At 38.1% G+C, this 72,089-nt stretch overlaps 3 protein-coding genes across 3 annotated transcripts; 2 read left to right on the top strand and 1 right to left on the bottom strand.

Annotated features, from left to right (window-relative positions):
- Positions 1 to 35,723: 35,723 nt before the first annotated feature.
- Positions 35,724 to 37,071, top strand: LOC107782042 (gibberellin 2-beta-dioxygenase 1-like). Its single transcript, NM_001325330.1, is given in 3 exon segments — positions 35,724 to 36,281; positions 36,366 to 36,714; positions 36,806 to 37,071. Coding segments are annotated over 3 exon segments (999 nt in total). The 5' UTR covers positions 35,724 to 35,880; the 3' UTR covers positions 37,055 to 37,071.
- A 9,598-nt stretch (positions 37,072 to 46,669) lies between these two features.
- Positions 46,670 to 51,982, top strand: LOC142165332 (uncharacterized). The gene is made up of 12 exons (XM_075223908.1): positions 46,670 to 46,786; positions 46,874 to 46,936; positions 47,335 to 48,135; positions 48,207 to 48,395; positions 48,554 to 48,820; positions 48,866 to 48,931; positions 49,025 to 49,115; positions 49,652 to 49,852; positions 49,937 to 50,078; positions 50,159 to 50,231; positions 51,138 to 51,667; positions 51,754 to 51,982. The coding sequence occupies exons 1-12, from the start codon at positions 46,670 to 46,672 to the stop codon at positions 51,980 to 51,982; spliced, it is 2,769 nt and encodes a 922-aa protein (XP_075080009.1).
- A 797-nt stretch (positions 51,983 to 52,779) lies between these two features.
- Positions 52,780 to 54,068, bottom strand: LOC142165330 (uncharacterized). Its single transcript, XM_075223907.1, has 2 exons — positions 53,727 to 54,068; positions 52,780 to 53,220 (listed from the first exon to the last, which is right to left on the bottom strand). The coding sequence occupies exons 1-2, from the start codon at positions 54,066 to 54,068 to the stop codon at positions 52,780 to 52,782; spliced, it is 783 nt and encodes a 260-aa protein (XP_075080008.1).
- Positions 54,069 to 72,089: the final 18,021 nt, after the last annotated feature.

Genomic DNA, 72,089 nt, shown 5'->3' with positions numbered 1-72,089 from the left:
GAACTCGGGGGATATGATATCGAGTATCAACCCCGAACGGCTATCAAGTCCCAAATACTGGGGGATTTCGTGGCCGACCTTTGGCCCTCCCTCGCGCCCGAGGTAAAGGAAGAGCTTTTACTAAAAACAGGCACATCTTCTGGGGTGTGGACCCTGTTAATTGACGGTGCCTCGAACGTAAGAGGATCCGGGCTCGACATAGTTCTTAAGCCACCTATGGGTGGCATAATCAGGCAATCTATAAAAACTGCAAGATTGACGAACAATGAAGCCGAATATGAGGCTATGATCACAGGTCTGGAATTGGCCAAAGGCCTAGAAGCTGAAGTCATTGAAGCAAGATGTGATTTCCTCCTGGTAGTAAATCAGGTAAATGGGAGCTTCAAGGTTTGAGACAACAGGATGCAAAGATACTCAGACAAAATTCAAGTCACATTACACCATTTCAAAGAATGGACTCTGATCCACACACCTCGAGAGAAGAATAGTGAGGTCGGTGCCCTCGTAAACCTGGGATCATCTATCGAAGAAGATGACCTACTCCCCGGGGTTGGGGTTTAGCTATCCAAATCAGTGATCGAGGAAGGTCATGCCGAGATCAACTCCACTAGCCTGACATGGGATTGGAGAAATAAATACATTGATTATTTGGAAAGTGGGAAACTACCCACAGATCCAAAAGAGTCGAGGGCCCTACGAACCAAAGCAGCCCGATTCTCGCTCGACGAAAATAGAACTCTGTACAGAAGAACCTTTGATGGGCCCCTATGAGTATGTCAGGGGCCGGGGGACACAGATTATGTGCTCCGAGAAATCTACGAAGGCACCTGCAAAAATCACTCCAGTGCTGATTCCTTAGTCCGAAAGGTGATCAGAGCATGCTACTATTGGGACAGCATGGAAAAGGACACCCAAGAATTCGTTCGTAAGTGCGACAAATGCCAGAGATATGCCCCGATGATTCACCAAACCGGTGAACAGCTGCATTCGGTCTTGTCATCGTGGCTGTTCATGAAGTGGGGGATGAACATCGTTGGACCCCTACCAACAGCACCAGGTAAAGCTAGATTTATTTTATTTATGACTAACTATTTCTCCAAATTGGTGGAAGTGTAGGCCTTCAAAAGATAAGAGAAAAATAAGTCATTAACTTCATTTGAGACCACATCATGTGCCGATTCGAGATTCCTTCCGAGATAACATGTGATAACGGGAAGTAGTTCATCGGAAGGAAAGTAACACAGTTCTTCGAGGATCACAAAATAAAAAGAATCCTATCAACACCCTACCATGGATGTGCAAACGGTTAGGCCGAATCTACAACCAAGACTATCATTTAAAACTTAAAAAAGAAGTTGGAAAGTGCTAAGGGAAAATGGAGAGAAATATTACCAGAAATGTTATGGGCATATCGAACAACTCTGAAATCAAGCACAGGAGAAACGCCTTTCTCTCTGGTATATGATGCTGAGGATTTGATACCGGTAGAGGTCGGGGAGCTAAGCTCCAGATTCCGACACACCACCGAGAGCTCAAAAAACGAGGTCATGACTGCAGCCCTCGAACTATTGGATGAAAAACAAGAAGCTTCGCTGGTCCGAATGGCCGCCCAAAAACAAAGGATCGAAACGTACTATAATAGGAGAACATATCTCTGATATTTCGGAGTCAGGGACTTAGTACTGAGGAAGGTCACCCTAAATACTCGAAACCTTAATGAAGGAAAGCTAGGGAAAAACTGGGAAGGACTGTACCACATCCTGGGAGTGATCAGCAAAGGGTCCTACAAGCTCGGTACCATGGAAGGTTAACAAATTCCAAGCAATTGGAACATATCAATACTCAAACGTTACTACTTCTAAGGTGCCCGATGGAAGATGCCAAAACACCCCCCGACACGAAGACCTTGGGTCTTAAAGCATGTGTTGCACTCTTTTCCTTCGATCGGATTTTATCCCAAGAAGGGTTTTACCGGCAAGGTTTTTAATGAGGCAACACCAATATGCTACAAAAGGATAACTTAACAAGTATTCAAGGCTTCTCTTCAATCAACCTCGAACACTGGGTTGCATCCCCCCAGAAGATCACCTTCTCGAAGAAGTCAAGATGAGCCAAAAAATGGTCTCGATAAGAAAATGATGTATCGGGTCAAATAGTCGAATAAACCGTGTCTGCATAGCATAATTGAACCCTTAACGATGAAAACATGTATACTTGTACCAAGTAATCAAAGAATATTTCCCCTCCATCAAAACACTTTGTGCTTCAAAGAAGTATGCTACTTTTACAAGAAATGGCTCCAGAGCCAGAAATTTCCCAAAGGCTCGGGGACTGATGCCAAAAATTTGAGGCCACATGACCTCCAGGTCAAAAATTTCGAACTTGTAAGCCATCAATGAGGCAATACCAAGTTTACAAGGAATGGCTCCAGAGCCAAGAAACTTTCGATGGTTCGGGGACTGTCGCCGACTGTCACCCCCATCGATTTGTCAAAAACTCGAAGCTATAAGACCCAACGCGGGCAACCACGAGCTCATAAGACCTTCATAAGGCAATACAAGCAAGGCGTGAATTATACTTGTACCAAGTAACCAAATCTGTAAAACCTCAAGTAAGGCATGTTAAAATTTATAAGACCTTCCAAAAAGGCATCATCCCGATCTTAAACTTAAGGCTATATACTCGAACTTGTAAGACCCCTAAAAAGGCATACCCTCGATATAAACGCCAAAACTACTTCACTCGGGGACTGAAAGGCTACGGCCAAATGCAATGACTCCGGTCACAAGGCTCCGGCAAAGCTCATGTGACTCGGGGACGTCCGACCATCGCTATAAAATCACTGGACTTCAATTACTTCGAAAGTTTTTTGAAAAGAACTAGTTAATCAGGCTACCCTCGGCATAAGCAAAATAGCTTCGATCATATCAGCTCCAAACAATAGGCTTCGAAACAATTCAGCCATCCAGCGAAACCTCCCGAGGTGCTCATTTATCGCTACAAAATGGCTCACAATCGAGGCTCTTATCGAGTCGTAGAAGAGTCATGCGAACACAAAAACTTCAAAAAAGTCTTTAAAAGGGGAAATAAAAGCATATATTATGAGGTCGTGCCGACCCAATGCGTAAGAGCCACTATTGCCAGCCTATATTAAGAGGTTGTGCCAACCCAATGCGTAAGGGTCACTGTTGCCAGCCTATATTAAGAGGTCGTGCCTGGCACACCTCCTTTTACTACCCCCGGAAGGGTGTAATGGAGTTTTTTTTTTCAATTTAAGTGACAATGGAAATGGGATTATTTATTTAAAATCAGAGTCGCCAGTTGGGATAGTTTATGGTATCCCAAGTCACCGGGTTAAAATACCGAATAGAGGAAAGATTGACTCTGTTTTATAGTCCGCGAACACAGAAATCCGAGTAAGGAATTTTATTAACCTGGGAGAATGTGTTAGGCATTCCAGAATTCTGTGGTTTTAGCACGGTCGCTCAACTATTATAATTGGCCTAATTATCTGATTTTAATCACACATTTTTAACCTATGTGCATTTTAAACTTTAAAACCGCTTTTATTTATTTAAGGAATTGTTTCAAGGTTATTTAAAACATATTGCAAGCCACGCTACATGAAATGCACCCGTAATTCACGACACGTTCTATTTAACCTTGTTGGAAATTAGAACTGGGCCACATGGAATGTACCCCCGGATTTTAATAGCTAAGATAATTATATATTCAACGCGCCTAAAGCAAACTACGAAGTTCATTTTAATGTCTAAATTACGTTTGAGAGGGCCAATTACTTATGGCACACCTCAAATCTACGCCTTGATCTAATCTTACGAGGGCCATAAATTATATGTTTGTTGATATGGCAAACCTCGATCTAATTACAAAGGTCATTTTAACTAGGCTTAAATGGTTTGATATTAAAGGAACTATTAATTGTGAGCACAATTGGGCCATGGGTTGTTTCAAATAAATGGGCCAAGTGTGAATTCCTTGAGTTGTAAAAACCATATTGCCAAATTACTAAAAAAATGACAAAGAGCAGGCCTGTTGTATACATAATCCGCAACAGCCCTTTTAAATGGGGATATGGGCTCGACAGCAGGCCCAAAAGACGGTAAGTCATACAACTCCCCATTTCCAAGTGACCTCAAGGTCCAGGCCCAAAATAAATCCAAATCTCATGAAAAACGAAGACTGAGGAGTGTGGCAACATTTAAAACTTGAGGAGACCACTTGAGCCCAATTGATTAGCATCAGTACACAGCAATGATGTGAGAAAATAAAACTTTAAATTCTACAAAACCATACTACACGTCTAAGAGAAGTATTGTTTTAAATTAGATTGAGCTAATGACATGAGAACAAAGCCGTAAAGCATTCGAACTAAATTCAGTCCCAAGTTGACTTATAAATAAATGTATGAAATTTAAGCCTCAATCAAAACCTCTTTAATACAAACAGTAGCAAAAATCCCACGAGATTAACATGTGACTATCCTGAATCTAAAAATCACATCAACTTTCAGTAGAATTAGACGAAAACCAGAAGCAATTCACCTTATACCACATCAACAACATGAAAAGGCTAATAGAATACACATAAGATTATACTATTACAAAATATGAATGAAATGCAAGAACATGGAAGTAAGATTCAATAAAACAACTTGTATTTATCATGTATCCACATTCGAATTGCATGTTTACACTTCATATGCTATCCATAGCTCAAGAAATACCAGGAAGTCAAGAGGAAAACAAAGAGAGTGAGGGATTTAGCAACAACAATAGATCAGCAACTTCAACACCAATTTTCAGCCCATTTTTAGATCATTTTAAACCCAGATGAGCAAAAATTCTTTGAAGCTTCCAAATTCTACCTAACAATCAAGATTAAAAAGGAAATCCAAAACTAGTTTTCACCAAAAGATGCAGAAAATTTTCTAAGTATTTTCAGAGTCCAAGGCTCAGTCGTTTCTAATTTTTTTAGTGTTCTAATCTCTGCTTCTAAATGAAAGAAAGCAACCTTATATAGAAAGCCCTTAGGGCATCGTAAATGATTTTACCATTTTATCAATTACCCCTTCCCTAATTTTTTTAACTCGGTTCAGAACCCCAAATATTAACATGTTTGTTAAGTAAGCCCCCTTTCCCGCTTTCCTGAAAATTTCCCAAGCGGTTGAGGAAGATTCCTCCCAACCAATTCCCTAACCTACCCTTTACAAGGTTGGTAATTACTTTTAGAGAAACTCAGTTTATGGATCGAAATAACCCAAAACTAACCACATGGCCTGACAAACCAAAATTGACCCCTCCCCTCTTTGGGCTTATGACCTACGAATCCCAATATCTAAACATCAATAGCCCACAAGAAAACACAAAAGAAAACCAACGGAGTTTTAACTCCTGATATCATAATTTCAAAGAAACAAAAATGAAAAGGGGAATTGAAAAAAATCAAACATGAAACCAAACTGACAGTCTCAACAATGTTAACTGCATATTAAACTAACTATTAAAAACCAATCATGACTTAATTTTGTCATGCAAGCAAAATGATTTAATCACAGAAGAAAAGAAAAAAAAAAGAACCAGAAAGAGACGAGGATGGGAATAAAACAAAAGACGAAAGAAAGAAAAATGGACAGAAATACCTAGAATAGGCAGACGGATAGTGGGCTTGAACGGACCTCCGACACTTTCGATTTTGAGCCGAAAATGGCATTAATATTGTGTTCTCGTTGAGAACAGATGAACAACACCAATTTCAACCCTAATCGTTCATGGAAGCTCGAAAATTTGGAAGATTTTTCTTTTCTTCTTTTAGATCCATCACTGATTAGATTTGGTAAGGATTTGGGGAGATATATCGGTGGATTGGGAATCGGGGGTGAGTGGTGGTTGTATGGTCGAATAAAGGGATTTGAAGGTCAGTCGCCGGTGGAAATGGCAGATGTTTGGATGTCTGAGAGATAGGGGAAACCGAACATGGGTCTTAGGTTGTTTGGATGGTGTTTGGACCATTATAAACGAAAAAAGGGAGACTTTCATGGCCGTTGAATGATATGAAACGAGGGGCTAAGATTTGTTTGAACTAAATGAACTCAAAACGACGTCGTTTGAGTTGTCTTGACACCTAAAGGGTTTGGACCGGGTATGGCTCAAGTTTGGGCCTGGAATTCGACGGATTTCGGGGGAAATTCGTTTGGGCTGTGACAAATTGGCCCAAAATCAACAGCCTTTTGATTCTCTTTCCTTTCTTTTCAATTTCAATTTTTCCTTTTCCTTTTCAAATTAATTAACAAACCAAATTAACTCTTAAATTAAAACAATTTACCAAATTAAGCTAATTACTCGTCATAGTATTTAAAAAAATTAATTAACTCCTAAATTAAAAGAAGAACTACGAATTTAAAATTAAAAGGTTAAAAATGCAAAGTGAGTCATTTTTTGTGATTTTCATTTTTATAAAACAACTAATTTACTAATTAACCTAAAATATAAAAATAAACCCCAAATGCAAATACAGAGTAATTTTATATTTTCACGATTTAAATAAAAATTAAACATGCACAGAAATATGCAAATAATTACGAAAATTCTAAAAAAATTCCTAAAATGGCAAATAATTAACAGAAAACCTATTTTCTTGGGATTTTATAGGAGTATTTTATATAGGGCAAAAATTATGTGCTTACAACTGCCCTTCTTTACTCGGAAACACGAAGAGTATTCGTGCAAAGATAAAGTGAGCGGATACGAGCGATTTTTGCGCACTTGAATACTCTGTGGGAAGCATTTTTGAAAGATTTGACTGCACCCTGCTTTCGAGGTTGGCTACATATCCTTGGCTATAAAGGAATCAGGTCAGTGTAGTTCAGGAAGTTTTGGTAGTTGGGACTACCAGGAAGCTATGATTTCATTGTTGTTGTGTTGCTACTGCTTGTTGAACTCCTTATTACACCAAAACAAATAAAAGGAGATAGCTTAAACTATGATATATGAATTACAAGAATCCTATATATATCTTCAAACTTGAACTTGCAGTTTCTGTTGCCCTGCTGACTTGTCCTCTCTGAGTGAAATTCCTTTGTTGCTGACTTGAATCGTATTCTGAGGTGCTTTCCCTTTTTCTCCAGGTGGGCGCCTGATTGCTGAACTTGAACCGTCCTCCCTTGAACATTGTTGTTTTCCCTTTGTTTTCCAGGTGGGTGCCTGATTATCAACATTTGAATTATCTTCCTTACCTCCAAAACTTGACTTGTTTTCCAGGTAGGCGCCTGATTGCCGACACTTGCATTGCTTTTCCCTTTGTTCTTCAGGTGGGATCCTAATTACCAACACTTACACGGTTCTTCCTCGAAACTTGAACTGCTTCCCTTTGTTCTCCTGGTGGGCTCTTGATTACCGACACTTGAATTGCTCTTCCCTTTGTTCTCCAGGTGGGCTCCTGATTACCGACATTTGAATTGTTTTTCCCTTTGTTCTCCAGGTGGGCTCCTGATTACCAACATTTGAATTGCTTTTCCCTTTGTTCTCCAGGTGGGCTCCTAATTACCGGCAATTGAATTGCTTTTCCCTTTGTTCTCCAGGTGGGCTCCTGATTACAAACACTTGAATTGCTTCTCCCTTTGTTCTCCAGGTGGGATCCTGATTACCAACACTTGACTTGCTTTCCCTTTGTTCTTCAGGAGGGTGCCTGATTACCAACATTTGCACTATTTTTTCCTCGAAACTTGAACTGTTTCTCCCTTTGTTCTCCAGGTGGGCTCCTGATTACCAACACTTGAATTGCTTCTCCCTTTGTTCTCCAGGTGGGCTCCTGATTACCAACACTTGAATTGTTTTTCCCTTTGTTCTCCAGGTGGGCTCCTGATTTCCAAAACTTGCATCGTATTCCCTTGCTCTCCAGGTGGGCACCTGATTACCTAAACTCTAACCGTATTCTCTTGCTCTCCATGTGGGTGCCTAATTGCTAGAACCTGAACTGCTTTCTATTCTTGAAACTCATGTTGTTCTCCCTTGCTCTCCAGGTGGGCGCCTGATTATAACAGAATTGGCAAAATAAAGAAAATTCCCTACCCTAGTTTGGTAGCTGGGCATATATATGAGTGTTAATTGAGTCATGTTACCAAATATCTCTAAGAATTCGAAAGCTAGATCCCATTATCCAGGAGGGTCCTGAAAACAAAAATCAAACACCATCTTAAGAATGATAACTTTAATGATAAATTATATTTTCTAAAGGTAAGACTTATGCTAAATCTCATCATCTAATGGAGGTCTTAAGACTAAGTCCCATTATTCAGGAGAGTCCTGAAAATTTCAAATTGAATCTCATCCTAAGCATAAAAACTTCAAAGCCAACTTATATTTCCTCAAGGTAGAGACTATGCTAGATCTTGTTACTCATGAATGTTTTGAATTTTAACTAAGTCCCATTGTCCAGGAGGGTCCTGAGAATTTACGGTCAAACCTGTCTAGTACTTGCTTTCCTTACGGAGGGTTTCTCCGAAACAAACGAAATTTTCTGCCCCTATTTCAATCAAAGAAAAATCTTGTCAGTTTAAAAATGTAGTGGTTAATTTGCGGCATTCTTGCCGAAGGTGGCCCTCTTGCTGGCGTGCTTTGCTTTAACTGGCTGCTTTGAACTGGCCCAGAACTGTTTGCCTTTCCGTCTGAATTCTAAACCACAGGACTTGGAATGACTTGAATGCTCTACACCCAACCAGCTGTTTCATCTTTCTGTCCTTCCATCTTGAAACCTCTATATATTCCCCGAAATGTACACACCACTCGACTGCTTGAACTTTCAATAACTCCATACCTTCATTTCCATCATGCTATTTCTGGCATGCTTTGGATGCACTTTGCTTTGTGCAATTTGGAAGTTGGTAGTAAGCTTTGAAACCCTTTCTTACTCGCTTAAACAAGGCTAATATTGGAAAAACCTGAGAGAAATAAACCCCAAAAAGAAATGAAATGCAATGACTTTGAGAGTTAGGAATAAAAGAAAATCCAAATCTGGATGACTGTTTGAGGTAGAAGAGGGAAAGAGACTTATCTGAATGGAGCAGCTGGTACCAATGATCATGACATGCATTTCGGAATAATCGGTCCAACCTATTCAACCAATCACCTTTCAGTTGTCATACCTTATGCCCCAGGATCTCCATAACCCAATTTCTTCGCCAAATCACTGACCTTGTTCGGTTCGCAGTGCCTTGAAGGGTTTTCACCCATAATCCTCTCTCATTTGGCCGTCTCTCGACTCACTATCGTCTTACGGTATCCGTGAGGGTTTTCACCAATAAGACTCTCTCATTTTAATTTCTCTCATCTTTCCATGCCCCTACGGTGCCCGTGAGGATTTTCACCAATAAGACTCTCATTTTTTATTTTCTTGCTCAGAACGGAGTGTTGCCCCTGATATGAATCACATTTACTTAATCGACTTGGCATCTCTTGAAGACTGATCGGAAGGTCTTTCTTTGGACCGTAATGTGGGCTTTTGGATAGGGTTAGAAAGAAAGGATATCAAAAGGCTCAAAACAACTTGAATGGGTTTACTTGGGGACTTCTGGATTTATATTTTGATGGGACCGAACCGTGAGGCTGCCTACGTATCCTTGAAAGGAATCATGTCGAACGTAGTTCATGACATAGGAATTACTTTGTTTTTTTGTACTTTTCTCTCTCTCTTTTTTTTTCCTTTTTCTTCTTCTTTTTTTTCTTTTCTTTTCTTTACTCTTTTTCCACTTTTCTTTCTTTTCATTCTTTTTCCATTCTTTCCTTTTCTTTTCTCTTCTCTTTCCTTCTTTACTTCTTTACTTACCTTTTGCGTTCGTGATTATGAATTTCACTACTGATTCTAAAAGAGGGGTATGAAAGAAAATAAATATGGCTCAAAGGGGTAACAAAAGGATAAAGTCTTTAGATACCAGAACAAAATACATTCGTCATTCCAATCTTCAAAACATGCCAAGTACAAACAAACACAATTTAAACCAAAGAAATCATACATAATATCTTTTGACAGCATCAGAATTGATAGCCATGTCTACACATTTGCCTTCTATATCTGTTAAATACAAATCACCGTTGGACAACACTCTCGTTACGATGAATGGCCCTTGCTAATTTGGGGCGAACTTGCCTTTCGCCTCGGCCTGATGTGGAAGGATGTGTTTCAATATTTGCTGACCCACTTCAAATTTCCGTGGACGCACCTTCTTGTTATATGCTCTTGCCATTCTCTTTTGATACAATTGGCCATGACACACTACTACCAATCTTTTTTCATCAATCAAACTCAATTGCTCCAGACGGGTTTTGACCTACTTATCATCATTAATTTCGGCTTCAGCAACAATCTGAAGGGATGGGATTTCAACTTCCCCGGGTATCACTGCTTCTGTGCCATATACCAACCGATAAGGATTTGCACCTACTGAAGTGCAAACAGTAGTGTGATAACACAATAATGTAAAGGGTAACTTTTCCTGCCATTTCCTAGAACCCTGTACCATTTTCCGAAGTATCTTCTTTATGTTCGTGTTGGCTGCCTCGACTGCTCTGTTAGACTTAGGGTGGTATGGGGTGGAATTGTGATGCGTAATCTTAAAATGTTGACACACTTCTTTCATCAGATGACTGTTAAGATTAGCGCCATTATCTGTGATGATCGCCTTTGGGATTCCGAACCGACAAATGATATTTGAATGAACAAAATCGACCACTACCTTCTTGGTCACAGATTTGAAAGTTTTAGCTTCAACCCACTTAGTGAAATAGTCAATGGCCACTAGAATGAACATGTGCCCATTGGATGCCGCTGGCTCAATTGGTCCGATGACGTCCATACCCTAAGAAACAAAGGGACATGGTGCGGGCATTGTGTGCAATTCAGATGGCGGAGAATGAATCAAATCTCCGAGTACTTGACATTGATGACACTTGCGCACAAAACTGATATAATCTCGCTCCATGGTGATCCAATAATAACATGCTCGAAGAATTTTCTTTTCCAGAACATACCCACTTATATGCGGTCCGCAAACTCCGGAATGCACTTCGGTCATGATAGTCGTGGCCTGTCTATCATCTATGCATCTTAATAATCCAAGATTTGGAGTCCTTTTGTACAAAACTCCTCCACTAAAGAAAAATCCACTTGCCAAACGACGAATTGTTCTCTTTTGATCACATGTGGCTCGTGCTGGATATACCCTCATTCTGATATACTCTCTGATGTCATGCAACCATGGTTCACCATCAAGTTCTTCTTCAATCACATTACAGTAAGCATGCTGATCATGAACTTGAATATGCAGAGGATCAACATAAGCTTTGTCTGGATGGTGCAACATTGACACCAAGGTAGCCAAGGCATCGGCAACCTCAATATGGATCCTTGGAATGTGCTTGAATTCTATTGATCAAAACCATTGACATAGATCATGCAGACATTGTCGATACGGTATAAGCTTTAAATCTCGCGTCTCCCATTATCCTTGAATCTGGTGCACCAGAAGGTCCGAGTCTCCCAAGACTAAGACTTCCTGGATTCCCATATCTACAGCTAGCCTTAAACCCAAAATGGACGCTTCGTACTCGGCCATGTGGTTGGTGCAATAGAAACGAAGTTGAGTAGTGACAGGGTAGTGATGCCCTGTTTCAGAAATGAGTATAGCTCATATCCCAATGCATTTCATGTTAGTAGACCCCATCAAAGAAAAGTTTCTACCCGAGCTTTTCATCCTTCTCGACCTCGTCAATGTGCATTACCTCTTCATCAGGAAAATAAGTCTTCAAAGGTTCATATTCTACGTCCACCGGGTTCTCGGCCAAGTGATCAGCCAAAACTTGGGCTTTCATCGCCGTCCGAGTCACATTTACAATGTCAAACTTTGTGAGCAAGATTTTCCACTTTGCGAGCCTTCCTGTAGGCATGGGCTTCTGAAAGATATACTTTTAGAGGATCCTGGCGAGAAATGAAGTAAGTAGTATAGGACGACAAATAATACTTCAACTTCTGTGCTACCCAAGTCAGGGCGCAACATGTCCTTTCCAGGGGAGCATACTTAACCTCATAAGAGGTGAACTTCTTGCTGAGATAGTAGATAGCTTGATCTTTCCGGCTAGTAATGTCATGTTGATCCAACACACAGCCAAATGAGTTATCCAAAACCGTCAAATATAGAATCAAAGGTCTCCCTAGTTCTGGTGGGACTAACACAGGTGGGTTTGACAAGTACCCCTTTATCTTATCAAATACTTCTTGACACTCGTCTGTCCACTTGACCGCAACATCCTTCCTCAGCAGTTTGAAGATAGGCTCACAAGTTATCGTAAGTTGAGCAATGAACCTACTGATGTAGTTCAGCCTCCTAGCAGACTCATCATCTCAGTCTTGTTCTTTGGTGGTGGTAACTCTTGGATAGCTTTGATCTTTGATGGATCCAATTCAATGCCCGCCGGCTGACTATGAACCCCAACAGTTTCCCCGATGGTACATCAAATGAACACTTCGTAGGATTGAGCTTAAGATTGTACCTGCGGAGCCTCTGAAAAAACATTCTCAAATCTTTGAAGTGGTCAGACTGCTTCATGGACTTTATGATCATATCATCCACGTAAACCTCAATCTCCTTGTGTATCATGTCATTGAATATGGTTGTAATTGCCCTCATATAAGTTGCCCCAGCATTTTTCAAACCAAAAGGCATGACCCGGTAGCAATATGTTCCCCATGGCGTGATGAATGCCAACTTTTCCGCATCTTCCTCATCCATTAAAATCTGATGATACCCCGCATAGCAGTCCACCAAAGACCCAATCTCGTGCTTGGCACAATTATCAATCAAAATGTGGATATTTGGCAATGGGAAGTTGTCCTTTGGACTTGCCTTGTTGAGATCGCGGTAATCAACACACACTCTGGTCTTACTATCCTTCTTTGGTATAGGCACAACATTAGCTAGCCACGTGGGATACTGCGTGACCCGAATGACCTTTGCATCAAGTTGCTTTGTGGCCTCTTCTTTAATCTTCACACCCATGTCAGTTTTGAATTTTCTCAACTGTTGCTTAACGGGAGGGAATGCTGGATCAATTGGCAATTTATGGACCACCAAATCGGTACTCAAGCCTAGCATGTCATCATACGACCATGCAAAAATATCCTTATGTCGTGCCCCCCTTTTTCTAGCGAAAATCGGGTTTGTGACATTTGGGAGACAACTCGTTCCCTTTTGAAAATTGGGTTTGAATTAAAGAGTCGCCATCTAATGATTTAAGTGCATTAGGACACTAAGAAAGGTTCAATTTGAACAACCAGAGATTGGGTAAGGGCTTGAAATTATCCTAAGGGGAAGGTGTTAGGCACCCCTCAAGATCCACTAGTGTGGTTCCCGGCAAAGCTATTGTTTTGACTTAAGTGCAAATAACACATAGGCAAATAAAGGCTTCAAATAAGAGGGGATTTTCACGTAATGGTTACAAATAAACAAAAGTAAGAAAAAGGAACTAAAAAGAGTTGATTTTCTTTTTTAAAAAATGGTTTAAAAAGATTTAAAAGAAACAAAAAAAACAAAGGGAAGGGGGTCCTAGGTTTATTAATAATATCGATCACCCCACACAACATCCGGTAATCACTCCTCAGTGAGGGTCTACACGTGATGTTATCGCGTGGTTATCATATCCATATCTACCCTTTCCCGCCTCATTGAGGTATTAAAGCGCGGAATGGTCTCACTTACTTATTGCATGCTATTACCCGCCCTAATCCTATCAGCCCTGGAGGTACTTGGGACTACTATTCCTAAAAGGGAGGAGAAGTCGGGTTTATTTATGGTTTCAAAGGTAAAAATACAAAGGCGACAAGCAAAAATATATATATAGCAAGTATGGGGAAGCACATAAACAAATAAGGATCAAACAGACCTCCTTAAATCAAAGAAAAGCATATAGTTTAGCATGTCTTACACGTACTGATTAGGGTCTGATTTAAAGGTTGGGGCAGACTGATTTATTGCACATTTTAGATAAGAAGCATGAATCAGACCTGCTTACTGGTTGCAGTTAATAAAATCTGATTCAGTTTATAAATTATCTTATGGCTTGCCTAAGTATTAGAGGAAAACCTATAAGCATGATATCTACTGATTTCAGAAAAGATGAAGTATACTGAATTTAGAAAAGGTTGTCAGTTATTCAGAAAAGACGAGTTTTGACAAAAGATCATAAATTCTGCAGACATTAGACATTGTTGTTACTGGTTTTAGACTTATAAACGAGTGAAACGTTTCAGACTTGGTTGATAGTTCCTATAGGCATGCTTTCTATACATTACTGATTTTTTAAAAAAAACTTTTGGACATAATAAGAATGCAGAAACCCTATAGGCATGACATCTAATTGTAGTTGATTTTCAGAACCTATAGACATGTTCTCTACATGCATATGCAGAAGTCACGATATCTACATGAAAGTGCAGGGTCCCTATAGTCATGGTATCTAAATAAGAATGTTGAAGTTCCTATAGACATGGTAACTAAATGAGAATGCAGAAAATCTTATAGACATGGCGACTAAATGAGAATGCAGAAATCTTATAGGAATGGTAGCTATATGAAAAATGCAGAAATCTTATAGGCATGGGAGCTATATGAAAAAATGCAGAAATCTTATAGGCATGGTAGTTATATGAAAAAATGCAGAAATCTTATAGGCATGGTAGTTATATGAAAAATGTAGGAATCTTATAAGCAAGTTATCTACCTTTTTTTACATGCATGGTTACCCTTCACTTTTCACTAACCATCCCCAAAAGTTATTACAAGTTATTACAGTACAAATAAAATAAAGACAATTACATCAAAAATTGAACATTACAACTAAGGAGAGCCTGATTCAGACTTCTTGTCTGAAGTATAAAGTAAACTAACTCCAAAGATCATGCTTCAAAGCCTTTCTCCCACTTGGGTATGTCATAGTTCCCTAAGAGTTTCATAAGAACTTCGGGCAGTGCTTACACCCAAATATATCGCCATATTAAGCCAAAGTGCAGTGTGGAAGGGCCAGCCCTCAGGTGTCCAAGTTCAGAGGGAACTCAAGGTCTCAAGGCAAGGCTCACAAGAGGGGCAGAACTTAGGAACTAAGAGAGAGTGTAAGTGCAGAATTCTGAAAGGGGGAAAGGAAAAGGGAAACAGCATACATAGGGATATAGGGAATGGGGAGTTGCAAGAGGTAAAAAGCAGGATAGTGGGCATAACCCAACAATGGAAGATGCTGGCACACCCATAAGCCTACTGGAACACATTGTTTAGAGGTTATAATCCCCTAAGGGATCAAGTTCAATCCATAGACAATAACTTGTATATTGCCATGTTTTAAACTGTAACTCAAAGCACATAAAGGGAAATAGGGAATAGGGATTCATAGCAGAAACAAGCAAAAGGGAATCAACATGCTAGTTTAAGTATTTAACTCTGCAGAAGTAGTAAAGTAGACATAGATGCAGAAAGTTGTAAGTAAACACATTGTGGGGATGCTGAAATTTGAAATTAGGATATACCAGTTTCAAAGAAACAAGTAGAGAAAAATGTAGTAATCTGGTAAAAACCTCAGTGCAGACAAGAAGAGAGAGTTCTATTATGTGAGTAAAAGTTCAGAAGTGATTATGAATTGTGAAGTCTGAAGTGTGAAGTTGTGAAGAAAGGTCGTGCCTTTTATAGTGTGGAAACTAAGTAGAAATAAGGTATGAAAATAATTGAAAAGCTGATTGTCAATCAATTACACAAAACTCCCCTAAATTAAGGAATTCAGATTCAAACGGGTGAAACCAATTAAGGAAAGAGATTAACCAAACACTTTGTGCAAAGTAGGCAATTAGGGGTGAATCCTTAAAAGTTTTATTTAAAAACAGAATTTTGAAATACATGGTTTGTATAAATAAGGTAAGGAAATCAATTGACAGCCAGTAAATCAACAGTCAGGGATTTTGTATGAATGAACCGAGTCAAAAAGATAGGAAAGGTTTTTAACTTAAGGGAAATCAGCAAACAATGGAAATGGACTCAATCAGACCATATTCAGAGGGAAGTATGAACTAGTCACAAATTTAAAAGCCACTTTAAAGGGAAGTCTATCATATGTAAGGAGCATACGAACATGTTAAGCATGAAAGAAAAGATTGTCATGTCACTGTAATATTAGTAGAAAAATCCAGAGTAGAAGGGTTTAGTAAAAAGGTCAGAATCATATGAAAACAAGGAATTGGTCTGAAAGAGTTGGGGGTTTTGAAATAAGACCCCTAGTTCAGGCAAATAGTAGAATCAAACTTGGCGGAACCCCCAATTTCTAGGGTTTCCACCTTGAATCAAGTACAGAGATGAGAAGGCAAGTAGTCGAAACAGGCTCAGAGGTTTCAGAACTGAAACCTCTTGCATGCTTCTTTCATCAACAGAAACTCATGAGAAAACATGATAGCAAACTAACATACAAACACAATAGAAGGATTCAAAGAACATAATGGAAAATACTGATAAGAATAGTAGAAGAAGCATGCTTAAGAGGTTTTCTAGAAGAAACTTAAACAGGGCTCAGTAGAAGGAAAAAATAGTAAAAACACTTAAGAATATAGTAGAAAAATATAGTAGGCAGAACATAATAGAATATGGTAGAAGAAAATACTAGAACATAGTAGAAGAGCATACGAGAACATAGTATAGAAAACACAGTAGAAAAACATACAAGAACGGGGTATAGAAAACACAGTAGAAGAACATACATGGTAGAAGGAAAACATAGAACACAGTAGAGGCAAATACATACAAAAGAAAAGGAAAAGAAAGTCAGAGAAACACTTAAGCATTTTCAAAAAACCCTAAATCGTAAAAGAAAGACTTTGAAAAGTAATTTTTGAAAGAAAAGTTAGGGAGATCGTTTGAAAACTCAAAGAGAGCACAGATACACAACGGATCTAAAGATATCGGAGAAAACCTCGAAGTGTTAGAGTTTCAGAAGAACCCTAAAAATGAGAAAGGCTTTGAAAAGGTCATCGATTTGAGTCGAAGAGGTCACAACCAGGCTCAAAACACCATGGTACGCCGGAGCAAGGCCGGTGATGACTTTGGAACCTTGAATCGGCAGAGGTCTGGGTGCAAACCTTCGAGGTCAGACCTTGAATATTCAGATATCAGGTGTGTGGGAGTCATAGGAGGCCGGTGTAGGACTCCGATAGCCTTGGAAGCCATGGATTCCGGTGGCTTTCAAGGCGGAGGTGGTGGTAAGAGGCGGTTAGGGTTTGGGAATGTTCGAGAGAGTTTGAGAGAGTTTGAGAGTTCAGAGGCAGCTGGTTAAGTGAACTGATTTAGGGTTAAGGGGTGTTGGTAGATTAAAAGGGGAAAGGAAGGTTTGTAGCCGTTGATCATTTTGATCAACGGCCTGGATTTAATGGGGGGCCGGACGGGTTAAACCTAATTGGATCAGGGGCAGGTAGTTTAGGAATTGGGCCGGTCCATTTGAAATTGAAATTGGGGTTAATTGGGGGGTTGATTTGGGCTAAAATTTTAATAGGTAGGGCTAGTATTTAAATAGCAACTTTTTCCCTTTTTATTTTATAAAAAAATAGTAAAATGATTTCTGGAAACAAATTAAAGGCACTAAATTGATTAATAATATGTAAATATTAAATTAAAAATACTGGAATCAAATTTTTAATTATAAACACAATTAAATCTTAAAATAGGCTAAAATTGCAATTATATGCAATTTAACTTTAGAATGCTAAATAAATTTGTAAAAAATGTGCAAAAATTACCTTAGCTATATTTTGGTATAAATATGAGAATTAAATAAAGGAGTTACCAAAAATAATAATTTGGGAAATAATTATTGGTTTTTTCTGATAAAATAAGGCGATAAATTGATTTAAAAAATCTTTTAAAAATTGGAAAAATAATAAAATACTTGGACATGCTTAATATGCATACGTATGCTATTTTGAAAGTATTTTGAAAAATATATAGGAAAAAATTGGGTATCAACACCTTATACTCAAATAATGCTTTAATTGTTTCTTCCCTGATTTGCAGCTCAAGATGGACACTTATCTTAGTTTCTCTGACATTATCTGGGTCCTCTAGATTGATTGCTTCCGTTTCATTCAGATTAGGCTTGGTTTTTTCTTCAAAATGACTTAGTTCCTTACTAATCTCTTCAAAGGCCTCATCCTCATCATATTCTGATTCATCATCACACTCTATTTGTTGGATTACTATTTCCGAATTAGGTTGACTTTTAAGACTGGGCTGAAGATTCCTTATGCATGTCATGTCATTGAAACCAGCATAAAAAGAACTGTACAGAGAGGAAAAGAAAAACAAAAATAAAACTATCAGGAATGATGAAAAAGGAAAATTGCATTTCATTGAAAATAAAGGATAACAGGGTTTGTACATCAACAAGCAGAAAATAAAAGTCTGGCTCACAACCCTGGAATGACCCATATATAAAGGAAAACAAAACAAACTACCAAGACTTCTTCCGGGTAGGGAGAGGAGCAGCCTTCCAATCGTTAAGCTTTACATTCGGCCTGACGAACTGCACGTCCGCTTTGCTAGAACCTTCTCCAACTTCCACCATGTTCACATCATCAAACAACCTCTGGAACCTTTCAATTAACTCCTCATCAATGTCAACCACAAAACTTGGAATTGTTGTTACTGGGTATTTCCTGGAACCGGGCTTGACAAAAGACCTAGAGAAACGTGGAACGGGCTTTGGAAGTGCCCATGCCTTCTGTTTCAACCTTTTAGTTGTTCTCACATATGCCGCTGTAGGTTTGAATCCAAGACCGAACATACCCAAATTCTTAGGGAGGGACACTGGTTGTATGATACCCTGCAGAGATGCACCCATACCTTTACCTGGCACAAAGCTATTTTTCAGCATTTCAAAGGCCACCATGACTGATGCGGAGGTTATCTTTGGGGTTGAAACACATTTCCCTTCTGGTACCTTCTCTACCGGAACTGTTTCAAAAACTTGATAGACCCAAGGCCCTTTGTCATCTTCAACCTCAATGAACGGGACAGAGGCATCACTGTGAGCAAACAAATTATCTTCACCATGCACGATGATCTCTTGTCTATCCCATTCGAACTTTACCATCTGATATAGAGTGGACGTGCTTTGGCGGCATGAATCCAAGTTCGACCTAACAAAAAATTGTAAGAGACGGCTACGTCGAGCACCTGGAACTCCATGGTGAATTCCACCGGTCCTATTGTCAACTCAAGCACTATATCACCAACTGAATCTTTCCCTCCACCGTCAAATCCCTGAACGCAGATGATGTTCTTGTGAATCCTCTCATCATCCACTTTCAACTTGTTTAGAGTAGAGAGTGGGCAGATGTTTGCACTGGACCCATTGTCAACTAATACCCTGGTAACCACAAAATCGTCACATTTTACCGTAAGATAGACAGCTCTGTTGTGTTCAGTACCTTCCATAGGCAACTCATCATTAGAGAAGGTGACCCTATTCACCTCAAATATTTTTTTGGCGATCTTTTCCAGATGGTTCACTAAAATTTTGTCGGGAACGTGAGCCTCATTCAGAATTTTCATTAGGGCCTGACGATGCTCATCTGAGTGGATTAACAATGACAACAATGAAATCTGAGCAGACGTCTTTCTCAACTGATCCATGATGGAATAATTTTGTACCTTCATTTTTCTCAGAAAATCTTCCGCCTCTTCTTCAGTCATTACTTTCTTCACTAGAACTGGGTTATCTCTGAATGTTTTAGCTTTCCTTAACTCTTCCGAGGCAAAGCATCTCCCCGAATGAGTTAATCCTTGGGCCTCATTGACTTCTTCTTTCACTTCCTTTCCCTTATAGGTCACTATCACCCGTTCATAGTTCCATGGGATGGCCTTGGTGCTGATTACTGGCAACTGAGTTATAGGCTTGATAATGACAGGATCTGCACGGGCACCCTCTATAATTATAATAGGCTTGTTTGCCACTCCTGGCACAACCACTTTCGACTTTTCTTGCTTCGCCGCGGTATCACTTGGGGGTCCTTCCTTGACTACCACAGATGGTTTACCGTTTGCCTTGCTCAACTTGTTCACTGATCCTTCAACTGTTGGTTTTTTAACTAGCTTGACCTTACTGGACCGAATCATTATGACGGTCTGTGAAGGCTTCTTAGGCTCCCTTTCCTTATGTACTATCTCAATCATGTTTGTTTCCTGATGGGTTGGTAATGGGTTTTGGTTGATGTTAGGTGCCTCTAGAGTTTGGACTTCAATCCGGTTCGTGTCAATGAGCTCCTAAATGGCATTTTTCAGGTGCCAGCACTTCTCTGTATCATGCCCCGGAGTACCAAAACAATATTCATAGCTCACGGAGTAATCAAGATTCTTTGGGGGGTTTGGCAATTTCGACTCAATTGGCCTCAGCATATCAAATTGCCTCAAACTATGGAATAAACTGGTATAGGACTCTCCCAATAGGGTGAATAGTTTCTTCCGCTGCAACCTCTCGTTTTTGAATGCTGGATTGGGTCGAAAACCTAGGCCGGTAGGGTTTTGATAGGCTTGTGGGGGTAGTAACCATTTTGTGGAGCTAGGTAGGTGTTTTGTGGGGCTGGGGAACGCCATTGTGCATAGGCAGGAGGTTGAGTATATGTCTTGTCATGGTGGACAGAAATATGAGGGTCTGGTGATGGGAAGTAGTGTTGGGATGGATTGTATGGGGTTTGGGTGTAGGTTCGGTGATGGGGTCGAGGCTGGGTATATTGGTGTGATGGGCCCTTGGGTCCAAATCATAATCCTGAATCAATTGTTGCCACATCTTCTTTCTTCTTCTTTCCAATCACTCCCCTAGTACCGTTTTGAATGGCTTGGGTAGTTGCCTTGATAGCTGAGTAACTCATGATTTTACTTGATTTAAGCCCTTCTTCCACCATGCCACCCATCTTCACTACCTCGTTGAAAAACTTGCATATGGCTGATATCAGATGGCCAAAATAGGTAGGCTCCAAAGCCTGCAGAAAGTACTCCACCATTTCGCTCTCCTCCATCGGGGGATTAAGTCTCGCCGCCTGTTCTCTCTAGCGAAAACCATATTCTCTGAAACTTTCACTAGGCTTCTTCTCAATTTTAGTCAAAGACAAACGATCTGGAACAATCTCGATGTTGTACTGGAAGTGACGAGCGAATGCTTGGGCCAAATCATCGTAGGTATACCATCTGTTGTGATCCAGACGAGTGTATCACTCCAGTGTCGAACCACTCAGACTCGGGCTAAAATATGCCATCAGTAGCTCATCTTTCCCACCTGCTCCTCTCATTTTACTGCAGAATCCCCTCAAGTAGGCCACCGGGTCTCCGTGCCTGTCATACAAATCAAACTTCGGCATCTTAAATCCCGCAGGCAACTGAACATCATGAAATAGACACAAATCCTTGTAGGCTACGCTCACCTGGCCTCCCAATCCCTACATGTTTCTGAATGACTGCTCTAGGCTTCTAACCTTCCTGAACATCTCCTTTTGTTCTAGGTTTTTAGGTGGTTTCTCAGTCTCAACAGGGAGGTCAAAACAAGGAGTGTAGGAGTAAGGTTCTGAGGCCTTGAAAGTAGGCTCAGGGGAATAGTATTGGTTATTTTGGGTCTGGAATAAAGGCTCACTAGAGGATCGGTGGAGTGTAGCAGGTGGGGGTGCACGAAAACAGGGGTGGCTGGTGTATGAGGGTATAGATCTGGTTTGGGTGGTGGAGCTTGTGGTGTTTAGGAAGTGGTGCCCTGGTAGTGGTGATAAATGGGGAAGCCTAGAGATGAATCAACAGTGGGAGGTTCTTGGGATTGAGCCAGCGGCGGAACGAAAGCAGGGTTAGCGGGGTAGGATGGTGGTGGATGCCTTTTTACCTATGCCTGGCACATCATTGCCATCTGGTGTTTCAACTTATACAATTCCTCTTTCAGGTTAACATCAGACTTCTCCCCCTCTCTTGACGGATCAATAACACTTGCATCCAGTTCTTGGTTAGCCATGATCAACTTGTCTTTGGACCTGGTATTGTACGAATGAGTTTCCAGATTGCCAAACAAACTAGCCACCTGCCTGGACTTGATGACAACAACAAATTCGTTAGCGATTAGAGCTTAACAGATAGGCAAGCGCATTTTGGGGATACAATGCACCTAAACAGTTAACCATTTCTATTATGCATTTGATCGGTTGTTTGCATCATCCCGGCTTTCCCTAATTTTCATTTTGCAACTTCTCTCTTTTTTTCATTCTTGCTTTTCTTTGCTTGATTCTTGTTTTTCTTTTATTCCCTCATTTTCTCTCTTGTTTTGCTATTATTTCCCTCCCACAATTCTCTTGTTTTCTCTCTCTCTTTTTCTTTCTCTCTTTTTTTTTCTTTTCATTTCACGGTTATGATCGAATCCTATGGGGATTGCCTACGTATCATGACGCCGCATGAATCAGACCAAGCATAGTTCTGGGGATAAGTGTAAAAATAAAAATAAATAATAAAAAAATGTTTTGGAGTTTTCAAATTTTTTTATAAAATAAAAACGTCTTGATTACAACGGCTCATCCTACAGAATTTAATCATAAAAACTAACAGACTCGAAAAGGGAGACCAATAGACTCCAACAGAAAGATGAAAATACAGGCTCGAAAACAGACCAACAGACTCCAACAAAGAAAATGAAAATACAGACTCGAATGAAAATCATGAATACATCAATGCCTCAACTGCTCTAGGGGCTCGCGGGACATCAATCGGTCTCGCCACGAGCCTATGCACAAGATCCCCTTGAAGACGCTCCAGGTCACTCATTATTTGGTGAACAAAGGTCATTATCGCGGCAAAGAAGGTGGTTCTAGTCATGTCTTCACATTCATGGCACTTTATGATGATGTAGTCAGCAATTGCTCTAACCCTCTCCCTGATGATACCCTTTTCTTGGAGGAAACGCCCTATTTGCTGAGACCTAGCTTCTAGTATCTGGGCATCATGATGGTTTTGACCCTGCAACTGTTGCATATCTTCCTCTAACTAGGCCATTAATGCATTGCAATGTTCCATTTCTACTTTAAAGTTCTTACCTTGCTTGGCCATCTCATTTTCGAGGGTAGTTAGCCTTTTCTTCAAAGTGGTGACTGTTCCCTCATATTTTCTTTTCAACTGTCGGACAAACTCTGCTCGTCCCTCTGTATTCTTCGCTAACTGTGCCCGGGCCCTCGCTAGATTACCCTCAGATTTTTCCAGATCATCCTTACACTTAGCTAATTTCCTCTTGAGACCACTTATGAGTCTTTCATCCTTTCGGCTCTTTTCCTGATTCTCAGCAACTATTTTCATTTTTTGGATCTGTGCTCGAAGGGCCTTGTTTTCTAGAGCCAATTTCATCTTATCCCCTTCATCGGCCGTGGCTTGTACACTTTTGTCAAATTTAAGATCCCGGATCTATCCCTCCAATTTGCTTATGGTGGCTCTATAGTTTGCCTCTTTTGCCAACCAATCCAATTGCCCATGCGCTCCATCAGTGAATTGTTGGACATGGGGACTTTTTTTGGGCCGTTCGGGCTCTTGATGGACTTGGGACCTTTTACCGTACCAAGCTGTGTAACTAGGCTCCAACTCGCCTCTGGATAGATCTCGTACCTGAGTCTTTGGCTCTAAGAACCTACATTGATGCCAAATTTGATGCACCCTTTCTTCTAGGAAAGCAGCTTTTGGTTCCAATTTGATGACCTGTCGACTCAAATCCTCATCATGTGGGATGGTCTGGTACTTGCCTAACTGGCATAGAACTCTGTGCGGGGCATAAGGTTGAATGCTCCGGAGACCAATCAATAGAAGAAAACACACCTCAACCGATATGTAAATGACTTTACTAACCGAGAGCCACCCGAATGTCCATTCAATCTTGTTTGCAGTCAAGGAGCTCAATTGTGCAAACCATGCTTCTGTACCGTCCGGAAACTCATAGCCCTCCACCCGTTGTTCATGTTTTTCAATGCATTGAGGACCGGTCATACGAAGGTTCATGTACCCCGGACGGTGACACAGGTGTTCCTCCATCTAGAGTTATAGAAGCATATTGTATCCCTCAAAAAACTTTCCTCCTTCTCGGCAAACAGTCAAGGATCGGTAGATTTCTGCCAAGATCATCGGTACAATGGTGCCATTTGCCTTTTTAGTCATGAAGTTGGCTATCCCTACAAGCCCCAATTCTATATTTCCATCCTTTCTCGGACAAATCAAAACACCCAGGATTGCTACTATGAAAGTCAATCCCCGTCCAGCTTCCCATTTATCTTTGTTTCCCGAATGAGTGAGACCGGTATCTGGCATCTCAAAACCACGGGGATTCCCGTAACGTCGGTACAAGAAATAGAATGTGCAAAATCCTTTAGCCAAATTTCCGTCTTGAACTTCCCGACTAATGCTTAGAAGATCCAGAAACTTATGAGGAGTTACTGTTGTAGGCGCCACCGGGTATTGATTTCTGAGATTCCCACTAAAACCAGTGTAGCCCGCTATTTCCTCGAGCATAGGAGTTAGCACAAAATCGGCAAAATGGAACACATTATGTGATGGGTCCCAAAAGGGTATCAGAGCCTCAATTATACCCTTCCTCGGCTTAATATTCAGAAGACCAACAAGACCCACCCAAAGCTTTTATCACAGTTTTTCTACTGACTTCCCCCAGATCATTCCACCACATATGGAGCTTTAACAGGATTTCCTCGATGACTGTGAAAGGTTCATTTTCAATCGTGCTCATCCTGCACATTTATTTTAAGTGATTGATACTGTGATTCATTTTGACTCAAGAGAAAACACCCATTTTCACAAAATTTACGACAAAAATATTCTTGCAAATACAGCCCTTCAGCACCTCAAGAAAGAAATTTTTTAGGGCTGTGTTTGTTAACCAACCAAAATTTTGAAAAAGGATCTTAGGTGGCTATTCTTGCAAAAATATCCTTCCGGCGCCTTTTGGGGGCATTTTGGCTATTTTGGACATGAACAGCATTACCTAATTTATTTAGCGACACTTCATATTTTGGGGGTTGTTTTTTGCAAAAAGGAGTTGGACCCGATGAGGGTTGCCTACGTATCCCACATCCGGTGAGAACCAAACTTGTGTAGTTCGGTCAATTTTGATGCAACAGAAAACACAAACTTTTGAAATAGCTTTTTTTCCTTTTTTTCTAAATATTTTGGCAGAGTTTTGGGGTATTTTGGACACCAGGTTTTCCACAGCCGGGTATTTTCTCTCTCCCACCTCAATTTGGTTTTTTCTCCCTTATTCTAGAAGCCGGTCAACATGCAATCCGAGTCAAATAAATGCGCAAGTAGCAAGTAAAATGCATCAGGATGGCCTTTTGATTTTGGGTACACCTGTCCTAGATGGACACAACCCCTGTGTTGAGTCCCTAAAGTCAAAATGCACATGATGCAAACAAGCGTTCCTACTAGGAATCCGGCATGAGACTATGGTATACTAGGTTTGAAAACCTGGGTTTATTTGTTCTAGACCTGGCTTACCCGAACGGACAGCTTGAGCCGAGGGGGGGCAGCGTACCGGGAATATAGAAGCTTCACCGGTTTTGCAACTTGTCCGAGCCTCGTTTTAAAATTGGGATATGACTCTAATAGAAAAGAAGTCACATGAAGTGCACAATTTCCAGATGATTTAGAAGACTCATAGAGAGGAGGGATTCGTAATAATTTATATACAATTCAACAATATCAAAGCGATAAAGAGCAACATTTAGCACATTAGGCCCAAGCATGTAAATAAAACCAGATAATAAATAAAGCCAAATATAATAATTATTCTAAGCTCTAATTCTTGAACCCTGAACCAAAGATTCTGGGTTATTGTCCCCAGCAGAGTCGCCAGAGCTGTTACACCTCTTTTTTACTACCCCCGAAAGGGTGCAAGGGAGTTTTTTCTAATTTAAGTGACAATCGAAACAAGATTATTTATTTAAAATCAGAGTCGCCACTTAGGATAGTTTATGGCGTCCCAAGTCACCGGTTTAAAATCCCAAATTGAGGAAAGATTGACTCTATTTTATAGTCCGCGAACACAGAAATCCGGGTAAGGAATTTGTTAACCTGGGAGAAGGTGATCGGCATTCCCGCATTTCCGTGGTTTTAGCACGGTCGCTCAACTATTATAATTGGCCTAATTATCTGATTTTAATTACACATTTTTAACCTATGTGCATTTTAAACTTTAAAACCGCTTTTATTTATTTAAGGAATTGTTTCAAGGTTATTTAAAACATATCGCAAGCCACGCTACATGAAATGCACCCGTGATTCACGACACGTTCTATTTAACCTTGTTGGAAATTAGAACCGGGCCACATGAAATGTACCCCCGGATCTTAATAGCTAAGATAATTATATATTCAACGCGCCTAAAGCAAACTACGAAGTTCATTTTAATGTCTAAATTACATTTGTGAGGACTAAATACTTATGGCACACCTCAAATCTATGCCTTGATCTAATCTTATGAGGGCCATAAATTATATATTTGTTGATATGGCACACCTCGATTTAATTACAAAGGTCATTTTTAACTAGGCTTAAATGGTTTGATATTAAAGAAACTATTAATTGTGAGCACAATTGGGCCATGGGTTGTTTCAAAGAAATGGGCCAAGTGTGAATTCCTTGAGTTGTAAAAACCAGATTGCCAAATTACTAAAAAATGACAAAGAGTCAGGCATGTTGTATACATAATCCCCAGCAGCCCTTTTAAATGGGGGTCTGGGCTCGACAGCAGGCCCAAAAGATGGTAAGGCATACAACTCCCCATTTCCAAGTGACCTCAAGGTCCAGGCCTAAAATAAATCCAAATCTCATGAAAAACGAAGACTGAGGAGTGTGGCAACATTTAAAACTTGAGGAGACCACTTGATCCCAATTGATTAGCATCAGTACACAGCCATAACTATATGAGAAAATAAAACTTTAAATGCTACAAAACCATACTACACGTCTAAAGCATTCGAACTAAATTCAGTCCCAAGTTGACTTATAAATAAATGTATGAAATTTAAGCCTCAATCAAAACCTCTTTAATACAAACAGTAGCAAAAATCCCACGAGATTAACATGTGACTACCTTGAATCTAAAAATCACATCAACTTTCAGCAGAATTAGACGAAAACCAGAAGCAATTCACCTTATACCACATCAACAACATGAAAAGGCTAATAGAATACACATAAGATTAAACTATTACAAAATATGAATGAAATGGAAGAACAGGGAAATAAGATTCAATAAAAACAACTTGTATTTATCATGTATCCACATTCGAATTGCATGTTTACACTTCATATGTTATTCATAGATCAAGAAATACTTGGAAGTCAAGAGAAAAACAAAGAGAGTGAGGGATTTAGCAACAGCAATAGATCAGCAACTTTAGCACCAATTTCCATCCCATTTTTAGATCATTTTAAACCTAGATGAGCAAAAAATCTTTGAAGCTTCCAAATTCTACCTAACGATCAAGATTAAAAAGGAAATCCAAAGCTAGTTTTCACCAAAAGATGCAGGAAATTTTCTAAGTATTTTCAGAGTCCAGGGCTCAGCCGTTTCTAATTTTTTTAATGTTCTAATCTCTGCTTCTAAATGAAAGAAAGCAAACTTATATAGAAAGTCCTTAGGGCATCAGAAATGATTTTACCATTTTATCAATTACCCCTTCCCCAATTTTTTTAACTCAGTTTAGAACCCCAAATTTTAACCTGTTTGTTAAGTCAATCCCCTTTCCCACTTTCCAGGCAATTTCCCAAGTGGTTGACGAAGATTCCTCCCAACCAATTCCCTAAACTACCCTTTACAAGGTTGGGAATTACCTTTAGAGAAACTCAGCTTATGGGTTGAAATAACCCAAAACTAACCCCATAGCCTGACAACCCAAAATTGACCCTTCCCCTCTTTGGGCTTCTGACCTAAGAAGCCCAATATCTAAACATCAACAGCCCATAAGAAAACACAGAAGAAAACCAACAGAGTTTAACTCCTGATATCATAATTTCAAAAAAACAAAAATGAAAAGGGGAATTGAACAAAATCAAACACGAAACCAAATTGACAGTCTCAACAATGTTAACTGCATATTAAACTAACTATTAAAAACCAATCATGACTTAATTTTGTCATGCAATCAAAACGATTTAATCACAGAAGAAAAGAAAAAGAAAGAAATAGAAAGAGACGAGGATGGGAATAAAACAAAAGACGAAAGAAAGAAAAATGGACGGAAATACCTAGAATAGGCAGACGGACAGTGGGCTTGAACGGACCTTCGACACTTTCGATTTTGAGCCGAAATTGGCATTAATCGTGTGTTCTCGTTGAGAACAAATGAATAATACCAATTTCAACCCTATCATTCATGGAAGCTCGAAAATTTGGAAGATTTTTCTTTTCTTCTTTTAGATCCAGCACTGGTTAGATCTGGTGAGAATTTGGGAAGATATATCGGTGGATTGGGAATCAGGGTGAGTGGTGGTTGTATGATCGAAATTTTAAGGGATTTGAAGGTCAGTCGCCGGTGGAAATGGCGGATGTTTTGAGGACGGCGGGCTAGGGTTAGAGGTCTGGGAGATAGGGGAAACTGAACATGGGTCTTAGGGTTGTTTGGATGTTGTTTGGACCATTATAAACGAAAAAGGGGGGACTTTCACGGCCCTTGGATTAGATGAAACGAGGGGCCAAGATTTGTTTGAACTAAATGAACTCAAAATGACGTTGTTTGAGTTGTCTTGACACCTGAAGGGTTTGGACCGGGTATGGCTCAACTTTGGGCCTGGAATTCGACGGATTTGGGGGGAAACTCGTTTGGGCTATGACAAATTGGCCCAAAATCAACAGCCTTTTGATTCTCTTTCTTTTCTTTTCAATTTCAATTTTTCCTTTTCCTTTTCAAATTAATTAACAAACCAAATTAACTCTTAAATTAAAATAATTTATCAAATTAAGCTAATTACTCGTCATAGTATTTTCAAAAATTAATTAATTCCTAAATTAAAAGAAGAACTATGAATTTAAAATTAAAAGGTTAAAAATGCAAAGTGAGTCATTTTTTGTGATTTTCATTTTTATAAAACAACTAATTTACTAATTAACCTAAAAATTTAAAAATAAACCCCAAATGCAAATGCAGAGTAATTTTGTATTTTCATGATTTAAATAAAAATTAACATGCACAGAAACATGCAAATAATTAAGAAAATTCTACAAAAATTCCTAAAATGGCAAATAATTAACAGAAACCCTATTTTCTTGGGATTTTATAGGAGTATTTCATATAGGGCAAAAATCACGTGCTCACAGTGCTGATCCATCGCGTAAGAGCCACTGTAGCCAGCCTATATTAAGAGGTCATACCGACCCAACGCGTAAGAGCCTAAGAGCCAGCTTAAAAACTTAAGGGTCGATGAGCTCGAGTCGAAATCCGACTCGGAGACTGAGCCCGAAACAATTAACTAAAAATGCCTAAAGGCAAATGCGTAAGAGCCTACGAGCTAGCCCAACAAGCCTCAGAGCCGATTTGCAAACTTAAGGGTTTCACCTCGAAGCCCAATTCATCTGGCTAATCATTGACGAACGTCAAAATTTAAAGCAAAGGAAAAAAGAAAAAAGATGAAAAACAAAAAAGCCTTTACATATATGTTGGAAGGTTCACAAAGGTGCACTTACAAGGTCTATGCCTGAAGCCCTTACAAGGGCAAAAAATCAAATAAAACCCTAATCTACCATCGGGGCTATGCCTTCGACGACTCCTTCGAAAATTGTGATTTCAACAGCACTGGCCATAACCCCCGGGTTTTCAACGGCTTCTCCTCATTTGGGGATCTCGCCTCCATCTTCGTCATCTACCGAGTCACTGTTCGACTCGTCTTCAGAGGAAATAGGGCCACGGCCTCCTCTTCTAGGGCCTTCACCCTCTCGATATCAGCGTACAAATTGATGACCCCCGCATATATATACTCGAGAGTCCGTCTCTGAGATTCTAAACGGGCATGCTCCACAGCTCGGGTCAATCGCAACTCGGCCTCCTCGGAGACTTTTCTGGCCAGAGCATTTGCAGTAGCAGCATCCTCTTTATGAGAAGACACGAATGCCTCGGCTTCAGTCCTAACCTCGGATAGCGCAACAACCAACTCAGTATGAAGACCCTTATACTTGCCACTCTCCATCCTCGCGTCATCAAGTTGAAGCCCGACTGAGACCACCTCCCCCTCAAGGGTATCTCTCTCAGAGACTATCTCACTCACGTGCCGTTTGAGAATTTCAGAGTCCCTAGCTCGGATTTCCTCTTTCATTAGGACATCTTTCTTCTCAAGCTGCAAAGATCGACCCGAAGGTGTCAAAACACTGAATTCGGATAAGCATATAGACGAAAAGCAAGAAAGAACTATATAACCTGCTCAATGAGATGAGTCCTTTCTCGGGACGCCGCCTCCAAATGATCCCCAAGGCCACGAAGTTCCTCCTCCCTCTTGGTAGAAAGAGCTCTAAGCTCATCAGCTTTCAAGGTGAGCTTCCTGTGCTCACCCTCGTACCGAGTCAGCTCGGTTTGAAACTTGACGAAGGTCTGGTTGTAAAGCACCTTGGCCTGGAGCCATGAAAGAAACAAGGTTAGCAAGAAAAACCGGGACACCAAACAGAGTCTACAAAAAGATTACCTGCTCACAGAACCTGTCGATCTCACTGAAAATAAGCGAGGGGTCGAGCTCAGGTTTTTTCTCAAGCGCAGCAAAAAGCCTTTTAAATACATTTTTATCTCTGGTGGACGTCCCCACGTCGAAGGACTCTTCATTTTGAGCATCATGCATCTCCCTTGGAGAAATAGTCGATCCGAAAGGGGAATCTCTCACTTCAATAAACCCGACTGAATCAATCTGGGCTACCTCCTGTCTCTGAAGAGCTTCAGAACTAGGCTCCCCCATACCTCCTAATGTAAGCACCTCAGCTAGAGGAAAATTTTTGCCGGGGATATCACCCAGCGCACTCTCGAAAGCCTCTTCAGTCCGAGGTAGCACAACAACGGAATCAAGTTCCAATTTGGAATCCATCGACTCTACAGTATGTGGGACAGTTAGGTTTTCTCCCCCTGCGGGTTCTTCTGAGGGATCATCCTTCCTTTCGCCTTCAGCTCGGGGACTCACTGGTACTTCTGGAGTTAAGGTTGCTGAATCAGCCTTAGGTTCTTCCATTTTGGTTTTCTTCGATTTCGAGGAATGATTCGACGACCTCCTTCGCCTTTTCTTCTCTTCGTTAGGTTCGGTGCATCCGCTTCACCAAGCGATGCTTCCCTCATCAAGGGGACCTCCCTCAGACCTGCGCAAATGCAAAATATAAACCCCGTGGAGTGAAGATGCTATCAGCAGTAGTTCTTTTATGAGATAAAATTATAGCAGAAGTAGAGGCTCACTGTGGTCCTTGGCTTCCCATCGAGCCTGGGACAGATCGCGCCACACACGCTCAACGTATGGGCAAATCGAATCCAGTTGTTTGACCCAGCTCGAGAGGTCCTTAATCGCATTAGGATACACTGCAACGGCTGCATCAGCGGAGGAAGTCAGTTCATGGGGAGATGTACCTAAAAAGAAACAAGAGAATATTTAATCAACATATCTACTTACGTTTCATATTCCACCTTTCAAGGAACGGCATCCTCTCTACTGGAATCAGGTCCGAAGTCCTAACTTGGACAAAACGGCATATCTACCCTTTGTTCCTAACCTCGTCGGTACAGGCAAAAAGGGCTTTCGAGGCCCAATAATGGAGCTTAATCAGGCCCCTATGGAAGAGTCTGGGAGTATACATCCTGATCAGGTGGTCGACAGTGAAGGGCATCCCCTCAATCGTGTTCGCATAATATCTGGTCATGTAAACAAAGCGCTAAAACGAGGGATGAATTCGGCTGAGAGTCACTCGGTATCGTTTAGAGAAGTCAAGGACCACAGGGTCTATTGAAGGTGAGGATGGCTCCACCGGGCCAAAGGTAAACGGATAAGTATACACACTGAGAAAGCCAGCCTTGTATGTCGTTATGTCCTCCCCCCGAGAAGGAATTTCCACCATCACCGCGTCCCCCCAGCGACAGTCGGCCTTCACCCTTTCGATGTCTGCTATTGAACTAACATATTGGGACATAGGTTCGCATCGTCCCGACTTCGAAGAAGGTTTTTTGGTCTTAAAATCAGAGGTCGTCTCAAAAGCTCCTGGAATACATTTACCGATGCGAGGGGGCATTATTGCTTTACCCTTAGACGAGCGCGAGGAAGAAGAAGGCATATCTTCCTGAGGAACAGAGGTAGAAGTTTTCGTCATTCTTGTTAAGAGATTTCAGAGGAGAAATGAAAATGGCCTTTCAGAAGAGAACACAAGGAAGGAGTAAGAAGAACTCTTTTGAGGGCTTGGTGGTGCAGTGGAAAATAAGGAGCGAAAGAAGAAGTATTTATAGAGGTCTAACATGCATGTTGGAGCGGGCCAAAGGACAGCCAACCGATGTAATTAATTCAAAGGCTTTTAAGGGCTGTGTGGACGCGACCTTTAGACGCCTCATTTTGTCATGTCAATCGCTTGGTAGGGAGTGAATACCGTCATGATGGAAGTGTCGAAGGCGCAGGAATTTGAGATCGTTTCTTATCGTTTTACTCTAAGAAATGCGGGGACTATCTGTATATGGGTAAAATCGGAGAGCCCAATTTCACTATCATTATGTCTTTCCATAGCTTCACCTTAAAGGCCCGGGGGCACAGTTCGAGGTTTTGACCTCGAGGGTTCTTTATTCCTGACCTCGGGGCAGCACAAATCGATGGTTATCATGGATAAACGGGAAGTTTCCTAGGCACGTGCTCAAAGCTGACAACACCTACAAGAATAGTACCAGTCTGTACCAGACTGCTAAGTAGATGTACCAGCTACATTTCTTTGTAATAAATGCATATGTACTATGTTGAGATTCATCCCTCCTATATAAAGGGGACCTCTAAATAAAAGAACATTCTCTGCTCTCTAACTTAAACACATTCTCCTTTGATTCTGTTATTTATATTTATTGCTTACATTTATTGTGCTCCATTAATTGTTCTTCATTTATTGCTCATTCTTGATCATAAAAAGCTCTTATCAAAGTTCTTAGAATTGTTAGATCTTCATCGGTCGGTCACAGCCAAGCGCTCAGCTCGACCTTGAGGCCTCGTATAGGCCATCTCGAGGCCCCGAATCCCGGCCACTCGGCTTGCTTAACATACTGCCTTCGAACCCTTATCTCATTTTCTAGTCTCACACTTAGCATTTACTGTCTAACAACTAGCATAAAAATAAATCACATATTTTTAGAACCACAAAATCAAATCTAATTGTAATTACCATTTCCAAGGTAAATAATTATTAATTTAATTTGGAGAGTAAAACAATGTGTTTTTCACTAGCCTTTTTTTTATAAATACTTTTGCAAAATTTTACTTATAATGCAACTCTTCAGTCAGTTTCTGAATAAAGTATATTTTAGTTTTAAAAATTAAGAAATCGATGGTTGATTTACACCACGATCTCGGTGTATTTTCTTTGTACGTGAAAGAGGATATTCCATGTTAGCTCTACCTAAGCTAACTCCTTCACAGAGTTCATTATGTTTCAACAGAGTATATTCAAAGTACAATCAAATAGCCTGTTAGGCCAAGACAAAAAAATCTAGCTTATTATGAAAAGTGTTTTTTAAAAGTGGTTTTTGAAAAAGTATTTTTTGGAAAGATTTAATTTGTGTTTGGCTAATTAATTTAAAAAGCACTTTTGAGTAATAATGTGTGTTTTACCAAGTTTTTCAGAAAGTGCTTGTAATTATTAAACGAATAAAGACATGAATAGATTTACTTAATAGTTAATATTATAAATAAATAAATAAATAACATTAATTTTTTTTAATTAAAGACAATAATTAAAACTTTTCATTTTATTTAAGTAGAATATGAAAATAAAATTAAAAATTACTTTAATTCTCTTTAAGATGATTTAAATATATTACAAAATTATTCAACAAATATAAAAGCATTCACCCCTAAAGTCACTATATATTAGAAAGCTATTATAAAAATAGGAAGAAACACTTACACATTAATATCCTAAGTATTAGTTCTAAAAATAAGTAAGGTTATTTTGGTATATACTATATTTTGTTAAGGGTATTTTTGGTAAGAAGAAAAGCCAAAAGTGATTTTGCTTCTGCTTCAAGGGAGAAGTTATTTTTTTCTATTTCTCGGAAACTGTTATTCTCCAAAAGTACTTTTTTCAAACAAAAAGCTTGGTCAAACACCTTAAGTTGGGATGGAAAAATACTTTTGACCTTTTGAGAAGCTTGGTCAAACATGCTACTAACAAGGTGTAACAAACACTATACTAGTGGTATTGTTCGCTTTGAACTTAAACTCATATGACAATAAAATACATCATTAGGATCTAAGGCATGCTTCCTTCCTTTAGTACAATGAAAGGGGACCAAATTCTCTTCATCGAAAATACCGTACAAATAGGGTAAACATGGTATTTTCTTTATATGTGAGATGTTGAATCTCCTTTTAACATAAAAGAAGTTCAAGTAATGTAGTAAAGGGAGTTTAAAAATTGCCTTAAGTCATAAGTTCAAACCCCGTGAAATCCTAGAATTTTTTTGAGTCCTATTTTATAAATTTTGATTTCACCACTACCTTTCTTATATACCCAACATCTTTTTTGTATTTTGATGATACGAAATTCGCTTAAGATATTACATAAAGACAAATTTTCTTGAGCATTATGCAGTATTTGTTCAACCAAAAAGTGCCATACAAAAGCCATAGGTGGTTCATACTCAAATATCTTGAGGGAAAGGGTACCGGCCTCTTTCTGATTATGTGGTAATAGCGACTCAGAAAAGGAAAAAGTATTAAGAGAAATATGGGGAAAAGACCGTACTTAATCTTGGTACACTGTATACATTATTGTCAATCCTAGGTAATAGCTAGGTCCACAGTTCATTGCACCCACCCACATAGCACTAGCAGATTGAGAAAGTAAATTTGTTCTGTATTATCCATATCCTTCTTTCTTCATAACTTGGTTATCCATATCCTAATCTCCTTTCTATTAAAGTTCTGGAATTTACTAACTAATTCCCATACATTGCTATGATTTAGTTCAAAAGTCCACTGCTTATGAATGAGTATATTAACGTGTCGTTCCTCTTGATTAATGTGAGTAGTTTTTATGACACTTCTTATTTTGAACTTATAATTAACAATATGATATAATTAATTTATTCCTAAACAACTTTCACCACTATCAATAATTCATACTCATTAACTATTCAAGTTCAAGACATTTTGTGATTTTTTCTTGATCAAAGAAACTTTCAGCTAGTAATTTGACATTTCTGTTACCTTCACTGATATAACATATATGTCAAATTATCTTAAGCTCACTGTACAAATTAATTATATATCACAGAGATTGGTTAAAGCAGCCATTCCTGTTGTCTAAATTATTTTGGGGGATAGGGTGGAGGGGCTGGTTGGGGGGGGGGGGTGGAAGATTCGGAAAATTCTACTTAAATAGCGAAGAAGGGCTTAACTTGCACATCCAAGTGTTCATTACTACATGTAGCTCATGTAACGAAAACAAGAAATACAGCAAATATTTGTCTTAGAAAAATAATACCCTTCAGAAAGTTTTGATCGTTCCATTTCTTTGTAAAATATTGTTTTCTACTAGTATCTATCATTGTAAACTTCAACAAGCAAACATGGTAGTCTTGTCCAAACCAGCCATTGAGCACTTGTCCAAAGCGAATAACTGCAAACCAACCTCATTCTTCAATGGTGTTCCATTGATTGACCTCTCAAAACCTGACTCTAAAAACCTCATTGTTAAGGCCTGTGAAGAATTTGGATTCTTCAAAGTCGTCAACCATAGCGTCCCTACGGAATTCATAACTAAACTTGAATCCGAAGCCATTAATTTCTTCTCCTCTCCCCTCTCTCAGAAAGAAAAAGCTGGACCACCCGACCCTTTTGGCTATGGGAATAAGCAGATTGGACCCAATGGTGATTTGGGTTGGGTCGAATACATTTTTGTGGCAACAGACTCTGAAATCAGTTACCACAAATTCTCATCTATATTCGGTGTAAACCCGGAAACAATACGGTAAAATATTAGTAGAAACAGAGACTATGATAGTTTACTGCTATATACATTTATCTCTGCATAAATCTTTCATTTTCATTGCAGCACTGCAGTAAATGATTATGCGTCAGCGGTGAAGAAAATGGCATGCGAGATTCTTGAAATGTTGGAAGAGGGATTAAAGATTCATCCGAGGAATGTTTTCAGTAAGCTTCTAATGGACGCAAAGAGTGACTCTGTTTTCAGGCTCAATCACTATCCCCCTTGTCCTGAGATTCAACAATTCAGTGACCATAATTTGATTGGATTTGGAGAGCATACTGACCCGCAAATCATATCTGTATTGAGATCCAACAACACTTGCGGACTTCAAATATCACTCAAAAATGGACACTGGATTTCTGTCCCACCTGATCCAAATTCTTTCTTCATTAATGTTGGTGATTCATTGCAGGTACACAACAGCACTAAGCAATGTTGTTGTGGTCTTTTGGTAGCTTCTTCTTTAGTACAATATAACTAACTGAAATGTATTTTGATGGCAGGTGATGACTAACGGGAGGTTTAAGAGTGTAAGGCACAGGGTATTGGCGAACAGTGTGAAATCAAGGCTATCAACGATATATTTTGGAGGACCGCCATTGAGGGGAAAGATAGCACCTTTGGCATCATTAATGGAAGGGGAAGAAAGCTTGTACAAAGAGTTTAAGTGGTTTGAGTACAAAAAATCTGCCTATAAAACTAGACTGGCCGATAATAGGTTGGTTCTATTTGAGAAAATTGCATCCAAATAATATTTTTTCTTATATAAGACCCGCCCTGTTGGTCTAAAGGTAGTTGATTGGATTTTCCATATATAGAAAACTTTCTACTATATTTTCTCTTTTATCTTTTGCTTTGTTTTATTCTCTCAAACTTCTGTAGTCTTGTGTTCATATGTAATAGAAGCTCAAAGTCATAATTATCAACAACCAGTACTCTTGAAACTACCAATAATGTGTGCCAAAGATGAAACGTATTTGTATGCTCCGCATTTGCTACGTTTGGCTATCCTAGGGACTATAAAAAACTGAATGTATCTAAGATTGAAATGAATTACACGTAATTTAGCTATGATAGCGAGGTTGATGCATAAAACATGCTTTAATTTTGAAAAAAGTACTATACAAAAAACGAGGGTCCATTATTCAAATGGTCAGTCAACAATTCGAAATTATTTACTAAAGTCATCTTTCTTTTGTTTGTAACAGTAAAGTCACTTAACTATTTTATAGCACTCAGGAGGTCACTCAATTAGATTTCTCAAAATTTTGATCGTCAAATGCCTATTTTACCCTCTAAATTATCAACCTTAATTTTATTTTATTTTTGATTTTTAATATTATAATTTTTTTCTCTTTTTAATTTGTATTATGGACTAACCTTAGAATAGATAAATTTTATAAGATTAAAAAAATAAAAAAAGTATTTAAGCATATTAATATTAGAATAATAAAATATTGAGCATAGTAGAAAGTTAATTAGAACTCAAAAATTTATTTGCACAATTGAGAAAGAAAGAAAATAAAATTTTTAAAATATATATTCCATACACGTACTATTGAAAATAATTATTTAAAATAACGGTATTTTTATAATATACATTATATATTCTTTATAATTATGTTCAATATATTATTATTCTGACATTATATATGCTAGAAAAATATTATTTCTTTTATTTTTAAATAAAATTTATTTGTTCTAAGGAAGTCCATATTGTTGATTAAAAGAGAAAAAAAATTATAATATTAAAAAAGTTTAAAAAAAAAACATAAACATTTGGATGGTAAAATAGGTATTTGACAATTAAAAGTTTGAGAAATTTGATTGAGTGACCTTCTAAGTGCTATAGGCATAGTTAAGTAACTTTTCTGTTACAATCGAAAGAAAGATGATTTTACAACCAAACGACCCTAAATGACCCTTTAAGTAATGGACTCCGGAAAACGATTCAAAGGCAAGCATGCATTTATGCAAGGAAGGGTGTACAACAAACACAAACCTCTATTTGAACTTCTTTTAGCATCTGAATAGACTAATTAACAGGAAATGCAATTCTGTATCTCCACTTGAAACAACCAGCCAAACTGAAAAAGAGGATAAGAGGTCTGCTCGTCTGAAATCCAATACACATTGATTTAAATCTAGGAAAATGAGAACTTCATTGGATTATATAAAGCCATGCAAAATTTGGAGCAAGTTCTAAATTCAAGACATATTGATTCAAATCGGAGTTTGTGGGTCAATAAAGAGTTGGATATGTTAAACGAGTCTAATTACATGGATTTTAGAAAAATAAAACGTTTCATCAAATAATATCTAGTTGAGCTTCTCAAATGATTTACTTCATTTGTTTCTACTCCAATGTCCATTTGAATGTTATCTAATCCTATCATGTCCTGTATGAATTGTTGAGATCAAAAATAACAAGGTGTCATGCGAAAGTTAACAAAGTAAACTTTGGTGACGATAAATCACACAACACAAAAAATATAATAAAAGAGACATAATATTTTAATATGGTTTGGTCAACTGACCTACTATAAGAAAACTGATATCTAAAAATATATAAAACTATTGAGAGAAAATCTCCCCCAAAATAAAACCCTCGTAAAGACTATATTGTGGATTCTATATTATTTTTCTATGAATGAGAGATCTTCAATTTATAGAGCTCACAACCTTTTTCTCCAAGAAAGGGATCTATCAAATAAGGAAGAGATCTATATTTTCTTTTTAGGAAAAGTAAAATCAATAAGGGTAAACTCTTTTCCTTTCTTCAAGAAAAGGTAAAATCCAAATAAGGCAAGAAAAAAAGGACAATTCTTCCCTTTAGCCTGAATTTTCTTGACAAAGCTTGATTCTCATTCTTTACATAATCTTCATCATTGTTGCTTGTCGTGGTTAAAAGGATGTATGGGTTAGAAATTGGAGTCTCGTGAGTTGAAATTGAATATGGGTTAAAAAGTATTGGAGCCTTATGTCAAAATGAGCAGGGTTAAAAGTGGATTCCATGCATTAAAAGTGAGCATGGGTTAAAAGTATTGAAGCCCTGTGTTAAAAGTCATGAACAAGGTCGAAAGTGGTGAGCCCACGTATTAAATGTAAGCATGAGTTGAAACTTGGAGCTCATAAGCATGAGTTAAAAATGGTTTTTGTCTTTGTATATGCAACAACATGATTTTTAAAAAATATAGTTAAAAGTTTATCTTCACATATAATACTCTCGGCAATTTTTTTTATTTTGTTAAAATTTTCATTATCATCAAATTGGCTATAGTTTGATCTGAACCCGCCTTGAACCTGTCTTCGACCTTGCTCTGAACCATTGGCTATGATACCACTCGTTGGGTCGAAAATAATAAGGCATCATGCGGAAGCTAAAAAAGCAAACTTTGGTGACAATAAATTAGACGACACAAAAAATATAATAAAAGACACATAATATTTTAATATGGTTTGGTCAACTGACCTACATATGAAGAAACTATTATCTGTATCTATACTATATTAAAAGCACGAAAGCCCTATCGAAATGGTTGGGTCATCACTTGATTTTAAAAAGAATTATGTATTCCGAGGCCTTAAAATCTCTTTTAGCATCACCTCGATTTGCATGCGCAGTCCGGGCGCGTACCCGGAAAGCCTATATGCAAAAATCTGTGAAAAAAAAGATAAATTTTGACTACAAAATGAATTAATTTGATTTCGGTCAACGTTATGAGTAAATGGACCCGGACCCATGATTTGACGGTCCCGGAGGGTCTGTAGGAAAATATGGGACATGGGCGTATGCCCGTCATCGAATTCCGAGGTCTCAAGCCCGAAAAATGAATTTTTAAGGAAACTTATTTTCTGAAATTGTTTAAAGGATTTGGAAATGAATTTTGATTAGAACATATTGGTATCGGGCCCATATTTTGGTTCCGGTGCCCGGTACAGGTCTTATATGTGATTTAAGATAATTCTGTGAAGTTTGGTAAGAAACGGAATTCGTTTGACGTGATTCGGACCTTAAATGCAAAATTTGATGTTTAAGGAAGTTTTGGGAAAATGTCATTGATTTTGAGGTTTAATTCATAGTTGTTGATGTTATTTTAGTGATTTGAATGCACGATCAAGTCTGTATGATGTTTTTAGGGTTGTGTGCATATTTGGTTTGGAGCCCCGAGGGCTCGGGTGAGTTTTTGATAGGCCGCGGGGTGAAATTTTGGACTTAAGGAATTGCAGGCCTGCAGGCTTCGCATTTCCCAACCTCCCTTCGCAATTCCCAGTTCCCATTTCCCAACCTCCCTTCGCAATTCCCAGTTTGCATTTTCCAACTTCCCTTCACAATTTCTAAGCCAGCAGAGGTCGGAGATCGCAATTGCGAACCCCTGTTCACAATTCCCATACTTGAGACCTGCAACTTTTATACTTAGACGATTTTAAACCCATTTTTCATATCCTCTCAAAACATAAACACACTAGAGAGATTTTTCAAAGGCTTCTTCTTCTTTAAATCAATTGTAAGTTGTTTTTAAATAGTTTTCTTCAATCATTAACATCTTTTTAACATGATTTCAACTTAAAATCAATGATTTTCATGGGGGAAATTGGGTGTTTTGGGTAGAACCTAGGTTTTTCAAAAAAAGAGGATTTGGACCTCGATTTGAGGTCCGATTTCAAAATAAATTATATATTTGAGTTCATAGGTGAATGGGTAGTCGGGTTTTGGTTCGAACCTCGAGTTTTGACCACGTGGGCCCGGGGACGATTCTTGACTTTTGGGCAAAACTTTGAAAAATTCATTTTCATGCATTCAAATTGATTCATTTAGCGTTTATTGATGTAATTAAGTAACTTGTGACTAGATACAAACGAATTGGTGGTGGAATCAAAGTGTAAAGCTATAGTTGAATCGTGAATTGTGTTCGTGGCATCGAGGTAAGTGTTTGGTCTAACCTTAGCTTGAAGGATTAAGAGTTGAATCCTATTTGCTATATGGTAATTGTTGAGTACGACGTATAGGCATGGTGACGAGTATCTATACGTTGGTGTCTAGCATGCCCGTGAGTCTTTATATTATGATTATCATGAATTCGTTGTATCTTTCATGCCTTAGTGGTGGTTTCTATTTGTGGTATAAAGTTTGTGGAAGGAATTGTGACCTATGAACATTGAGGAGCGTTGGCTCAAGTTGTATAACGAGTTGTGAAAGTATAAGTGATAATTGAACCTCTAGAGCATTGGCTCAAGTTGTGAAGTGAATAGTGAAGTAAAAGTGAGAAAGAGAAGAGATCATTACGTTGTTACCCTTGCCGGGCTATTGGTGATTTATTTATTATCTCCTTTGCCGGGATGTTAATGTTATTGATGTTATTCCCTTGCCGAGATTTAAATTGTTGAATTGTTGCTCCCTTGCCGGGATTCTTATTGCAAATTTCATTTATTCCCTTGCCCTATTGTTTGCGATTGTTGTTTGGGTAAGGAAAAGAGTTAAAGCACGAAGGGTGATGTCGTGCACTGTTTGTTTTGTGAAGAAAGAGTGTAAAGCACGAAGGGTGATGCCATGTATCATTGTGAGGAATGAGTGTAAAGCACGAAGGGTGATGTTGTGCCGCACAATGTACCATTCCATGCCGATTTTATTGATTATATGGTGAGGAAAGAAAGTAAAAGCACGAAAGGTGATGACGTGCACATTTTTATTATATGATTGCTTTGTTGAGGACGAGAGTATAAGCACGAAGGGTGATGTCGTGCATTTATTGATTACTGATTCTTTGTTGATATCCAAGTTATATTATTTTCTTTCGTTTACTTGTTGTCTTTCCATTCGGAATTGATATCTTCCTCCGCAACATGCTCCCCCTCCCATACTTGACTAGTTATTTATGTATTTCTTTTCCACTGTATATATATTTGAACTGCACAACATTATTTGGAGTCTGGTCCTAGCCTCGTCACTACCTCGCCGAGGTTAGGCTGGACACTTACCAGCACATGGGGTCGGTTGTGCTGATACTACACTCTTCACTATGTGCAGATCCCGGAGCAGCTCTTGGACCGTAGTTGGAGGCTACCCCCAGTCCACGCAGAGATCCAAGGTAGACCTGCCGGCATCCGCAGGCCCTGGCATCTCCTCTATCTTTTATTTCCTGTTTCATCTTTTCGCTTCAGCAACAGTGTATTATAGTTTCTTCAGACTTTCTATGTAGCAAATCTTAGACCGTCTGTGACACTGTGACACCAGGTTTTGGATGATTAAGGCTTGAGTAATTGTAATAGACATAGATTTCAGATATTTTATTGTTGTCTTCCGCTTAAATTTACATTTCCGTTGTTATTATGTTATCGCCTTATATTTGTTAAAAAGAAATAATCGAATAATGAAGTAATTAGTTTAAAGGATTGGCTTGCCTAGCTCACATTAGTAGGCGTCATCACGACTCCCGAGGGTGGAAAATCCGGGTCGTGACAGAAATATCGTAGGGCTTTTTTATCCTTTGAAAAATTACTTTCACACTAGACAAAATAATCATTTAATTAATCTCCTAATATTTAGGAAAGAACAAATTAATTATTTTTTGAATATTTTAGAAATTCAAAATCAACTAGATTTTGTGTCATAAATCCTTTCTTATTTGAACTATGTAATAAAATAAATTTATAAAAGAAGAATAATAACACATGAGAACCACATTATAACCTTCGCCCAAATTTAAGTCATTTTCGATTCATGAGTCCCTTTTCTCCACACATATTTTGGAGTTAAATAAAGTTATTTAAATACCATGTGTTAGGTCAATTGAAATCAATGAAAAAATAATATATTATCTTGCGTGGATCCAAAGAATACGTTTAAGGATTACAATTTTGACCTATTTTTTAAAAATAAAGAGATAGAAAGGAGGCTAAATAAATAATATTGAAAGCCTAAAAATTTAGAGATATACAAAAAAATTAATCTTTTATCCACTCAATTAGATATATTTAGAAATACATTAATGAAAAAATAATTTTCCATATTTATCATATGAATATGTTCACTAAAATTGAAAAACTATTGATGGGTAATCTAGATATAAAACTTCATGATAGAAAATATAAGATTTCAAAAAAAAAAAAAAAAAAAATCTAGGAATTACCCCCCCCCCCCCCCGTCTCCCGCAACAACAAAATTTTTTGAACAAGTATTCTTTTTATAAATGATGATCGTTTGATTTCTTTTAAACCTTTTATATAGCTTTTGAACAAGTATATTACTTATATTTTTAATATGACGATGATTGATAACTTTTATATAGCAATTTCTTTAATATTTCTCAATTTCAAAAACTTACACTTTTATCTATTACAACTCAAACATAATTTTAATAAAATATTTGCATAATTATTTAAAGAAATATTATTTATTTAGATAGGGTAGTAAGACACAACAATGTCACTTGCTATCTTAGACAAAAACCGTATCAGAATATCCTCATAAAGGTACGAAGTAAGGAAAGCCTCGACTACCTCCTAACCTACAATCCTAATACTCATTCTTCACATCTTCCTATCAAGGGTCATGTCCTCGAAAATTTGAAGTCTCACAATGTCCTGCCTGACCACCTCTCCTCAATACTTTTAGGTTGCTCTCTACCTCTTCTTGTGCCCTCCATAGTCACCCGCTCACACCTCCTTATCGGAGTATTTAGGCTTCTCCTCTGTACATGCCCGAACCATTTATGTGTGCCCGCACATCTACCTCTAACATCCTCGTACAGTATACATAAGTAGATCTCTATGAATCTTCGAAGTATGCAATTTCAAAGTCAAGCAAGAAAGAGATTCATTTTGCTCGAGCATAACTAACATAAACATGTTCGTGACTCGTGGGTAGAACCCTTGTTTGCGCACGGTAATTGAAATGACCACAATTAATTATTATTCAAATTCAAGATATAGAATTATGATCGTGATCTTGATCAAGCTTTTAGTTCGTGGATCTTAAATCTAGAATTATTGCTTGTGGATACTATTGAAGCGTTCGTGAAAGAATAATACAAATTCGAGACCAAGCTATCAAACTATTAAATCGATATATCTGAACAAAAAAAAAAAAAAACAGATGATACTCTTTGGATTTTTAAAGTAAAGATAGTACAGAAAATTTGACCCCCATTAATTTTTGAAAATTATAACTTGCAATATATCCTCATTATTTTTTTGAAAATTCTAACATCCAATATAATTACTTTATTTCTTCTCTTTATTTTCAGACTTGAAAAGTTTGTGTACAACAACCACTGAAAGGGAGATTTCGGGATAGGGTTATATGTCGGAACTTCTAAAAAAGCTTGTGATAGCATGTACTATCAACCAATTGGTTACCGAAACCTCACAGATTATTCCAAAATTTTCACACAGAATGATATTGTCGTCATGCTTCTCACATATTAAATGGCATCAACAATATATGGAACAAAAAGAACATCAGTAATAACTTGATAATTATAGTAAACCGTGCAATCAAATCAATTAGAATTTGACAACTGGTGCACATGTCAAAAAAAAAATCTATGAAAATGAAGGCCATCAATGGGTTGTCCAAAAAAGAGACATCCCTTCAGAGCACTCGCACTCAACAAGCAGTTAAAATGAAATGTAACACAGTTTTTAAAAAAAGGAAGATAAATCTAATTGAAGAATCTGTGAAATATACCAAATGCAGAGAAAGTATTGTCTAGTCCAATTTATTCGAGCCGATTTTCCTCTATCACATGAGTTTTAGCAATGACCTCAACAGTGAAATACTACTAGAAATCCGGGTTTTAGCGACCACAAAAAGCGATCAACGTTAGTCTGTTTATGCAAAATACCGACTAAAACACGTCCAAACAGACTTGATCGCTATTTTAGTGGTCGCTTTTGTATACCAACCAAAATTGGTCGCTAATTACCGATTTGGTCGGTAAATTAATTTCAAAAAAAAATATTGCAAAAAAAAAACGACCAAAGTTGGTCGGTATATTAATTATATATTCAAAAGATTCACCATTTGGGAATCAAACCGGGGTATGTACTATGGCAGGATACTATTCTACCACTAGACCATTGGTGCATTTTGTTTTAAGATTGTCTTTTTATTTATTTATACTCTTTAATTGTATTTTCGCACGAAAATAACTGATCAAAATTGGTCGGTTTTATTAAAAATTAAAATTACCGACCAAAGTTGGTCGGTTTTTTAAAATGATCGGCCGATTTTATGGACCAAAGTTAGTCGGTTTTTTAATATTAATTTTTATTTATTTTAATTGCAAAAACCGACCAAAGTTGGTCGATTTCGTGAAAAATAAATTTCACGGGACTCAAAAATAGTTTCCCGCATTTTTGCGCCAAAGAAAACCGACCAAAGTTGGTCGGTTTCGTAAAAAAAATTAAAAATTAAAATATTTTGAAAAAACCGACCAAATTTACCGACCAAAGTTGATCGATTTTTCTTAGTCGATTTTTGCTGAATTTCTAGCCGTGAAAGATTTCAACAACAACAAAAAAATGTGTGAAGAAAGAAAAGCAAACTATTGGAACAAGGACAATATTGCATGTGCATAAAAATTACTACTAGTTACAAAATGAGTGACAGAAGAGTGCAAAACTTTATGTGGTTAAGTAAAGAAAATATCCTACGTTAATTATGTGCGGATAAATAAGGTTTATTAAGGAATTTCTATTTCCTATAGAATAGGTTAACCCTCTATTTATTTAAAATAAATACCATTTAAATAAATTACCTCCTATAGATATGTTATATAGTTTATAGCAAATTTTTTAATTTTGGGTATCTCCTACACTTAAGCCATTATACACGCTATATTTTATTTCTCTCTCTCCATTCTCAGATTTTCTCTCTCATAGATACCGTTTTTCATACAACTTCTCAATACAAGTTCACCATCTCTCTCTAAATTAATACAATCTATTTTTCATTCCAAATTCCATGTAATCGCGCTAAAAATCAGAATCCTCCTCACCCACAATGCTGCTTCCTCCTTCCCCAATCTCGAGTAAACCCTAATTTCATCTACATTGTACTGATTTATTTCTATAATTAGTGTGATAAGTATTTTTTTTATTTTCGCCATTTTTGCTTATTCTCAACTCACCAAATTGTATCTAATAACAGTACCCAAGTCGTATTCTCACAATGTCTGAGAATACACCCCGCAAATTGATTACTAGAGATATAGCCACTAAAATTCTCAATTTCGATGGGCCCTCTTTATCCTTGCAAATCACTCAAGGGGAATTGGATACAGGTTTAGCCAAAAATATGGCATTGGAGAAGAGAACAAAAGTTCGACATGAAAATTTTCAAAGAAACCCAAGTCGAGAAATCAATGAAGGAAACAAGACTTGCCATTCCGAAAAAGAGGAAAATCCATATCTCTGAAGCTTCATCTGTCAAGGGGAAGGAGGTTGAAGCAAGTAAAAGCTCAGATAAAGTCGAAGAAAAGGTAATTTTCTGATGTATTCATCTGTATTATTCATGTATTCAGTTGTATTTATACGTATAACATTGTTCAATGTTTCTGTTCAAAAAGGTTATTCAACGTATTTTTGTACTTTTAGAAAATAATGATACAAATATGTATATGTATTCTGATGTACTTTTATAGTTATATTTTTAAGGATTTTCAAGGTTCCCATCACTGTTTTTTATTTTAATTTCAATGTATTTATTTGTTGTTTTAAAATGTTTAATTTTCCAGTCTGTATTTAGTTGTATTCATATGTATTCATGTTGATTATATTTATGTCATGTGTGTTATATGCAGTTGTTTTTATATGTATTTAGCCTTGTCAGTGTATTTAGTTGTATTCATATGTATTCATGTCAGATTTACTATGAAATATGCGTTGTATTCAGTTATATTTATACTTCTAAGTGTTTTTAGTTGTATTCATGTCAGATTTACTATGAAATATGCGTTGTATTCAGTTGTATTTATATGTATTTATTCTTGTTAAATGCAGGGAATTAAGCTTTTTGTGAAAAAAACAGCCAATATTTGTACCGCATATCAGTGTATATACTAACACTGACATAGTCTCCGAGCTAAAGGAGAACCTTACTCCAGAGCAATACAAACAACTGGGTAATACTTGTTTTGGAAATTTCCTTCAAATGAAGCGTTATGAAGTCCAACATCAACTCTTCAGATGCTTCATGACTCTCCAGTTAGAAGGAACTCCTAACAATGTATTTGCAAAACACGTCAATGGTACTTCATTACATTTCACATTAAGGGAGTTTGCACTTGTGACTGGCCTCAAATGTGTTGGTAATGATGCTGATTTTGAGTTTAGTGAAAAGGTTCCTAACCGGCTTATTGAGACTTACTTTGCAGGTGCTAATCTTGTCAAGAAGAAACATTTGATGAAATGCTTTGCTGACAAGAACTGGGGTCCCGACAATGATGGAGATGCCTTGAAGATAGCTTTGTTGTATTTCATACAAACCTTCATTTTTTCATCCGAGAAGAACAGCACAACCATACCAAGGCTACATTTTGACTTGGTAGAGAGTGGACGCAATTCTGAATATAATTGGGGTTTAAAAGCATTTGAAACGCTGACAAAATCGATTAGCAAGAAGACGGATGCTCAGAAGACGTATTACAGGATAGTTGGGATGCCCCTAGCTATACAAGTGTGGTTTTATGAGTGTTGTTCAGATGTTGATCCCAAAATTGCACTCCGAGTTGATAATGTGGTCCCCAGAATACTCAATTGGAGAACCACCGGAAATCAGCCAAACTTTGCTTATCTGATGAACGACATGTTCAACGACAAGGCAAACATGGTAATATACAATTTGTATCGTGGCTAGTTTAGATTTTATTAATCATTAACTCTGCATACATTTGCATACAGAAGTATACAATTGCATACAGATGCTGCATACACTTGCATACAAATGCATACAGATGTTGCATACAGGATACTACATACATTTTCATTCAGATGCATATAACAATATACAATAACATTCAGATGCATACAGATACTACATGCAAATGCATACAGGATACTACATACATTTGCATTCAGATGCATACAACAGTATACAGTTGTTGTAGCCTTCATTATTAATTCTTCATACAATTGCATATAATTTTCCAATCATTAGTGCTGCCTTAATTTCAATACAAATTACAGTTTGATTCCAGATCTGCATGTGTATGTTTGTAGTAAGACTTTGATTGTATTTCATTTTTCAGATTGTTTACAAGGACATCCATCCAACCGATATAGAGCTTGCCGTTATTCAGATTCCTCCTGTAGGCGTTGATGTTGAGAACAATCCTACTCCTGCTCATTCAGACAAGTCGGGAGAGGATTCGGATGACTTTTCTCCTACACCTGATCTTCAATGTAAGAAGAAACATGTTGCAAGTATTGGTCCATCTTCATCACCGCCCCATAAAAAATGCAAGGAACACGAAAGGCATCTCTCAAATACAGAGTATCAATCCAAGATTCCTTCTGTTTGTGTATCCGAATTTGGATAGAATGTTTTGCATCACAATCAGCTGGCAGATTCCAAAAATGATGAAGTATCTTCTTTGAGGAAAGACCTAAATTCATTCAAAGAATACGTGAGTATTTATCCACATATTAAACATTACAGTTTAGTGCTTAACATTCATAAATTTTTAGCGCAATCTTCTAATTATTTCTGTTTTGTTAAGGTTGTGGGCGAGTTCAAGTCTCTAAGAACATTGATAAATGATAACTTTAAGATGCTTTCTGACCATCTTCAACACAATCAACAAAATGAAGGTTTACACCAGAGAAATTAACCCATAGGGAGACGTGATGATGGTATTGACACAGCTATCGGGGATAATGTTGAGGTTTAACATTTTTAACATCTTTAGCATATGTTTATATCTCCTGTTTACTATTATTCTTAAATAATTGTATTTTAAAGGTTGTATGTATTCGACAAGCATTTAACTGCCTAACTAAAATGTTAAATGTATTCAACCAACAACATATATTTAAATGTATTCAGATGTTTGTTAACCTTAATATGTAGTTGGAATTAACTATTGTATTTAAATGTTTTCAGCCGTATTTTAATGTATTTAGATTTGTTATTCTTGAATATGTGTGATGTATTTCACTAAGATTTCCATTACCAAAATCAGTTTCCTTACTGTATTTATATGTATTTAACTGTATTCATACACTAAGTTACTACACTAACAATGATGCATACGACTAACAGAAAATAGTGCTTAATGCTCAATGTGTAGAGTAAAGAGTTGAGGGGAATACTACATTAGAGGTGTCATGCAACATACCACCTACAGGTCAAGAGGGTGTATCTACAGAATTCTATGTATCTCAATTTGAGTTGGACGACAAGTTTCTTCCCAGTCAAATTCCAGAAACTAGAATTGTGATACACAACATTGCAAAAAAAGTTGAATCAACCCCAGTACCATCTCATAGGAATCGGCGACCAAGTAGATGGTATTCTTCGCCTTATGAGTCTAACTTCGACTCTGCAGGTTAGTGTTTTTATAAACTAATGATCTATTTCCTTATGGTTTTTAAAATTAAAAGTCTCTATTCACGAATTCAATGAACAATAGGTACCTCAGTAAAGTTGACCCCCATTTTTGAAAAAAGACACCCCTTTGAGGATGATTCAATAACGGGGCCACATCCTACATTAATCATTCAGGAATATGACAAATGGGTTCGTGATGGTCTTCTCGCTAGACATGATCAGAGGTGAGTTTTTCCCCGGTATGTGTATTAAGTTTTTATATTTTAAAAAATGTATATAATATTTTTTTATATCATACTTGTAGAAGTAATTTGGAAGACCATTACAAGAAGAATAAGTCAACACTTCATATACCATTGGATTTTGGAGTTGATCAAGTTAATTCAAAAAATTGATTTTACCTTCTATCGTTTGACGGGAAGCTATGGGATGACAATGTAAGTTTTACCCCTTCCAACTCCACTATAATTTATTTATTTAGTATTGATTTGTCTAGTTGTATAGTTCACAATGAGGTTACAATTAAATCTGTTGTATTTAATTATATTCAAGTGTATTGTAATAATTTTTATTAGCTGAAAATGTATCATGTTTTAAACTGAATCTGTATGATGAATGTAATGGCATCATTACTCCTGAAGAACTGCTGTATTTTAATGTATTCTGATGTATTTTCAAATTTATTATATGTTGTAACTAACATATGTATTATAGTAATATGTATTTAACTGACTCGTTTGCTTTGAATAACAACATGTATTTGAATGTATTCAGATGTATTTTAACATCAATGGGTAGTTGTAATATCTTTAATATCTGCTATAGTATCTTGAACAGTATTATCTACTGTATTTTAACAGTTTCTGATGTAATACCTACTGTAATATCTGCTGAATTTTAACTGTATTCATACACTCTGTATTTTAACATCAATTGGTATTTATTCTTGAATATCTGCTGTAATACAGTGTATTCAGATGTATTTTAACATCTGTTGTAGTATCTTGAACAGTATTATCTGTTGTATTTTAACAGTTTCTACTGTAATACCTGTTGTAATATCTGCTGAATTATAACTGTATTCATACACTCTGTATTTTAACATCAATTGGTATTTATTCTTGAATATCTGCTGTAATACAACGTATTTAGATGTATTTTTCTCTATTCAGATGTATTATTCTTTAATCCGTGTGATGTATTTAACTGAGTTTTCACTTGTCATATTTTTTTTCTTAGTTTGATTAATTGGACTCACACTATGTAATTAAATTTGTGTATAGCATATTGACGTCATATTCTACTATCTGAGAAAGAAGGGAAAGTACACTCAAACAAGCAACTTTAAGTATACAACTGTTGATTGTATATTCAAGATAAGAATAGCTGAAATCTTCGACAAGTATGCTGATACAGATAGTAATGCTAATGTAGCCAAAGAAGAGGATGTGGTATGTGAGTACATAAGGGGATACCGATTGCTAGCTAATGTACCTTGGCATACTGTTGACAATGTCTTGATACCAGTCAACTTGAAGGACAAACTATACTGGGTATTGGCTGTTGTCTCATTCAAGGAGAGATGTATCAAAGTGTATGACTCGTACAGATATGCAGGTCATGATGCCTATGTAGCTTCTGAGATAGATAAGCTAGCTAAGCTTGTACCTCTACATCTATCAATCAGTGGCTTTTACAGAGATAGTCAAGGCATAGATTGGTCTACTTACTCAGCATACACTGACAAGTCACATACTGATCCCTTTGAAGTTTTTTTCATATCAGATCTACCTCAACAGAAAGCTGGGAGCATGTAAGTATTCAATCATCATTCTTGTATGTTATATACAAATCTAATTGTATGAATTATTTTTAATTGTTTCAATCAATATTTTTTAGGGATTGTGGGGTGTATGTTGCGGCATACGCAGAGTTTCTGAGCACTCTTGGTGAGATTCCACAAACAACATTTGATTCCAATCAACTCCATCAAAGATATGGTGCTCTCATATGGGACTATGCTATGCGGAAGATAGACGCTGATGCCATAAGCGAGAATGAAGCGCCCTCAAAGATTGCTAGGCAAATCACGAAGTCAGATTCAAAGTTGCAGATAGTGTTAGAGTAGCTTTAGGTTAATGTAATTTTAGAATATTATTTTTAGGTGAATACTGTTTTTTGAGTAGTTTTTTTGGTGAAGATGGTATTCAGTTAGAAAAAACTATCACTTTATCAACAGTGTTCGTGTATTCAGTTAGAAAAAACTATCACTTTATCAACAGTGTTCGTGTATGACAATTGTAAATTTTCAATCGATGTTTCATTGTTTTCTTCATAAGTATTAATGCTTATTCTTTAGTTTATATTCATATGTATCTTACAGGATATAAGTATGTATTAATAATCAATAATATCAAAGGTTATACGTATTGAATAGGTTATACGTATTGAACAGGTTAATATCAAAGTTAGAAACTTTATGTATACTGATGGTAGGTTATATTAAAGAATTCAAATGTATTTTTCTGTATTCAACTATATTCAGTTGTATTCAGTTGTATTCTTTAATATGTATCTTTCAAATTCAGTTAATAAATATTAAAGAACACAAATTCAGATGTATTGAATAGGTTATACGTATTTATTGAAATTGTTATATTATAGCTGAGTATATAGATGTATTCCGATGTATTCTGACTAGCTATCTATATTGAACTCATACACTGTCTATTATTGTATGTCTAAGTATATGTGGACAAGGTTGTATTCGACTGTATTCAAATTAATACTGCAACTAACTGTATACAGAATCTATTCACGAAAGGCATTTTAGAAATTATTACTTGACAATAAGAATTTATTACTTGACAATATCATCATAATTATTGACAAACATTGAAGCACCAATACATGTCAGAGTGTTAACTAAATTCTACGTGGAGCATTTCTACACGTTCGCTTGTTATGTCCTCCCTGCCCACATATGCTACATGAATGTTGATTTTTCGGCTGCATCAACTCACTTAAAAGTTTATCGTGCTTCTTATTTGGCCTTCCAGGAGGTCTTTTCCATTTAGGTGGTAGTACAACCTCCTCTGCAACATGTGCTGGTATGTTCCAGTCATTTTTGTCTGGTAGTGGGTACACAGGCACATCGTATGTCATTACAACAGTATTTGGTTTGTAATAGTTAAAGCAATATTCTTCTGGCATTAGAAACTTGCTCTTCAATACAGCCCAAGCATGTGGACATGGTAATTCATCAACTTGGAACCTTCCACAAACACATTTTCTCTCTAACAGGCAGACTGTGTAATGCCTCCCTCCATCGTTAACCGTATGTAAGTATTCAGTTGATGGTACCACCTACATTTTAAAATAGAAATATAAGTTTTGAGCACATATAACTGAATTATCATATGTATAATGTTGAATTACTCAGTTACATATAACTGAAATATTTGCATACATAAGAATACATCATATATTTAGACCGGCAGACTATAAACTATAATTACGTCTTATCTTATGAATACTTTTACATACATAAAAAATCGGCTGTATTTTAGGAAACTGAAGTGTAACAAAAACATTAGAAGGCTACGGCATGACAAATACATATTAAAATTATGTATAATACAGATTTGTTAGTTGTATTTTGATGTATTCGAATAGTTTTTGCAGCATATTTTTAGTTGTATTCAACTCAGATCTTCGAAAAGATATGTCTTGTATGTGTTTGAATTTAGTTGTATTCATATGTATTCATGGCAGTTGTATTATAAAAAATGTTTGTATTCAGATATATTCATGTCAGCTATTTCAGAAAACAATTAATCTATATAATACAATGACATTAAAATAAAACTTACAGTCATGCGTGTAGACATTGCCTCATTCAAAGTCAGCATCTCCTGGTATTTTTTTCCAAGCGTTGTGTATGTCTGTGTAGCTTCTTTGCGGTTACTACAATTCCAACGTCCAAACATCTTCCTAACTTCTTCGAGGAAGTCATATATTGACAATTCCCTTGCTGACACTAGTGCGACATTGATTGACTCAATAATATTTGATGTCATTGTCCATCCCCTGTTAACATGGGCATACAACCTAGCCCACTTTTCGTATCCAACTAACTCTAAGTATTCTTTCACCCTAATATCTACCTTCTCCATCAGACTGTCAAATTCAGCTTGTGTGTATGCTTTTGTCATCGAGAAGTATATCTTGCTCAACTTGGCATGGATCTTTTTGAATTTCTTATATACGTTGTTCCATAGATGCCATATACAAGCAAAAAGCGGTACATCTGGATACACTCTCGATACAGATTTAATGATACTCTCATTTCTATCTTAAATGATGCACATGTTTTCTCTATCACCATATGCTATCTTGAATTGCTCAAAGAACCACGTCCAAGCAGCATCGTTCTCTGAATCAATAACACCATATGCTAGTGGCAATATATGACATGTAAAGACAATTGAATACATATTTTTAAAACATGTATTTCAATCTTTAAAATATTAACAGATTGTATTATAATTCAGGTACTCACCTGCACCATCCAACGTGCTTGCCGAAACGAATGTCCCGGTGTAGTAAGATTTTAGGTGACTTCCATCCACAACAACAATGGGTCTACAATGATCAAACCCCCTTATAAAGGCATACAAAGGATATATACACGTACATGGATTCATTTTTTGGCGATTTTACCATCCTGATATGGGAACCTGGATATGTCATATCCATTGTATATAAGTATCCTGGTAATTTTTTGTATGAACCAGCCGGTTCACCTCTCAAAAAATTCATTACCTTTTCTTTAGCCCTCCACGCCAACATGTAGCTAACATCTACACCTAAATCTGATTTCACATCATCAATAATATCCTTTGGGGTGTATTTCCTCTTATGATTAGTAAGCTTAGGCCTAATCATACCACCTATAAGGCTGCTACTTGCCTGTCGCTGCTCATACACCTTGTCCTTCAGCGGACATGTATGGTTATCAATGAACTATTTCACTTTAAATAGTTTTGATTTGTTAATGCTTGAAGCCTTAAACCTCCATTCACAATCTTCTGAAATACATAATAATGCATAGTTGCAAAGAATTAATCATTGTACATATGATTAGCATAAGTGTTTACAAAAAAATTCACTCATATACACACGAATACAATTTGATTATTTTACATACTGACATCTATATATAAAAAATTTTATACTACTGAATTCAATTATAGTTATATGCATTTAAATACAATGAATACAACTGAATACAATTATGGGTATATGCATACACTTAAAACCACAGTAGACAAAATAATTAAAGACATTATAATGTAATTATACCAGTAAAATACATATGAATACATGTATTTAAGGACCATAAACAAACATATTTTAACGACATCAGTTATAATCAAGAGGAAATCCACAAATACGCATAAATACAACAACGTTAAACTTACAGCTCGAACCAATAATAGAAAATACAAAAAAAAAAATACATGCAAACCTGACAACATTAGACCTATCAACTCGGAATTGAAACCTTTGAGATATAGCATAATTCTCCATCACCTCTTTTAATGTAGCCTTATCCTTATACACTTGTCCAGCCATAACCTCCCTTTGATTAGTTTTTGAAATTATCAAATCCTTGTCCAGTTCGAACACCCAACTGCTTCTCCTGAATTGACAAAATCTAGAGCCAGTGTATCATTTGTGTCGGAATCATACCTTTGAAATGCTTCGTCTATTTGCACAATGTCGCCTTAATTTAAACTACCTCCGGATACAAGTTCTTTTTCAATAGTTGTTATTCACAAAGGATACATCCCGAATTCTTTGTTCTCTTTTTTCAACTCTACATACACTCTGTAACCCATATCATTGTGTATTTCCACTGGCGTGCAATTTTCTTCTACTTTGTATCGAATTTTAATGGACTTTGAGCTCAAATCTATGCCCAGTTGATTAGAAATTGAAGTAACCAAATGTCACGACCCAATTCCCGAACCCAGTCATTATGGCGCCTCTCGTGAAGACAAGGCCAGCCAAACCAAAACAGGACACCTCTTTAAGCAGTTAATTATCATAAATAGTAATAAACATAATATAATATCCATAGGTTGCAAAAACTTTAACGATAACAACAGTGGAAACCATTCTGACACAGCCCAAACTGGGGTGTTACAAGTCATGAGCTACTACAGAATCTGCTATAGGTCTACAAAGTACGGAATCCGATACAACAGTTTGAAGAAAACATAAATGATAGAGGATAAGAGAGACAAGGGGCTGCGGACGTCAATAGCTACCTCTTAACTACAAATCACTGCCTAGCCTGGAAGGAATCAGCGCTCAGGTGCGGACTCTGCTATGCCTGAATCTGCACACATGGTGCAGGGAGTAATGTGAGTACTCTGACTCAGTGAGTAATAATAATAAATAAAGTCTGAAGGCAAGAAATCACGTAAAAACACAAGGCATTCAATACAAAAGCAGTGAAATCACTTAAAACCAGTAAATCAGTGAAGTATCAAATGAAATCTCTCTTAAAGCAATTAAAACAGGTAATTTGGCAGTAAATAACAAGTAGAAATCTGCCCCTCGGGCTCAGTATCAAAATACAAGCAGAAATCTGCCCCTCGGGCACAATATCAAAATAACAAGTAGAAATCTGCCCCTCGGGCACAGTATCAGTCACTCAGTACAGTATCAGCCCCTCGGGCTCACTCTCAGAACAGTATCAGCCCCGCGGGCTGCCTCACAATTACTCATATCAGCCCCTCAAGCATAGTATCAATCACTCAGCATAATGGGTACCCGCGCTCATTGTGGGTGTGCAGACTCCGGAGGGGCCCCTTACGGCCCAAGCGCTATATCAAGCCACCTCGTGGCATCATCACTCAGCATATCTTCACATCACTCAAGCCACCGCGTGACATGTAAAGTATCTCAGGCCCTCGGCCTCATATCACTTGGCCTCACATCACTCAAGCCACCGCGTGGCATAAATAGTAACTCAGGCCCTCGGCCTCATATCACTCACCATATCCTCACATATAGCCCTCGGCCTCACTCAGTCCGAAAATCATCATAAGCCCCTTGGGCATTAGTAAAATAGTAGTTCTCAACCCAAAACATGATGTAAAAATATCATTTTAGTTTCAAATCTGAGTAAAAGTGGCTGAGCTTGTAAAACAGTAGATATCAACATGACTGAGTTCAAATAATAAGTCAAGCAGTAAGGAAACAGTGATAAAAATCCCCGAAGGGTTCAAATAGTTGGCACGAAGTCCAAATATGGCAATCAGCCCAAATCATGATGATAACAAATGAATTTCAGTCAAATATTCGGTAAAATCATCAATCGGGATGGACCAAGTCACAATCCCCAGTAGTAAAAGACCCCACGTTCATCATCCAGCGCGTATCTTGCCTCAATATAGCACTACGATGTGCAATCCGGGGTTTCAAACCCTCAGGACATCATTTACAATCATTACTCACCTCGAACCGGCGAAATTTCTAGCTCGCGACGCCTTTGCCCCTCAAATTGGCCTCCACACGCGTCGAATCTATCCAAAATCAGAACGAATACACCACAATATGCTAAGGGAGAAAAGCCCAAGCGAAAAGAATCAACAAAGGGCACGATTCCCGAAATTACCAAAACCCGAGCCCTGGTCCCATGTCTCGGAATCAAGTAAAATTTACATTTTCATAATCCTCATACCCTCACGAGTCTAACCATACCAAAATTATCCAATTCCGATACCATTTGGTCCTTCAAATCATCATTTTACATTTTTGAAAAGTTTCACAATTTTCTTCCCAAATTCCATCCAAATCACGAATTAAATGATGAATTTAATGATAGATTCATGTACTCTAGCCAAATTTGAGTTAAAATCACTTACCCCGATGAATCTCGTGAAAAACCTTTGAAAAATCGCCAAAATCCGAGCTCTTTAGGTCAAAATATTAAATAAAACCCAAAACCTCGTATTTATAGGGTACCCCTCAGGTTCCAGCCTCTGCGGGCCGCACCAAAACGACCGCGGTCCGCGCAAGCCAGTGCGGTTCGCGTAAACACAACCGCGGCCGCACAAGCCTTCCTTTGCAGTGACAGGCTTTAGTATTTTGACCATAACTTTTGCTACAGATGTCCAAATTGCGATATTTTTACCTTTATGGAAACTAGACACGAAGGGCTACAACCTTTATTTTTGAATCATCTCAACATTCCTTGTGGATCAAAAGATATGAGCTTCCGAAGTTGAACCGACGACCTGCGGATCTTCATGACCGCGGACCGCGGACCATTTTCCGCGCCCAGCACTAAACCACCACGCCCAGCACTAAAACATCTGCCCTCATCCATTTTCTAAGTTCAGGAATGTCTGGACTCGCTCAAAACTCACCCGAAACACACCCGAGGCCCTCAAACCTCAACCCAAACATACCAACACCTCCCATAACATAATTAACACCTTGTTGAGCTTTCGAATCACTCAAAACAACATCAAAACACCAAATCAACTTTGGATTCAAGCTTAAGAACTTAGAAATTTTAAATTCCACAAACAACGCCGAAACATATCAAATCGGGTCCGATTGACCCCAAATTTTGCACACAAGTCATAAATGACATAACGAAGCTACTGCAACTCTCGGAATTTCATTCCGACCTTTATATGAAAATCTCACCTATCAACCGGAAATCACCGAAATCTCAATTTCGCCAATCCAAGCCTAAACCTTCCACGGACTTCCAAAATGCATTCTGATCACGCTCCTAAGTCCCAAATCACCTAACGGAGCTAACCAAATCATAAAAATTCCCATCCGAGATCAAATACACATAAGTCAAATTTTGGTCAAACCTTTCAAATTTAAGGCTTCAAACTGAGAACTGTTCTTCCAAATTCATTCCGATTACCCTGAAAACCAAAACCAACGATTTACATAAGGCATAATGTATACACGGGGCAAGTCATGCCCGAAGACTGGCGATCAAAGTGCAAAAGTTCAAAACGACCGGTCGGGTCGTTACATCCTCCCCCACTTAAACACACGTTCGTCCTCGAACGTGCCCAGAGTTGTTCTAGAAGCCAACCAATAGCTGAATAACTTTACCATGTATATGCCTGGGGGTGATCCCACGTCACCCTATCTCATATAGGTCTGATAACACATTATAACTAAAAAATTTACAATCCAAATCCCATAAACCATAGAACCACATTTCCACTTCTAAAGTTATCGATACGATCAGAATCTCACATCAATTTTCATAATTAGCCCGAACAAGTTGTAATCACCCATACTTGCAATCTCAGGTGCAATCACTTGATATGACGCATAACTCAAACACTCGTAGTGATAACTTCTAATTATAGCAGCTGCACACAACACCGGAACACTGATAGAAAAACTCTTATCAACTAGAGTCTCACCCCAACACCTTCATATACTGCCAATGATCACTAAAACACGCGGTAAGCCATAACCATTTCCCAGATTAACCATTCAAGTGGACACTCTTCCTTTGGCAAATACCACAACAAATTTCTCAGCTGAAGCTCGATATTATCCTTCCAATATGCTAAAATTGAACCCGTTCGTATTCATTGATGATCCCAACGACCTCCTCTAATCCAACACACGACTCTGGTGACATGGCACCTTAATATAGGCCTAAGCCACAACTTTCATAATACGCGCACCAATAAGCAACAGTCCGAACATACCTCCAATCATGAAAATGACTCAAATGAAAGAGTTGTACTTCAAGCTCACTAGTACCACCACAACACAAGGCTGAGAACCCGACTCGTATCGTAGGAACGTAACACACGAATCTAACCCGCAAGATCATACCTCCGCATAACCTCTCTGCGATGTACGATCCTATCCAACACTGCTCTATACGGACCACCTCAAGTTACTATGCTCGAAATCGATAACCACGTACAATTTGATGTCTAAAACCAAAGAAAATCATCAAACCCACGGTAAAGCAAATAACCTACATCACATAAACCCGACAGGACATAACCAATACACCATTCACCGAGCAACACCAAATTTCTCTTCCCGCTCGACTTCCACTATGAAACCCCAATCGAACCGTACCATAAGTGCCTATAGTCAACGAATCACAACACCTCGCAACACAGAAAGGTAACTCATAGATCTCCCCAGATTACTAATAAGCTCAATAACAATCGAATCAACACATCCCTCAGCAATACAATTAGGAGCCAACCAAGCCGACTCAAATTAGAACACGCATCCGTGTTGGCCTTCCAACGAACACCTTATCACAAAAATCCTGGAGCTGCTCTACAACTCCCTTAACTCTGTCGGTGCCATACGATACGGTACTCGGCATCGAATCAATACCAAAATCAACAACCTTGCCTGGCAATATGCCCGGCCATAAGAAACACATCCGAAAAGTCCCTCACCAACGGAACTGAATCAATATGAGGAGCCTCAGCACTGGCTCCCATTACAAGAGCCCAATTAAGAAAGGCAAATCCTTCCCAGCCGTCCGCTGGGCCTTCGAAATGTAAAAATCTCTCTAATAGGACATGATCCATCAAACATCGCCACTCAATTCGTGGTATTTTTCGGCATAGCCAACAGTGTCGCCTTATCGTAATAGCCCAGAATAACACAATACGGAGACAACTAGTCTGAACCTCATATCACGTCTAAGATCTAATCTACCAAGTAACAAAAGATCCGTTCGGATCTCCAAACCCCGATAGTCACTAAACAGTGTCGATATACACGATCTACAACCACACATAGCCTGAATATAAGAACTTCCGTCTCCAAATCCAGACGGCACATGAACTACCACATCCGATCCCAACTTCGCCGTCCAAATACATGCCACACCTCTAATACCCATTCACCTCACCAAAGATACTCTAAAATTCTTCTATGCCACCAAGCAAACTCGAATATCAGCAGTCCATCTAGCCCGAAAGTGTCCCACTACTACCGAAGTGCCATCAACTTATCACATTGCTTTTATTTTTCTGAAACATATAATCTCATCAAATCATTTCCTTAATCATCTGAAGATACCTTCTCAAACCATCCGACGTTCATTTCTCTAATTATCTGAAACTACCCACTGCCTAAGAGTTTTATGAACTCCCTTCCAGAACTGAACTGAACCTTACACACACTAATCTCGATCCTCCACTACATATCTCACATACCATACTATCCTAGTATAACATGAGAACTTCATCTCCCTTGCGAGCCACAGACATCTACGTACTCAACTAGTCTAGAACTTTCCATTGATCCCATCATAAAGAAAAATCACTATACATCACATGCTCTGCATGCCTATAGAAATATACATCTCCAAACTGCAGTAGAAATCCTCAAGGACTCTCCGAATTCCATTTGCACAAATTCAACTGATCCTTCTACTAGACCAAGCTAAGCAAGCCATCAAAACCCAAGAGCATTGCTGCAAAATACATGTAAGAACTCATTACCTCGAACACACACAAGGAGTTAATCATATCCTTACCATACTGATCCGGTCTACTATCAAGCTGCTCCATCTATCTAAACTTCCTTCTGATTTATCTTCAACTTGCAATTCCATCTTGCTATAGCACCATAATTCTTCAACTCAGGCTTACCACACAAGATCCAAGCATAAAACCACATTGTCTAAGAACCATAAGTCGCTGACTACTCTCTCAAATATTCTAAAAAGCATTACATTCAAAATACTTCGCTCTGAAGAACTTCCTGCGGATCTAATTCTGTTACCTCCTAATATTAATACATAGAATCCCACAATTAATATAGAAAACACCATAAGTCTTGACGTCTTCCAAGGAAAACTCAATTTTTATCCATAAGTACAACTTGAAAGCCTCCAATTATTGCATGTAAAATTTGAACACAATAGGACCAGGCATCCACTCTACTCAAACCGCAGTTAGATTGATTAAACAAACCGAACAACACGTGCTTCATTTGCGCTCCGACACTACAGAATGTGACCTCATTTCAATATAACCAAGCAATTTCCTGCCCTATGTACCGAGCATTACTTACCAACCACAACTCAAGTCATTCCCCAATTCTCGTACACCCATAAGGCATAACATAACCTTTATTGAAATTTCCTTTACTCGAGCCATAACTGATTCACAAATACGCCTCAAACTGGAACCATTAGAGCACACAACCGTGCAATCAACTATTCAATAGCGGACTCCCCCACGTGGCTCAAAGCCATAGATCAAAACACGTACCATAACTTATAACGCGTATACTTTATTGCTTCCAAAATACCATAGTGAGATTAGACTCAGTCCTTCATAAGCTCTTGAAACACCGACCATCAGGTACTTTAACTCTATGTAAATCTTGGATTCACTCTCGTAACAGTTAAGCCCACTCTATCAAGTGACCCAAATTTAAATTTCAACACATATGTTTCACTTGTGAATGAGATCTTCTAACAGACAGCATAAAGATCACACAATCTCAGAACTCCGCAGGAGACAATCTGCTTGCTTCGCCTCAATATAACATTTTTGTATACCTTCCACCGTCATACACATTACACAATCACTTAATTTTTCCTGAGTCTGAACTCATACCGCAACATGAAATTTACTTCACTCCAACTAGGAGACATGAAAAGATTCTTCACGCGCCCATAACTCGGGGCTACATATCCAACCACAATGGAAATCAAACACTTAATAGTTCATCTATCATCAATCAGACCTTCATCGTCACTTCCAAGTCATATAGATATCTCTCGCAGTACCAACATACTCATCACATAGTTGTCAGCCATCACTTCTACTAATAGGGACAATACCGCACATATAAGTTCAAAACACTTGCTCACATAATCAGCACCTCGGTGCTCAAGCCATAGGCAAAGATCCGGCCTCAAGTCCTCTAGACTGGCCCAATATCAAACTCATAGAGATCATATCTCGCCCCTCGATCAGGGAATCACAAGCCATCAAGGCATATCTGATACTGAGCGCTCATGTGCACATACGAACGCGTGGAAGGAATTTCAAAAGTTACTTTTTCAAGCTGAATCAAGGACGCACGATAAGAATTCAAGAATGCAAAGTTTTCCTAAAGGTTCTGTAGCCTCTCGAGGATAAATATAGACGTCTCCATACCGATCCGCAAGACTCTACTAAACCTGCTCATGACTCGTGAGACTTATGTAACCTAGGCTCTGATACCAACTTGTCACGACCCAATTCCCGAACCCAATCGTGATAGCGCCTCTCGTGAAGACAAGGCCAGTCAGACCAAAACAGGACACCTCTTTAAGCAGTTAATTATTATAAACAGTAATAAACATAATATAATATCCATAGGTTGCGAAAACTTTAACGATAACAACAGTGGAGAAACCATTCTGACACAGCCCAAACCGGGGTGTCACAAGTCATGAGCTACTACAGAATCTGCTATAGGTCTACAAAGTACGGAATCCGATACAACAGTCTGAAGAAAACATAAATGATAGAGGATAAGAGAGACAAGGGGCTGCGGACGTCAACAACTACCTCGTAACTCCAAATCACTACCTAGCCGGGAAGGAATCAGCGCTTAGGTGCGGACTCTGCTATGCCTGAATCTGCACACATGGTGCAGGGAGTAATGTGAGTACTCCAACTCAGTGAGTAATAATAATAAATAACGGTTGAAAGCAAGAAAACACGTACAGGCACAAAGCATTCTATACAAAAGCAGTGAAATCAATTAAAACCAGTAAATCAGTGAAGTATCAAATGAAATCTCTCTTAAAGAAATTAAAACAGGTAATTTGGCAGTAAATAACAAGTAGAAATCTGCCCCTCGGGCTAAGTATCAAAATACAAGCAGAAATCTGCCCCTCGGGCACAATATCAAAATAACAAGTAGATATCTGCCCCTCGGGCACAGTATCAGTCACTTAGTACAGTATCAGCCCCTTGGGCTCACTCTCAAAATAGTATTAGCCCCCAAATTGCATCAAACAGTGACATTGTTACCACTGTTTCAAATCACATGGGTACCCGTGCTCACTGTGGGTGTGCAGACTCCGGAAGGGCCCCTTACGGCCCAAGCGCTATATCAAGCCACCTCGTGGCATCATCACTCAACATATCCTCACATCACTCAAGCCACTGCATGGCATATAAAGTATCTCAGGCCCTCGGCCTCATATCACTCGGCCTCACATCACTCAAGCCATCGCGTGGCATAAATAGTAACTCAGGCCCTCGGCCTCATATCACTCAGCATATCCTCACATATGGCCCTCGGCCTCACTCAGTCCGGAAATCATCATAAGCCCCTTGGGCATTAGTAAAATAGTAGTTCTCAGCCCAAAACATGATGTACAAATATCATTTTAGTTTCAAATCTGAGTAAAAGTGGCTGAGCTTGTAAAACAGTAGATATCAACAGGACTGAGTTCAAATAATAAGTCAAGCAGTAAGAAAACAATGATAAAAATCCCTGAAGGGTTCAAATAGTTGGCACAAAGCCCAAATATGGCAATCAGCCCAAATCATGATGATAACAAATGAATTTCAGTCAAATATTCGGTAAAATCATCAATCGGGATGGACCAAGTCACAATCCCCAGTAGTGAAAGACCCCACGCTCATCATCCAGCGCGTATCTTGCCTCAATATAGCACTACGACGTGCAATCCGGGGTTTTAAACCCTCAGGACATCATTTACAATCATTACTCACCTCGAACCGGCGAAATGTCTAGCTCGCGACGCCTTTACCCATCAAATTGGCCTCCACATGCATCCAATCTATCCAAAATCAGAACGAATACATCACAATATGCTAAGGGAGAAAAGCCCAAGCGAAAACAATCAACAAAGATCAAAAATCCCGAAATTAGCAAATCCTGAGCCCCGGGCCCACATCTCAGAATCGGGTAAAATTTATATTTTCAGAATCCTCATACCCTCACGAGTCTAACCATACCAAAATTATCCAATTCCGATATCATTTGGTCCTTCAAATCATCATTTTACATTTTTGAAAGGTTTCACAATTTTCTTCCCAAATTCCATCCCAAATCACGAATTAAATGATGAATTCAATGATAGATTCATGTACTCTAGCCAAATCTGAGTTAAAATCACTTACCCCGATGAATTTCGTGAAAAACCTTCGAAAAATCGCCAAAATGCGAGCTCTCTAGGTCAAAATATTAAATAAAACCCAAAACCTCGTATTTATAGGGTACCCCTCAGGTTCCAGCCTCCGCGGGCCGCACCAAAACGACCACGGTCCGCGCAAGCCAGTGCAGTCCGTGCAAACACAACCACGGCCACACAGGCCTTCCTCTGCAGTAACAGGCTTTAGTATTTTGGCCATAACTTTTGCTACAGATGTCCAAATTGCGATATTTTTACCTTTCTGGAAACTAGACACGAAGGGCTACAACCTTCATTTTTTGAATCATCTCCAAATTCCTTGTGGATCAAAAGATATGAGCTTCCGAAGTTGGACCGACGACCTGTGGATCTTCATGACCGCGGACCGCGGACCATTTTCCGCGCCCAGTACTAATCCACCGCGCCCAGCACTAAGTTCACCGCGCCCAGCACTAAAACTTCTGCCCCCATCCATTTTCTAAGTTCAGGAATGTCCGGACTCGCTCAAAACTCACCCGAAACACACCTGAGGCCCTCAAACCTCAACCCAAACATACCAACACCTCCCATAAGATCATTAACACCTTGTCGAGCTTTCGAATCACTCAAAACAACATCAAAACACCAAATCAACTTCGGATTCAAGCTTAAGAACTTAGAAATTTCAAATTCCACAAACAACGCCGAAACATATCAAATCAGGTCCGATTGACCCCAAATTTTGCACACAAGTCATAAATGACATAACGAAACTACTGCAACTCTCGGAATTTCATTCCAACCTTTATATCAAAATCTCATCTATCAACCGGAAATCGACGAAATCTCAATTTCGCCAATCCAAGCCTAAACCTTCCACGGACTTCCAAAATGCATTCTGATCACGCTCCTAAGTCCCAAATCACCTAACGGAGCTAACCAAATCATAAAAATTCCCATCCGAGATCAAATACACATAAGTCAAATTTTTGCCAAACATTTCAAATTTAAGGCTTCAAACTGAGAACTATTCTTCCAACTTCATTCCGATTACCCTGAAAACTAAAACCAACGATTTACATAAGGCATAATGTATACACGGGGAAAGTTATGCCCGAAGACTGGCGATCAAAGTGCAAAAGTTCAAAACGACCGGTCGGGTCGTCAACCAAATCATTATACGACGCATACTCCTTTATCAGTATTCCCTCAATTGAAAAATCGACGTAATTGCCCTCATCGTTCCACTTGCCAGAATGACGCAACAACACTGTTAAACTTGCCATATGTATGAAGGAACTATACCGTATTTTGTATATAATTTGTATCAATTTAATTTTCCATGGTTGAATTGATATCTACGAATAGAGAAAAGGGAGAAGTGAATGGAAGAACTTCGAACAGATGCTGCTCTTGTTTTCGCTACTTTTTTTTTGAATCGTGTATGGCATAATACAGATTAATGGGTAATAGTTTTTGTTCGTTGAGTTAAATTAGGAGAATATCATGTGATTTGATTTCCTTTCCGTTTTTAACTAGTTTAACCTTCCAGATTTTATGCAGATACGTTACTGTATTCACGATAAGGCCGCGTGAATACAGTTAAATACATATCAACCTTAGCTGGAATTCCCTTTTTAACGCCTATTTTTTCTATTGTATTAATGAATACAATAGCTTAAATACATCAAATATATTGTATAAAAACATAAAAGGTATCTATAACACGTAATATAGCAAAATGTATCTATAAATGACTAATTAGACCTAAAAGATGATGTTTTATGAAAAATTCTCGTTTATTAACTATTGGCCTGTGATTAGTAGACGTTCTTTGCAAATAAATGCTAACCCTTTTTCCATGTATAGGATATTGACCTCTGTTTATAGAGAATACCTCTGCATTATAGACCAATAAAAAATGCTACCCCAATTGATGAAATAATGTTAGTGAACAAGAAAACAAGGAATTTTGATCCGACTAAAACTCAAAGTAATTAATATTCCTTCACATAGTATGCCTAACAAGCATCGGAACGGCCATAAGTATGAAAGACATGCTACATAATCCATCCAAGTTCAAGAATTTGCAAAGCACGAATGCAGTTAGCTAGTTATTATTGTAAAGGGAGTAGTGTAGATTGGTATTCCAGCTCTCTAATGAACCAGTGGAAACCAAGTGAAATTCATAAGAGGTCTTGCAATCTGAGCCCATTGACCCAGCCCAACAAGCATACTCTAAAAAATTGCACAAATATGACATTTTTTAGTAGGAGAGTACAAAAGAAACCGGCAAACCGCACCAAACCATTAATTCGAGTCAAACCGAGAAAAAAGCCAGACTATGGTTCGGTTTGGTATTAGAAAAAAAATCGATCAAAATTGGTTTGGTTTAGTTTTAACTAAAAAAAGTCAACCGAAACCAAACCAACCTTGCATTACATGTATAAAAGTTTCTAATATATTTAATGCATAAAAATATTTTTTGTAATGTGGTTTATAAATATTTCTTAAATTTTTTCATAGTTTTATCTTTTAGCACATTATTTCAAACTTGAACTTATAACTTTTGAATGCTCCAATAAGTTTTATAGTCCATAAATATTACATAACTCAAAGAAATCTCAAACCAGAATCAAATCAATATTAATGCCAACAGTACTAGAAATGAGAATAGTGTTGGATATCTATTTTTATTTTATTTTTTATGGTTTAGATAAAATGTATAACTTATTTTTTTAGTGTTTAGTCATGTAAATAATAGTACTTATTAGTCGTACTTATTTTACCAATTTAGTAATTTTAGATTATGTTCATTTTTATTATGGCTTATTAATACTGTAATATTTATTTTATGCGATTTTATTATCTTTATTGTTGAATATTTTAGTACGACATGACTCATCCCATATTTTATGTTATTTTCTTGAAATATCTTATATAGTTCGGTCTTACTAGGATTAAAAAAAATATTTGGAGCACAAATTCTATGTTTTATGCTATGAAGACTTTATGGGGAAAAAATCGAATAAACCCGAAAACTCGAAAAATACGAGAAAAATCGAGATTAAAAAACCCGACTTTTATTGGTTTGGTTTGGTCTATAGATTTAATAACCCGGCACAATTTATTTGGTTTGGTAATTGAAAAATTCGAACCAACCCGACCTATATACACCCATGCTTTTTAGGGTGATCTTTAACTTTTGACCCTCACATATTTTAAAGTCAAAAATTAAAAGTGTTACACATAAGGCAAGCGAAAGACAACACTTGTTAAATTTTAAAATTTGCCCATGGGCAAGCGGGGATAAATCAGGACCATTTTTGTGTACTTCATCCACTATACTCGGTAGTCTGTAATCATCCTCAAGTAGCCACGAAATACTTAGTCCATTTCATACGTAACCCCTTGAACATTTCTGATACAATCATACATTCCAACCAACATTTCAGAGTGTTCTATGTTTTAAACCTAAAGTTGTCCAAATATGGAATCATTTAAGTTTTGTTCTCAAAGATAAAATCTCATTTCAACTAAAAAAATTCTCAAAACCCACGAAACTGTGTCCATACATTGAAATATAAAGATGTAAAAAGTACTACAACAAAAATAACAACGATCCAGTAAAATCTCATTAGTTGTGTTTAAGGAGGATAGTATGTACGTAAACCTTATCCCTACCCCGAGGGAGTTGAGAGACTGTTCCCGAAAGACCCTCGGCTCAAGAAGACGAAAAAAGACAATATTTCAGTACCATCAACAAATACCATAGAAATAACAACATCATAAAGACCAGAAAATAGATGAAAAGCAAGAGCAATAGCCAGTAAATACATTCAGCACTATGAAAAACGAAAGAATAGTGAGAACATAACATTAACCACTAGCAGTCTAAGACAAAAATCCTATCAGACTAGCCTCACATAGGTACAAAGTAGAAATGGACTTAACTACCTCCTAACATACAACCCTAATACTCCACCTCCACAGCTTCCTATCAAGGGTCATGTCCTCGAAAATCTGAAGCCACACCATGTCCTGTCTGATCACCTCTTTCCAATACTTCTTAGGTCACACTCTACCTCTTCTCATACCTTCCAAAGTCAGCCGCTCACACCTCCTTACTGGTCCATCTGGGCTTCTCCTCTGTACGTGACTAAACCATCTGAGCCTCGCTTCCCGCATCTTGTCACACATCCTCCCGAATATCATCATTCCTAATCCTATCCATCCTAATGTGCCTGCACATCTACCTCAACATTCTCATTTCTGCTACTTTCATCTTCTGGACATGCAAGTTCTTAACTGGCCAATAACCAGCCGCATACATCATGGCCGATCTAACCACTGCTATGTAAAACTTATATTTGAATATCGGTGGTACTCTGTTGTCACACAGGACTGCAGGTGCTAACCTCTACTTCATCTACCATACCCCAATATGGTTTGTGATATCCTCTTGGATGTCCCTATTCCCCCGGATAACCCACCCAAGGTACTTGAAACTGCCTCTATTTGGGATAACCTGTCAGACCCAATTCCCGAACCCGGTCGTGATGACGCATCTCGTACAGACAAGGCCAGCCAGACCAAAACGGAATATTTGTTTTAAATAGTTAAATATCATAAACAGTTCTAAACATGATATGATAGCCATAATTTGCGAAAAATAACGATGACAATAGAAGAAACCATCCCGACACAGCCCAAACCGGAGTGTCACAAGTCATGAGCATCTATTAGAGTATAAATACAACTACACAGTCTGAATTATACAAAATAGGATTGATAAACAAAAGGAAGAAATGCGGTGCCACGAACGCTGGCGGTCACCTTACTAAACTCCGATAACTTAGCCTCCGATCGGCTCAAAACCCACTACCGGGTGTATAGATACCTGCATCTGCACACAAGGTACAGGGAGTAAAGTGAGTACTCCAACTTAGTGAGTAATAAAGGTATATAACAACTAAGCAGTAAGAAATCACGTAAAGCAACCAACATGCTGTAGAGAGGCAGTGAAAAACTCTTTGAGAAAAATAGTGAAGCTGTGAAATCTTTAGAAATATCTTAGCTCAGTTTAAAACTCTTTTGAAAATGACTTTCTCAACAGTTACGCAAATGAATGAAAAACAAATAGTGCAGATAGGCACGGAAATCCGCCCCTCGGGCGCAACACTCAATTAACAGATAATGCCAGGCAATCAGATAGATATCACATGAAGTAGCACAACAACAAATAATGGCAGACAATGAAATAAAGTAAACACATAGAACAGTACCAGCACCGCTGCGGCGTGCAGCCCGATCCATATATCACTGCGGCGCGCAGCCCGATCCATTTATCGTCGACGACGCTCATTGGGGGTGTGCAGACTCCGGGAGGGGCCGCTTACGGCCCAAGTGCAATATCAAGCCATCTTGTGGCATCAAATTTAGGCCCTCGGCCTCATATAAATTAGTATCTCACTGTTGCGGCGTGCAGCCCGATCTAAGAGTATCCTCACAATACAGGCCCTCGACCTTACTCAGTCGAAATTCACATAAGCCCCTCGGGCAACAGTAAAACATGATGCTCAGCCCAAAATATTATTTAAAATACCATTTCAAGTATTAGAGCAGAGTAAACATGGATGAGTTTTGAAAACAGTAGAAAATAACATGACTGAGTTCAACTATATAATCAAACAGTGAGGAAATATCAAACAACAATCCCTAAAGGGTTCAAATAGCTGGCACTAGGCCCAAAGATGGCATTCAGCCCAAATAATGATGATAACAATTAGTTTTCAGTTAAATACGCGGTAAAATCATCAATCGGGATGGACCAAGTCACAATCCCCAATAGTAAAAAACCCCACGCTCGTCATCCAGCGCGTGTCTCACCTCAATACAGCACTACGATGAGCAAATCCGGGGTTTCAAACCCTCAAGATATCATTTACAATCATTACTCACCTCGAACCGGCGAAATCTCTAGCTCGCGACACCTTTGCCCCTCAAATCGGTCTCCACGTGCGTCGAATCTAACCAAAATCAGAGCGAATACATCACAATACGCCAAGGGAACAATACCCAATCGAAAACAATCGAAAAATATCAAGAATCTCGAAATTAGCAAAACTCGAGCCCCGGGCCCACTTCTTGGAAATCAGAAAATTTAACATTAATGGATTCCTCATCTTCTCACGAGTTCATACATACCAAGAACTCTCAAATCCGAGGTCAAATGACCCATCAAATCCCAATTGGAATATCAAAAACTCAAGCCCTAGTTCATCAATTTTTGGCTTAATTTCCATGAATTTCTAGGCCAATTGCACAATATAATCGAGTATTGAGACCAAGATTCTTACCTCAAGTCAATTCCTCTTGAATCCCTCTTTCATTTCCTCCAAGAATCTCCAAAAACGGGCAGTCATGGGTGAAAATAGACCCAAAAACGCGAACAAGATGACTTAAAACATTTTGCCCAGCTACAGTAAAACCTTCTATGCGATCGCAGCCCCAGGCTCGCGATCGCGATGAGTAAAATTTCCAAAGCCTCAAAAAGCACTATGCGAACGTGGTCAAGCTCATGCGAACGCGATGACCACATTCCCAGATCTATGTGATCACGACCACATTGATGCGATCGCGAAGAACCAAACCACAGGGCCTCAAAATCCTTATACGCGAACGCAGAAGACATCATGCAAATGCGATGCCTTACCCGAGAACCTTCTGCGATCACGTTTGACTCAATGCGAACGCATTGAACAAAACTCCTGCCTCACAAACTACTTCTATGCGATCGCAACATCACCCCCGCGATCGCAATGACCAAAATCTCTGCAACAAAATGACTGGAAAATCTGCAACTTCCAAATGCCGAAATTGGTCCGATTGACCATTCGAAATCACCCCGAGGCCCCCGGGACCTCAACCAAAAGCACCAACATAACCCAAGACATCATAAAAACTTGTTCCAATCATCAAAACACCTCGACTAACACCAAAATCATCAAATTACATTGAATTCAAGCCTAAGTTCTTC

This window comes from Nicotiana tabacum, chromosome 10 (genome assembly GCF_000715075.1).
Source record: "Nicotiana tabacum cultivar K326 chromosome 10, ASM71507v2, whole genome shotgun sequence".
Taxonomy (NCBI): Eukaryota; Viridiplantae; Streptophyta; class Magnoliopsida; order Solanales; family Solanaceae; genus Nicotiana; species Nicotiana tabacum.
This window is presented reverse-complemented; position numbering and strand designations above follow the sequence as displayed.

Coding starts and splice junctions, on each gene's coding strand:
- LOC142165332 (XM_075223908.1), top strand. CDS start 46,670: ATGAAGGAAACAAGACTTGCCATTCCGAAAAAGAGGAAAATCCATATC. Junction 49,116..49,651: donor ACACAATCAACAAAATGAAG/GTTTACACCAGA, acceptor TACCACCTACAG/GTCAAGAGGGTGTATCTACA. Junction 50,232..51,137: donor TGGATTTTGGAGTTGATCAA/GTTAATTCAAAA, acceptor ATTTGTGTATAG/CATATTGACGTCATATTCTA.
- LOC142165330 (XM_075223907.1), bottom strand. CDS start 54,068: ATGACAAAAGCATACACACAAGCTGAATTTGACAGTCTGATGGAGAAG. Junction 53,221..53,726: donor CAATGTCTACACGCATGACT/GTAAGTTTTATT, acceptor TTTAAAATGTAG/GTGGTACCATCAACTGAATA.